The 72089-nt window shown below is 43.5% G+C and overlaps 1 protein-coding gene and 1 pseudogene across 1 annotated transcript; both read right to left on the minus strand.

The window, feature by feature from the left end:
• Window positions 1-24632: 24632 nt before the first annotated feature.
• LOC136504701 (calcium-dependent protein kinase 29-like) lies at window positions 24633-28167 on the minus strand. Its single transcript, XM_066499669.1, has 8 exons — window positions 27419-28167; window positions 26538-26661; window positions 26275-26418; window positions 25989-26141; window positions 25782-25897; window positions 25512-25679; window positions 25132-25353; window positions 24633-25017 (listed from the first exon to the last, which is right to left on the minus strand). The coding sequence occupies exons 1-8, from the start codon at window positions 27998-28000 to the stop codon at window positions 24823-24825; spliced, it is 1704 nt and encodes a 567-aa protein (XP_066355766.1). The 5' UTR covers window positions 28001-28167; the 3' UTR covers window positions 24633-24822.
• Window positions 28168-32463: 4296 nt separating this feature from the next.
• LOC136503342 (4-hydroxy-7-methoxy-3-oxo-3,4-dihydro-2H-1,4-benzoxazin-2-yl glucoside beta-D-glucosidase 2, chloroplastic-like) lies at window positions 32464-53283 on the minus strand (annotated as a pseudogene).
• Between the last annotated feature and the right edge of the window lie 18806 nt (window positions 53284-72089).

A 72089-nucleotide genomic window follows, 5' to 3' on the forward strand; every position in this document is an offset into this window, starting at 1 on the left:
ATCTTGATCTGGGGCCTACCGACGTCCTTGCCTGCTTATGAGCCTACACTTTGAGGCTTCATGAGAGCACTATTGCTTCACGGGCGCTTGGATTCAATCTTCTAGACAGACTATAAATGCTTATCCAACCATGGCGAGAGCAACCCAATGACTCAGTCATGTCTCCCTTTTGCTTGCCGCCTCGAGTGCCCTTGGCTCTGCTAGACCTTCCATGGTCTAATTCCTTACTATGAGGGTCTTGAGTGTTTAGAAGAAGTCTTGTGCATAGGGCGATTGTATCGCTCATTTCAGTGCCTTGTCGAGCAAGAGGATTAGCTGTTGCAGTTAGAAAAATTCTTGTGACATCACCTGAGTTTTCTCACCATGATCGCAGAGTTGTTCTAGTGTTCGCAAGGGTTCAAATGTGTAGACACCTTCCCCTTGTTCTCCCTATTAAGTGCTCATGCCGAGAAATCGGTTGGATATATGGGCATCTTTTTAGTAGGCAACCTTTTCTCCCCTCATGCTACTTCTATTAGCAGGCTAATATGACTTGGTCCATGATGACCTTCAGCCTTGTGGGGATCCAGACTCCCTTCAATCCAAGGAATCCTTAGTGGGCTGATCGTCGGTTATTGTAAACTTTTGTATTAATCCCACGATATCTCTAATTTATGGGAAGCAATAAGTCTAAATCCGTTGTGCTTCCATGAACCATTTCCTAAATTTCTAGAGTGTTGATCTATTTCCCTAACTGACTTCAATTCCATACCCCTGACGAAGTCTATCTTCTCATCTCCCGGGCTATATATACGAGCCATGGTTGTGGATCGAAAAACAACCTGCTTTGTCTCAAACCTTCTATGCCCTTTGTGTGATTTGCTTTCTAATAGGCTTGAAGACATGGAGAGCGGTAAGAGGACTGCTGAAGAGGCCCCTGACGAGGCTGTGCCACCACACCAATGTCTTTGTCACCAGGAGAATGCAACAAGTGATCTTGGGTGGACAGACTTTCATCTGAATGCGTCGCAGGGGACTCTCATCATCTCTAAACATGGGGCCAACTCCACTCAAGCGAGGCTGGCTGAGGCCTAGGCCGAGGCTAGAATTATGGGTGAGATATCTACCACAATTCTCTGTTTTTAGTGCTATCTTCAAGATCTTGATTATTCCTTCCTTGAATCTTTCTAGACCTATCGGACCAGTTGGAAAGCCTTCGATCAGTTGCAGAGTATGCGGTAGGATTTGTCAATGCTAGGGGTGCTATGCGGTGGGTTCGCTTGTATGACTGTCCCAAATCACATTAGAGAGGTTGCCCTTCAAGGTGTTTCGTCATGGTGCTGCCATGGCATTGGCTGTTGCGCAAGCTCGCTTTGGCCATGAGCTTCGACTTCTTCCCCATGGTTTCCTAGCCACCTGAACACCCTGAGGACCATGAGCGTCTGGTCGGGGACTTCTTCAACACCGCCAACTCCGTAGCCCACGCTTCCTAGGCCGAAGACATAGTGAACAAAGTGTTCTCCGGCCCTTAGTTTGTAATAGGAGAAGCTAGCAAACAATTTCTTTGTTTTAAGTGACTCCTCTTTTGCCCTATACTCAAGTCCCATGTACTAATTTTTAAGCAGTTATCTGTCCTATTGCGTGTCTCCTCGAGGCTTAGTAGAATAGCCATTTTGGATTAGCCGATTTCAACTTGTGATTCGATCTGACTCAATTAAATCCTGAAACGGCTCTCATGGTAAAACTCTTTAAATTCCTCCCCGGTCATTAATCATCGCATTTTCCCTCGGTACTAGTAGAATGGTGCTCCCTCTTCCATTAATTGGGCTTTGCCTTTTCATGTTTTGAGATATCGACCATCCCATCTCCCTTGGTATAAACACTAGCTAAGGGCTCTGGCTTCAAGCACATCTGCACCTGCAATCGCCTCTGCTCTCTATACTTCTCTGCCTTCACGAACCTCATAGCAGTTTTCCTTCTTCATCCATGATCTAGGCCAGCATCCATGGTAGGAGAAGATCATCATGGCAAGCGCGCTGTGGAAGGTCTCCTGAAGGAAGAGGTCCTGGTTAGCCAGTTGCTCCACCACATAAGGTAAGACTGAATGCTCCCGTCCATAGCGAGAATCTTCTACTAATGCATCTATAGGCTCATCCTTAATGATAGCCTTCAACCGCTTCCTCTTAGGACTGGTGAGCCTTCTACTGCCTCATCTGCTGCTACCAGGGTGGACTAGTCATCAGACTCCTCCAACTCCTACAACGGTGATGACGCCCGGTGTTCTAGGAGTGGAGGGCGGCCAAGGACCGTTACTCTAAGGCAACTCAGGAGAACTGTCAGCTTGAGAGCTGCCTCAAGGCTTCTCAAGCCACCCTCCTTGCCTTCGAGTAAGAAGCCAATGCTGCTTGGGTGTGGTTGGTTGAGTGTGATGCCATGGTGGTGGGTAAGAGGAACTCCAACAAAATATTCATTTCAATTTCCATTGTCTTTGTCTTGATGGCTCCTTTGTTTCCATGATTTCCAGCCTTGATGGTGCAATTGGAGAACCTCCAACTGGTGGCAAACATAGCTATGGCAACCGTCAATGTTCGGGGCCTCTCCACAACAACTGTCTGTAGGACGTCCCAGCGCTTGTTTAGGAGATCACCCTCCATGGCGTTCACCGCGGCGCATCGATGGCTCTAGCAGCGGCGTAGGTCCAAACCAGTCATGATCTCCACACCATGGTGCTGGGCTTTCCAATGGGCAATGACCCTGGCATGCGTGAGGACCTAATCGAGGACTTTGAAGATGCCGTAGTGGCCATCGTGGACATCGCTTTAGCTCAGGACGTTGTAAACAGGGTCTTCGATTTGCTTGTTACTGATCAATGAATGAAATCCCTATTTTTCTATGATCAGTGTCTTAGTGAACTTCCTACAACATTTTTTGTATACATCATGATTGTCTCTTGTGTTTGTTTTTGCTCTATAGGCGATACATTTCAGTATCGGCTTTTACCCCTTCGGGTCTATTTTTGAAATAGAGGCGATACCCTTCTGGTACCGGCTATTAGAGCCAATGACTGAACAAATAGGCTATCAAGTATTAATCCAAATACTAGGATAATATTTCTTCAGATACTTTCCATTGATTGCTCGGTTGGACTCCTCTTCTCCTCCTAGTGATTTCCAAAATATAAGCATTGCTAGGCACACAATGTTTAATCAGATAAGGTCCTTTCTAGTTAGGCGACCACTTGCCTGAACTTGCTATCTCTTGACCCGATCGATAATTTCACCTTCCAGACCAAGTCTCCTTCAGAAAATTGTTTGCTCTTAACCTTGTTATTGTAATACTTCACAATCTTTGGCTTATTGGCTTTGATATTTTCAAGAGCACGCAGCCGATGGCAACTTAAGTCTTCTAAGTCATCCATCATAAGATTGTTGTAAACTTCGGCTGACAAATCATTTTATAATGGGACACGCCTCGATCCAGTTTGAATCTCCAAAGGAAGGACTACGTTATGACCATACACAAGTTCATAAGGTGATGCTTTAATCGATCCATGACAGGCCATCCTATATGCCCATAATGCCTCATTAAGCGTTGAATACCACTTCCTTGGCTGTTCTTCGATCTTTTTCTTGATTAGCTTAATCATAATTTGATTGGACGCCTCTACCTGGCCATTAGCCTGAGCATAGTAAGGAGAAGAATTTAATAACTTAATTCCCATACTGGCAACAAAATGTCTGAACTCTTCTAATATGAACATTGTCTCCTGATTAGTAGTGATGGTTTGAGGAATCCCAAAATGATACACAATATGCTCCTTGATAAAATCAACCATGTTTTTTGAGGTTACCTGTCTTCAAAGGAATTGCCTCAACCCACTTAGTGAAGTAATCCATTGCTACCAATATAAACTTATGTCCTTTACTTGAAGGTGGAAAACTCTGGCCAATTAAATCAATTCCCCAACCTTGAAATGGCCATGGTTTGATTATTGGATTCATAGGGTGATTTCTGAATATTACCAAAACGTTGACAATCCTTACATCCCTTATAATATTCAAAACAATCTTCTAGTATTGTTGGCCAGGAATATCCAGTCCTATGAATAATCCATTTCATCTTATAAGCTGATTGGTGAGCTCCACATATCCCTTCATGTACTTCACCCATCAACACTTTAGCTTCTTCTTGATTTAAGCATTTAAGCAACACCCCATCGATTGTCTTGTATTACAGCTGATCATCTAGCAAAACATACTTAGCTGATTTATACCTTAGCTTCCTAGGTAACCTTCTGTGGTGGATTCTTAAGGTAATCGGCTATTTCCACTCTCCAATCATTAGTCACGGTTTCACTACTTAAGATCTCTTGAAACACTCTATAACCTGACACACTTTGAGCTAACTGATTAGCCTCTTGATTCTGTGCTATCGGAATATGCTGAAGAGAAATATGAGGTAACTCCTTGAGTAACCTCTGGTATTCATCATAGTACCCCCTCAAAATATCATCATTACATTCATATAGGCGGATCAACTGATTAATAATTAACTATGAATCTCCAAATACTTCAATTGACTCGGCCTTTACTTTCTAAAGAAGTTGAAGTCCCTTAAGAATAGCTTCATATTCTGCTTGATTGTTGGTAGTCATTGGTTTAGTTGGAAAAGCAAACTCAAAACTTGCCCCCTGAGGTGAAACAATAACAATACCAATGCCACCACCTTGCTTACACGATGATCCATCAAAGAATAGTGTCCAAGGTATCAGCTCTACATAGCCAATACTCGGTTTATGATGCTGAGTGACAAAATTGGCCGTTACTTGCCCTTTGACTGCTTTAGCCTGATTCGTACTTCAAGTCAAATTCTGACAATGTAAGAATCTACTTGCCCTATTCTCCCATTTAATATCGGCATTGATAGCATGTGCTTGATCACATCAGCCTTGGAAACAACTGTACACTCTGTCGATAACAAGTAATGTCGCAACTTAGTGCAAGAGAAATATAAGCACAAGCACAACTTTTCAATAGGAGAATATCTTGTTTCTGGATCCAAAAGCCTTCTGCTTAGATAGAAAACAACTCATTCTTTTCCTTCAAACTCTTGCATTAAGGCTGATCCAATCGTTTGGTCATTGGCCGACACATACAACTTAAAAGGCTTACCTTGCTGAGGAGGGACCAGCAGGGGTGGACATTTCATATATTCTTTTATATCCTCAAATGCCTTTTGTTGCACATCACCCCATTTAAATTCTTGATCATTTTTCAACTTCAACAAGGGAGAAAACGGTAGAACCTTTTCTGACAAATTTGAAACAAACCTCCTGATAAAATTAATCTTACCAAGCAAAGATTGTAACTCTGTTTTAGTAGTCGGGGGCACTGCCTCGTCAATTGCTTTCATACTTTTTTGACCAATTTTGATTCCTCTCTCGTGGACCATAAAACCTAAAAATTATCTAGCTGATACTCCAAAGGCACACTTATTGGGATTCATCTTTAAACCATGTTTTCTTGTGCACTCCAAAGTCTCCTGCAAATCAACTAGATGTTCCTTGTACCCTTTAGATTTTACCATCACATCATCAATGTAGATTTCAACAATCCTGCCGATCAACTTATGAAAAATATAATTCATCACCCTCTGATAAGTTGCACCAGCATTCTTAAAACCAAAGGTCATCACAACCCATTCAAATAAACCGATTGCGCCTGGGGCACCTAAAAGCTATTTTTGCTATGTCTTCCTTAGCTATAAAAATTTGATTATATCCTGCATTGCCGTCCATAAAACTAATAACCTTGTGCCCGGCTGATGCATCTACCAACATATCAGCTATTGGCATCGGATAACCATCCATGGGTGTAGCCTTGTTCAGATCTCTAAAATCGATGCAACCCCTTAGCTTGCCATTTTTCTTATACATAGGAACAACATTCGATATCCACTCTACATATCGGCACTGGTCGAATAAATTTCACTTCTAGTAACCTTTCAGTCTCCTTTTTGATGTCATCAAGAACTTTTGGGTTAAATCTTCTTGGAGCTTGTTTAAACAGCCAATATCCAGGTTTGATTGGAAACCAATGCTCAACAATTGATCGATCCAGACCAGGCATCTCATAATATTCCCAAGCAAAATAATCCTTAAATTCCTTTAATAAATCTATCAACTCTTTCTTATACTTAGGATCCAACTTAGCACTTACATACTTAGGCCTAGGCCTATCTCCAGAACGAATATCTATCTCTTCTAATTCATCGGCCGACATAAAGCCATGTCCTAGTTTACCATCTGTACCATCTATTGGATTATCCATTAAAACAAACTCTTAGAGCCAACTGCTTAGATTAGCTGTTGGCTTTCATCATTGATTTTAATGAAGCCACCTTCCCATAGCTTGCCAGAAAAACATTCAAAGTCTTCCAGTTCCCAATACATTGGATCAGTTGTTGCTATACTCATAGAATCATCAGCATGAACCAGCTCAACATCATCTCCATGCCACTGAATCAAGCAATGATGCATAGTCGATGGTACACAACAATTTGCATGAATCCAATCATGACCAAGGAGTAAACTGTATGAACCTTTTTTGTTAATGACAAAGAATGTGGTGAGCAAAGTCTTACTTCTAATTGTCAATTCGATGTTCATTGCCCCCTTGGTCTTGGATGTATTACCCCCAAAATCCTTAAGCATCATGTCAGTCTCAATCAAATCTCCTGGTCCCTTGCCAAGCTTGCGAAAAGTAGTATAAGGCATAAGATTAATAGAAGCACCTGCATCCCCAATATTTTGCTCACCGGCTTCCCATCAACGAAACCTTTTACATATAAAGCTTTTAAGTGTCGATGCTTGACTGGCTTATCGAATATAGCTTGTTGTATAACTGTCAACTTGGCAACTATCTCCTCATACTCTGATTCATCAAAATCTAAATAGACTTCTTGGTCTGCTGGAGCTCTAAATTCTGACGGCAACAAAAAGTCATTTGAATATTAGCCAATGGTTGACCCCTATCGACTGTTTGTTTAGCATGCCACACTTGAGGTCTACCTGATGCCTGAGCCTATTCTAGCTCTCTATTCCTTAGGTGTTGTAACCTTCTTTTCTTGCTTCTTGTCAAACCTCCAAGACACCATTGCCCTTCTTGCCAAACATACTCTTCCTCATTACCTTCTTCTTCATAATCAGCCTAGTTCTGATCAACAACTCGCTTCCCAAGCCGATCATGAACGCTTCTATTCTTTAAGCTCCTATCCATATTATTATGATGATACTCATCTCGAGCATGGATAGACCGGTGGTTGGCTTATGATTTCCTAAACTCCTAATATTCCTCACTACACTCTGGGCAATTATTTCTAGTAGGCAATTTCAAACCTTCATTCTAACAATGTCTAAAGAAAGGATAATTCCAATGTGATTCAACTTGCTTTCTTTCATACCTCTCTTTCTCCTATTGGCGCTAGTATTCCCTCTTCTAACCAACGCTGATAATCCTTTTCCTTCTACCATTGTCATTTATTCAACAAAATTCGAGATGTGACACGTGGCCTTATCGCCCCGTCCCTTGATGTCTCTCCCTGCTCATATCGGCTCTTCTATCAATCACAACGCTTTCTACTCTCTCTATATTCATCAGCCGATATTTGTATCTTCGGGTCGACGGTTCTGGTTTCTTTTTGCTCTGGTTGATGTTAGGACTTTAGTATCTCCTTTGAGCAACTTCACATCGACCATGTTCTGATCTCTTGGGAAAGGATTATCATCAACTTTCATCTTTCGAGGAGTATCAAATTTAAGCTTCCCTTGTTGAATAGCCCTCTGTATATGTTGCCTGGAAAATTCTGCACTTGTTAGTAGAATGAGAAGTAGCATTATGAAATTTGCAGAACTTCTTATTCTTCAACTGATCATGAGGCAACATAACATGATTGGCGGGCAACTTGATCTATCCTATCTCAAGCAAGAAATCAAAGAGCTTGCCTAATTCTGTGACAATGAAATTATAGCTCTACTCAACTCCTTTTCCCCAAGGATTTGGCACCGTCACTATCTTCTTACCTTCAATTCCATTTGGCCATAGCAACCTCTTCTTCTTCATCGTCCTCATCGCTGTCATCAACTGAATATGGATTATAGGCTTCGACAATTGTGGCACTCTTCTGAAATTGGGTATCTCTGCGCATATTCTGGAATTGGCTATTGAGTGCTACCACTCATTGAGCCAACTGACCTAAGTTGTCAAACTCTTGCCCAAGCAACTTCTCCCTCCATGTTGGCAACATTGCTTGAACAGCTAAAGTAGCTAGCTGATCATCAGTTTGATTGAACGAGGAGCACAAATTTCTAGTCTCTCAGAACCTCTAAAGAAACTCAGCACTCGATTCATTAGTTTTCTGCCTTATGGTCATCAAATCTGTGATTTTCTTTTCTCCTGTCCCAGTATAAAAATATGTATGAAACTTCTTCTCTAGGTCATCCCAATTGGCAATGGAATTAACTAGCAATGATGAAAACCAAGTGAAGGCTGGTCCTGAGAGGGACAAGGAGAAGAAACAAACTCGGTGAGCCTCTTCAATGGATGCTTCGCCCAATAGTGTAAGATACTGACTGATGTGTTCTATTGTACTTGTGCTATCTTGACCAGTGAACTTAGCAAATTCTGGGAGCCTGTAATTTGTAGGAAGAGTGACCAAATCATACCACTCTGGATATGGATGTTTGTACGAAAAGGTCTGCCCTTTTGGTTTCAAACTGAACTAAATCTTCATCATCTTGGTCACTCTGAGCAACAACTCATCAGCGTTTGAATCTAGATTTCTATACAATTGTTGACCCATCTATGGATTAAAATTTTGGGTACCTTGATACCTTAGATTTATAATCATATGAAGGGTATTATAATCTGTGCCATAATGATATCCTTTTGGAATCTCTATCTGTTGGGTCCTTTGCTGGTTTGCTGCTTGAAGTCTCTGGTTGTAAATGATGGGATCTATTTCTCTACGAATCCTTTAAACTGATGGCGCTATTTTTGAGCTGACGATGGTATTTGGCCTAACATGCTAAAACCAACCGTTTGATTTTGAACTTGCCCTGTCAGCTATTGCACATACTGCACTATTGATCTAGGATTATTTTGTATTTGATTAGTAGTGGTGCCTTAAACTTGCTCAGATGAGCTCCGAACTGCCTAAACATCATCATTACCAGTTAGTGCTGCTTCTTGATGGCTAGTACCAGGCTTGATTAGTCCCCTAAGTCGACGGATGTGGAATGTTGTAATAAGCTGGTCCAACCTGATCAATTAGACATCCATGAAACACCACTTTCATGGTATTGTGGAATGTGTTCAAGAAAGCTATATTATGGCACAACATGGCATCATGAATAGATTTGTTTACAACATCTACAAAGAAACACCTATCATCAGCCTCGTCTGTATCTGATTGCCCATGCATCAAAACTCTTGGTAATGGATATTTCTGAACAACTTTATTATCACGTGTCTTGGTGTAGGACAACAAACACTTGCTCTAGAATTCTTCTATAGCTTTGCTGATGACATCTTTATCCTCATTAGGTAGGTCTTCATAAGGCACCATAAGGATGTCCCTATTGTTGTGAGTTGCCATGACGACTGTGGGGTCCCACTAGGTGTGCCAGAATGCGTGTCGGCGCAAAAATGTGGTAGCCGCACTAGGTGGACATGCAGCAAGTCAGAACGATCTAGAGATCTGCCTGGCTTCAACGCAGGACCAGTCGATCCTACGAATTCCCTAAGGGCGTGCCAATCAATTTGACTTGCAATTAACAAGGAGAGAAAGTTTATCAGTAATTTAGGGTGGAGCATGCTGGTTTTGCCTAGATAGTTCCATGTGTGCCGCTTCGGGAGTAGCCAGATGGGAAAATCGACTAAAACAGCCGATACGAGAAGAAATCAGGCTATTAGGGACTGTAAAGCTCACGGGTCATGATTGATTTTATAGTAACGAATACAATGCACCTAGTTTCAATTATCCTTTCCCTTGAGCTATTAGCCTGTATGCATCAAATATACATCACTGGCTAAATTAGATTTTGATCGACACATGGTGTAGAGCCAATAAATCTAGTGAAAAAGGGATATGCCACGCAAACAATCGACTGTTTGGTATAGATAGATCTACGAACCGTCTAGATCTAATCTATTATAGCCAATAGTGAGGTTCGACCGGATCAATGTAGCTATGATGATGATGATAGTCTAGAACTAGAAAATCCATAGAACTGACCATACTTCAATAGACTCATGAAACCGTGCCATATCTGTGAAGGCACAGGCGAATCGGTTAAAACAAGCCGATTTAGGTAGAAAAGGGATTACAGCATGCGAACAATTGACTATTTAATATGGACAGATCTATAAACTCATCAGACCTAACCTGTTATCCTTAATAGTGGGGATTCGATCCGGATCGATGGACAGCCATGATAAAGACAACAAATCAAACCTTTAGAGTAAACATATATATTCACATTAAACATAATTACGAAGACACACTATAAGCGTTAAAGTACGGGCGATCGGCTATTTAGCCGTTGTAGGCATAGCAAGCAGCCAAGGTCGTGCCTAGTCGGAAGAAAATCTACAAGCTAGCATACTCTAATCTAAAGTACTAATAGTGGGGATCGACTGAATCAGTTACAGCCATAATAGCGAGCTATAGACCTAGATTCAACTAGCTAGTAAACCTTCTCAAGATTAGACATTCCTTGACCACATACTACTGCACTGATCAAGATCGAAGTAGAACAGCCGATAAAACATAATCCATCATTTAAAGTACGAAACCATAATAATGTGACAAAAACAAACAATGGACTAAAAGGATTTGAGGTCGATCTAGATCGATCTCGATCGGGCAGGTTGACTATTGCTGAAACTAATGACTAACGAGAACATTCAGCGAGATCAGTAACTTAATGAATCTACCCGAAGGATGCCACCCTTAGATAGAGCTGATAACTTGACCTTGATCTAATTCGAGCAGTGGAGGTCGAACTTAACTGATGTAGCCATACTTGAACTAGATAAGGATCGATAACTAACTCATACTAGAGCTCGTAAGAGGTCGATCCAAACCGATTCCTCCATCGATTCTTCGGTTCTAAAGGTTGCCAACTTTATACTCTCATGTTTCATCAGTAGCTTATTTCATTTTATGGACTAGATATATGTGGTTTTTTATGGTAGATTTTTTTATTTGTAAGCCATTTAAGCTCAAAATCATTTTAAAGTTTGCATATTTGGATGAAGGAAGGTTAAAGTAGTTATTCAAAACTAGTATTGAGCTTTCATTTCTAGCATGCATAGCCCACTTCATGCTTTAGAGATATAGAGAATTTTAGAGTTTTTTTATTTGTTTATAAAATGAGAAATTTGTATTATATTAAAAATGAGTATAGAGAGTAGATGTCAACTGCTTCCGGGTCCTCGGCCTCTCATCGGGTTACAAAGCGACTGAGGCCGGACCTCCCTCATTGCATGCGGCAAGTATGAGGAGAAGATTGTGATGGAGTACCAGGGTGAGGAAGGAGTGTCCCAACAAGGGCCGTATCTTCTACAAGTGTCCGGATCACAATGTGAGTTATTTTGTCGCATTTGATGATTATGGTTAATTTATACTTATTTTCATGATGATTGTGATTAAAGTTCTAATTTTTTATTTTAATTTCAGTGGGATAGGCACTGGATGTTCAGGCTAGTACTAGGAGGAAGAGTATGTTGAACACATGCAAAACTCTCTTGCACAGGCAGCTACGGCGGTTGATGAGGCAGTGATCATGCGGAAGAAGCCCATAGATGTTGAACAAACGCATGATCTGTCTGTTTTAGTTGGGATTGGTCGCGAAATCCTTATGCTGCTGAAGTGCATTTTAGCTTTAGTTTTTTTAGTGGTAGTTGGGATTGTCTACATTGTAGCGAGACTTTCATAAATTAATACCTTATGTGGTGGCATGCATGTCATATAATTAACTAATTATGTTCTAGGTTTTAATATGATATGTATGTCATGTAATGCAGATGAGCCAGGCATTGGATGTACAATGCTGATCGCCGCTCCCAAGAGTTCATTGAGGTTGTGCATTCTTTCTTACGTGTGGCCGAGGCAAACAAACGTGATGGTTTCATGTGCTGCCCATGTGCCATATGTAAGAATTTGAAGGAATATGCTAGCTCAAGGAGTCTTCATTCACACTTATTGAAGTCGGGTTTCATGCCAAACTATATTTGTTGGATGAAGCACGGAGAAACCGGGGTTGTAATGGAAGAAGGTGAAGAAGAACAATGGGACGATGATGACATTATTGCTGAATATGGGGCCTTCAATGATACTAGCAATGAGAGATGCTAAAGAAGAGGTAGGGGCAGAAGATGAGCCCGCTGATGATCTTGGTCAGGCCATTCAGTGACTGCACAAAGAGAATGCGAAAGTGAAAAGGAGAAGATCAAGTTCGAGCAGCATGCTAGAGGATCACAAGAAATTGTTATACCCAACTTGTGATGCGGGGCAGAAAAAGTTGGGTACCACACTGGAATTGCTGCAATGGAAGGCAAAGAATGGTGTATCTGACAAGGGATTTGGGGAGTTACTAAAAATCCAAAAGAAGATGCTTCCGAAAGGATAATGAATTGCCCGCCACTACATACGAAGCAAAACAGGTAGTCTGCCCTTTGGGATTAGAAATCTAGAAGATACATGCATGTCCTAATGTCTGCATCCTCTATCGTGGCGAGGAGTACTGAGAAGTTAGATGCATGCCCGGTATGTCATGCATCGCGGTATAAGATTAGGCAAGATGACCCTGGTGATGTTGAGGGCGAACATCCCACGAAGAAAATCCCTGCCAAGATTATGTGGTATGCTCCTATAATACCACACTTGAAACCTCTGTTCTGAAACAAAGACCATGCAAAGTTGTTGCGATGGCACAAAGAAAACCGTAAGGTAGACAATATGTTGAGACACCCTGCTGATGGGTCCCAGTGGAGAGTAATTGATAGAGAATTCTCAGAGTTTGCAAATGACACAAGAAACTTAAGGTTTGCTTTAAGTATGGATGGTATGAATCCTTTCGGGGAGCAGAGCAGAAGTCATAGCACTTGGCCTGTTACTCTATGTATCTACAACCTTCCTCCCTGGTTATGCATGAAGCATAAGTTTATTATGATGCCAGTGCTCATCCAAGGCCCAAGGCAACCTGGCAACGACATCGATGTGTACCTGAGGCCACTAGTTGAAGAACTTCTACTTTTGTGGAACAGACTAGGTGTACAGTGTGTGGGATGAGCACAAACATGAGCACTTTGACCTGCGAGCATTGTTGTTTGTAATAATCCATGATTGGCCCTGCTCTAAGTAATCTTTCAGGACAATCAAACAAGGGATATAATGCGTGCACACACTATTTCGATGACATTAAAGGTATATTCTTGAAAAAATGTTGAAAGGTCATGTACCTTGGCCATCGTCGATTTCTTCCTAGTGAATCACCCCCTAAGAAAGAAAGGCAAGCATTTTAAAGGTAAGGCAGACCACCAGACCAAGCCAGGACAACCGAACTGGTGAGGATGTACTCAATATGGTCAAGGATGTGAAAGTAGTATTTGGAAAGGCACATGGCAGCGAACCTGTTCCAACGATGCCGACGGTCATGCACCCATGTGGAAGAAGAAGTCCATATTTTGGGAGCTACCCTATTGGCAAGTCCTAGAGGTCCGTAGCGCGATCGACATGATGCACCTGACGAAGAATCTTTGTGTGAACCTTCTAGGCTTCATGGGTGTGTATGGGAAGCCTAAGGACACACTTGAAGCATGACAGGACCTGCGGTGTTTGAAAGAACGAGACAACCTGCATCCAGAGAAGACAGATGATGGACGCTGTCGGTGCAGAAAGTGACCAACTAGTAAATATTTGTAGTTTTGCTGTACATTGTGATCGAAGGTGGCCTAGCACTCAATGACACAAGGATTTATACTGGTTCAGGTAACAGTACCCTACGTTCAGTCGGGGTCGGTCAGGCGACTTTATTCCTGAGCCCTAGGTGCTCAAAGTCTGTAGTGGGGGTACAAACAGAAGGAGGAAGAAGGGGGTGTACAAGAGGTTCAGTCGGCTCTGACCATGAAGGGTCATGGTCGGAACTTGGCAGTGTACAAGAAGTTTGGATGGCTTCGACCGGAAGGGTTGCGGTTAGAACTTGGTGGCCCTGCAGTTGTAAGGGGTTGATGTCGTTCTAGTGAGTTTGAGCTTGAAGAAGTCGATCTCTCCTTTGGGGGAGGGAGCGCATCCCCTTTTATAGATGAAGGGGATGGCTCTTTACAGGTGAGAGGGAGAGAGTATAGATATTTCTAAGTCTTGCTGCCTACGGTGATGAAAACTGGATAATGGTTGAAGCCCCCCAATACTGTCGATGACGCTGTAGGATGTCAGATGTGCACGGGAGGTTGAGCTATCTTCTTCAGGAAGGATGACGCCGGTACGTGCAAGATACTTCTTGATGCCTAGTGGCATGTGAGGAGCTATGCTATGTTCACCCGGTATGGCAAATCCTGGAGCCCATACCGCGATCGATGTCCAGAGACACGCGGAGGGCTTACCATATGGGAGTTTCTAGTGCCCCTATAATACTTTGTGTTAGGCTAGCTATAGAGCACTACTTCGTGTAGGGTATGGTCTCTGGTATAGTGGTGTTGACTTGTGAGCCATGCCTTGCCTTTCTCCGCACGCCTTCTGGTTCTTTCTGAGCGGGCGTCCCCGGTCGGATGGTCCCTAGTCGGTTCTAGCGCGCCAGTTGAAGAATAGTGATGGTGGTGTTTTTCTATGAATCCCGGTCGGAGACACGGGGTCAGAGTCGGAGGCGGTCCTCGGGTCAGGCTTTCCGAGTGGAGGCCATGCAGAGGCAGTCGGGGCCTGACGCTAGCGCTCTGACCGGAGAGGTCGTTTGGAGCTAGCCTATGGCTGAGCTAGTGCTCCGGTCGGAGAGATGAGCCAAAGGCGGCCTAGGCCTGAAGCGAGTGCTCCGGTCTATTGGTTTTAGACTTTCATGCCGGTTCAGAAGAAAGAAATGCTATTTTCCTAGGCTGAGCCCTGGCGTGGAAGCCGGTCCCCGAGGGACCTCGGGATTATGAACCCGACAGGAGCCCTCGAGCCCTCGGGCGATTCGGACAGAATCGTCTGGGGGATTTTTGTCTTACCAGCGGGTGCGTGTAAGCACACCTGCGGGTGTAGCCACCGAGCCCCAGGCGGTTCAGGCCGAACCAATTGGGGTGTTGTCTCAGCAGGCGTGTATGCATGTTTTTTAGTTTGAGACAGAATTTTGTTTAACCATGGCGTCGTTGCACAGCCGAGGTGTTTTAAGCGCGGGGATTGGATTGAGACAGAACTTAATGATCCCGGCGTCGGTGCGCGCCGAGGATCAGACGAGGAAGTTTTTAGTTTTTGAAACAAGCCCTGGCGTCGGTGCGCACCATGAATGGAAATAACTTAGTTTCGGATGCAATAGAGTTCGATCTTTGGCGTCGGTGCGCGCCGTGGGATTGGGTAAGGTGGAGTCGTGAGTAGACCCAAGCGTCGGTGCTTGCTGTGGATCGAAAGAGTTAGTTTTAGTTAGTGAAGCCGTCTAAAGCCATTACACGAGTTAAGGAGTCACAGTCCCAAGCCGTAGCCGGATGTCACCTATCCCGTCGACGTGAATTAAGGAATCTCGGACCCAAGCCGTAGCCGGATGTCGCCTATCCCATCGATGTGAATTAAGGATCCACAGACCCAAGCCGTAGCCGGATGTCGCCTATCCCGTCGATGTGAGTTAAGGAGTCACGGTCCCAAGCCGTAGCTGGATGTCGCCTATCCCGTCGACGCGAATTCAGAGTCGTGGTCCCATGGTGTTTAAACCCCCAAGACTTGTTGGGCCTTCGTGGGGGCTGTGAGTCGTTTTTGCGCTACCCCATTTGGTTCCTCACAACTGGAGGGGCTGAGTTTCGTCGCCTGTCCCGATTGCTCGGGCTCAAAGACTAGCTCGGTGAGCTCACTAACGGGTGTGATCGAGTGGAATCCGGGTCCGTCGTTCGTGACGGGGTCGGCATAGCCCTCTTGTGACATTCCACTACTCCTTTACCTGCAGCCCGGTAGATGCCTAGGTCGTTCCATAGACCAACCCGGGTGGCCAGATGGCCTCCCCTTCGATGGAGATTCTGTGGGCTCGGTGAGAGGTTCAGGATCGAACAAGAAGGTTGAGATGACCCAGTTTGCCAGACCGGGCAAAGGCCGCTCGGTGCTCATCAACGGTTTTCTCCCCTGGCTCTGTTTGGTTGCTCATGTCGAATGAGGCAAGCCACTGCTTCATGGCACAACATGGAGCGTTTTGGTGCATTTCGCTGCATGTGCGATGCTTAGTTCCCGAGCCCCCGGGCGGTTCATGCCCTAACCGTCCGGGGGGTTCAGGCATATGAGATGAATGCATGTATGGATGTATGAATGATTTGTAATGAAATAGAGGGGCTTTGATGGTGTTTTACCTTCAAGACTGGAGCGACGAGGTTCGAAGAGCTCCAGTCGGAAGCACCCATCCGAGACCTACGCTTGTCAATCGTGGGTTAGTTCTTGTGTGAATAGTTTTGTATTTAATGAACACATGCTTACCTCGATGACCTGTGAGATGAGGTTCGGAGAGCTTCAGTAGGAAATGTCCGACCAGGACCCATGCTCATCATTCGAGACGGAGTCGGCATGGCCTACATGGGGCGCCCCTTCACTTCCTACCTGTATCTCAGGTCCTTATCCTCAGTGAATCGATCGACTCAGGAGGCCGGTTGATCTCTCCTGGGTGACTCGATCGACTCAGGGAGGTCTGGTGGTCTCTTCTAGCAGAGATTCCTTGCTCTTCCTTCCTTCTTCTTTCTCACCGAGAGTGCCTGTACGCTATGGCGGTTCCTTAGTGAGAGGAAGAGTGAGCGAGGGGGAGGACTTATGGATCCTTTTGCAAACCTAGAGCGTGATGTCGGATTGGAGGTGAATGTCGCCCTGGTCTTGGCCGAGCCGGATGCCGCGTCATCGGGAAGTGAGCAGCTCGAGCCTTCATCGGTTGCACCGTCGTCGGATGTCGCCGGGTCGGCCCAATAGCATGTAAAAATATAATAGTAGTTAGCAAATGTAGGAAGTTTTAAGTTCATGGGGAAGCCCCCGTGTAAGATGTTTTGTGGTGTGTTTTAATGACTATAATTGGTTTTTGTTCTTGTGATGGAGTCGCTCCGTTCGGGGAAGCTTGTTCCCTTTCGTTCCTTAGCTTTCCCTTAGCATAATTTTGTTTACAATTTCTTTCTATCTCGTACCTTCTCATTTGTTCCGTAGGTCACAACTTTGTGAGCCCGAGGCGTGGCCCACGAGGCTCAGCCGGTCGTAACCGTAGGAAAAGGCAGGGTGCGATCAGTCAGAATATTCTAAAGCAAAGTTACGTAAGGTAAAACAAAGGAACAAACTACCCTTTTATTCAGGTAGGAGGGAGTTTCTTCATACAAAAGCAAAAAAGTTCTTAAGGTAAAAACAAAAACAAAGGGGTAGTAGAGCCCCTAGTGGAGCCCCCTGAGCACCCCGAGCCGAAAAGTGTTCGGGTTGGGTGCTCTTACGGGAGCGTTCGCTAAGTAAGGTAAGACTAAAACTTAGGAAAATAAGAAAAGACATAGCCATTCCAAGGTCGTCGGAGAGAGCATCGTCGTCGTTGTCCTTCAGTTGGTAGGCTTCTGGTCGGACCCCTTCATGCTCCAGTCGTCTAGATCCTTGTCCGCTGCACCCCCTTCTTCGGTCGCTGCCTCCTCGCCTTTTTCTTCCCTTGGCCTGCCGGCCTACCTCAGCAGGCGCCTAAGGAGCTAGCAATCCTTATAGAGATGGTTGATGGGATAGTTGTGGTTCGGGCATGGACCATCCATGAGTTTGTTGAAGTGGTTAGGCAGTCCCTGTTGGGGCTGTCTGGGTGCGCGATCAGCTACGGCGATCAACGTGGTGTCCTCCGTCCGGCGCCGATCCTTCCTGTTCTTTTTGCCCCTCTGAGTGGAGGGGCCTTCGTCTGGATCCGCAGCTTGGGCTTGCCTTTGTCCCAACCTCCGCTGAAGACTGCTCCGGCTGCCTCCTCGCCAGAGGCATGGTTGGTGGCGACGTCGAGTAGATCGCGGGTGGTGTGGGGTTTTAGGAAGCCAAGCTTGTGGATCAGGGACTCGTAATTTGTCCTGGAGAGGAAAGCGCTGATGACATCTGCGTCGATGACATCAGGGAGGGAGTTACAACGTTGGGAAAACCTGCGGATGTAATCTCGTAGGGATTCACTGGGCTCTTGCTGGCAGCTCTTGAGGTCCCAGGAGTTTCCTAGGCGGACGTACGTCCCCTGGAAATTCCCGACGAAGACCCTCTTGAGGTCTGTCCAGTCGCAGATACTGTCGTGTGGAAGGAATTCGAGCCATGCCCGAACATGCTCCCCTACGCAAATGGGAAGATATTGGATGATGAAAAAGTCATCATCCGCTCCTCTGGCTCGACAGGCGAGCCGAAAGTCTTCGAGCCAAATGCCTGGGTTTGTCTCCCTGGTGTATTTGGTGATGTTGGTGGGAGGCCAAAAACGCTACGGAAACTACGCTCTCCGAATGTGCCAGCTGAAGGCCCGTGGCCCCAGACCCTCAGGGCTGGGGCTCCGGTCATCTGGCCGGCGATCACACCTGGGCACGTTTCTCTGCTTCCCTCGATGATTCGACCAGGGTCCATGTCGCCTATTGCCGTATGGCGGACGTCGTTACCGTGTCGGGCTCGACGACGGTTGCTATCGACGCTACAAGCATCCCGGTGCGGTCGGTGTGGAGCAGGCACCTGGTCGGACCATGGCGCGGCTGCCACTCCCCAAGCCAAGCCTGCCGGCTATGGCGGTGAGCGAACGGATTGATCCGGTTGGTGCGTCCCCGTCCCCTAGGTGGGCAGAGAGGGTGAGGGTTGGAGTCGCGATGCGGAGCTTTCCGCCTGTTAGACGGCGGCGGCCTCTACTAGAACCCGGAGGTTCTGGTAGACTACCCACTCCTGAGGGTCGATGGGCTCAGGAGCACCGCGGAGAAGCATTGCTGAATTATGGGACATCGTTCCCTTCGCTCACGATGTCGTGCTGAACCTGACAAGCGCGACCCCGGGCGCCACCTGCCAGGCCAGGCGCGTGGGGCACAACATGCTGTACCGACGGCGCCAATGCAGACGGCGGCTAATTTTGCTGTCATTGTAGTAATTCCTCAGCGTGTGCTTGCATAGATGCGAGGGCTCCTGCATGCGGGTCCGGAGGGGTGTGAGTCTGCACAGACTCTGCAACCATCGGCGGTTGTCACGGAGCATCCGCCATAGCGCACTCTCGGGACGGATAGTGGCGGGGTGCCACATCACCGATGCTTGAACCATCGCCCTCGCCATCATCATTCAAAAGTTTATGAGGAATGGTAGGAACGAAGCCTACTACTCCCATGAACTCGGACGTGAGGGGGGACGGTGCCAGCATCCTTTGAAGCCCCCGAGCATAGGCGTCTGTAGAGGACACAAGGCCATAGGGGAACCGATCATATGGCGTTTGTGGCATGGGCGGTACATTTCCTTCGGGTGACTGGTGAGAGATAGCAAATAAAGAGTGAGTAGCACGCATATTACTTACAGTGGGGTTTGAGCTGAGAGTTTGCTTGGAATAAAGCACAGATGCCGCGCCGTCGAAGTCGCATGTCCCGGAGTCGATGGAGGACGTTCCTCCGATGGGTGCCGGGTCATGAGCCTCCTCGCGGAGGTGGAGTACACTGAGCCGGTCGGCGATGAAGTCCAGGCTCCCAAAGCGAAAGGCCTGGAATGGATCGAAGACGGGTGGAACCCACATCTCGGTGGGCGAGACTGCGGGGAACTCCAGCGAGCCGAAACGAATCATATCGTCAGAGCCCACTACGGTGGGAGTGGCGAAAATATGGGCCATCCGATGACCAAGAGTGTTGAATGTACAGCGTCTTCCCCACGGACGGCGCCAACTGTCGGTGCAGAAACTGACCAACTAGTAAATATTTGTAGTTTTGCTGTACGTTGTGATCGGAGGTGACCTAGCACTCAATGACACAGGATTTATACTAGTTTAGGCAACGTGCCCTACGTCTAGTCAGGGTCGGTCAGTGACTTTATTCCTGAGCCCAGGTGCTCAAAGTCTGTAGTGGGGGTACAAACGAGAAGGAGGAAGAAGGGGGTTTACAAGAGGTTCGGTCGGCTCCGACCAGTAGGGTCGCGGTCGGAACTTGGCGGTATACAAGAAGTTCAGATGGCTCCGATCGGAAGGGTTGCGGTCGAAACTTGGTGGTCCTACGGTTGTAAGGGGCTGATGTCGTCCTAGTGAGTCTGAGCTTGAAGAAGTCAATCTCTCCTTCGGGGGAGGGAGCGCATCCCCTTTTATAGATGAAGGGGATGGCTCTTTACAGGTGAGAGGGAGAGAATACAGATATTTCTAAGTCTTGCTGCCTACGGTGATGAAAACTAGATAATGGTTGAAGCCCCCAATACTGTCAATGTCGCTGTAGGATGTCGGATGTGCACGGGAGGTCGAGCTATCTTCTTCAGGAAGGATGACGCTGATACCTGCAAGATACTTCTTGATGCCTACTAGCACGTGAGGAGCCATGCTATGTTCACCCGGTATGGCAAATCCTAGAGCCCATACCGCAATCGATGTCCAGAGACACGCAGGGGGCTTACCATATGGGAGTTTCTAGCGGCCCCTACAATACTTTGTGTCAGGGTGGCTGCAGAGCACTGCTTCGTGCAGAGTATGGTCCCTGGTACAGTGGTGTTGACTTGTGAGCCATGCCTTGCCTTTCTCCGCACGCCTTCTGGTTCTTTCCAAGCGGGCGTCCCCGGTCGGATGGTCCCCAGTCGGTTCTGGCACGCCAGTCGGAGAATAGTGATGGTGGTGTTTTTCTATGAATCCCGGTCGGAGACACAGGGTCGAAGTTGGAGGCGGTCCTCGGGTCAGGCTATCCGAGTGGAGGCCGTGCGGAGGTAGCTGGGGCCTGACGCTAGCGCTCCGATCGGAGAGGCCGTTTGGAGCTGGCCTGAGGCTGAGCTAGTGCTCTGGTCGGAGAGATGAGCCGAAGGCGGCCTGGGCCTGAAGCCAGTGCTCCGGTCTGTTGGTTTTAGACTTTCGGGCCGGTCCAGAAGAAAGAAAGGCCGTTTTCCTAGGCCGAGCCCTGGCGTGGAAGCCGGTCCCCGAGGGACCCCGGGTTTATGAACCCGACAGACGCCATTACTTAAGTCCTGCCAGCTACACTCTTAGCAAAGAAGAGAAGGAAAGCATGTTTGAATGCCTAGCAAGCATCGAGGTACCATCTGGATTCTCCTCGAATATAAAGGGTATAATAAATATGCTAGAGAAGAAATTCCTAAACTTAAAGTCCCATGACTACCACGTGCTCATGACACAATTGCTTCCCATTGCATTAAGAGGAATTCTACCTCCAAATATGCTCATGTGGCCAAATTAATTTTTTATTTTATTGGGCACAGTGTTTGGAAAAGTTTCATTGAGGAACACCACATGAAACATTGCAAAGCGTCACTGGATGTAATCGCACACAAAGTAAGTACTAGCTACATTTATATATATATATATATATATATATATATATATATATATATATATATATATATATATATATATATATATAAAATTCAATTAACGCCATGCATGCTTTCAATTCACCGGATCTTGTTTCTCGTAAAAGTGGGTTCTGAGGCAAGAACAGGGGAACAACTACTGCGGATACTATGTTTGCGAGTTCATCATGGCGTACGCAAAAAGAACTGAAGAGATCCTCAAAGTACGTTATATAAATATATTCATATATTCACAATTTCTTTTGTTGCTCATATATATAAATAATCATGTGACCAACTGAAAGGTCCTTGTTTGGTTTTGGTAATTGAGTGACAACTTAGGTGGACTAATTGTGTTTATGTGAGATACACAGGTGATTAGTCCATAGGTACATGTGTGTGAGCAACATATGCCATGAAGGTGAAAATGGCTTGGAGATGTTGCAAAGCTCACACATGTGATGATGAAGGAGCTTAAATGCACATGAGACATGACATTGAGTCATGTGATCAAGGTGGAGAAGATCAAGACAAGACTTGGCTTGATGGACCGGTTGCAAGCGTGAAGGGCAAGTCGAAGGCTTTGGAGTGATGGACCGCGTGGCGGTGAAGCTTGAGCAAGACTTGGCGCCGATGGACGATGGCAACGGCGAAGAGCAAGTAGAGTCAAGATCGATGAACCAATATGATCATATGATGATATGAAGTGGATCATATCATTGTTGATCGTGTTGGTGCATGTGTTGCATCAATATTGGAGGAGATGGAATGGAATGCGCAAGGCAAAGGTATAACCTAGGGCATTTCATTTCATCGGTCATAGGTGTGTAGAGAAGTTTATGACCGGGTTTAGGATAGATGGCCGTACTATCAAGAGGGGCAAACTTGTTTGCATATCGGTCATCTAGTGCCACTCAAGTGATCTAACTTTGCATTATTGCTAGGATCGAGTGGCGTGGCAAGTTGAGTGGCTAACATCCTTTGGGAAATGATTGTGAAAATGCTAACACACTTACACATGGTGGTGTACACTTGGTGGTGTTGGCACATTTACAAAGGAGGTGGTGTTGGCACATTTACAAAATGGAATGCCTATTTTCTATTGCGCCGGATGCAAATTCTTGTGGTTAGCACACTTGAGCAAGGGTGAAGAGAACGGAGAAGATGCTGGCGTCGGTCAACTGACCAGACGCTGGATCTGAATGCACCGGACGCTGGCAGGCTGCGTCCGGTCGCGCTGACGTGGAGGGACGCAGAAGCTGGAGTGTGACCGGACGCTGGCTGCGTCCGATCGCGTTCAACCGGACGCGTCCGGTCATGCTCGGGAGCTTACTGGAAATGACCGGACGCTGGGGGTTCAGCGTCCGGTCAGTTGAAGCTGGAGCGTCCGGTCAGGTCAAGTGACCGTTGGAATCGGGACACGTGGTCGTCTGCGGGCGACCGGACGCTGAGGTCCAGCGTCCGGTCAACACGACCGGAGCGTCCGGTCGGCCCGACCGTTGCCCAGTGAAGGAGTAACGGCTAGTTTAGCCCTTGGGGCTATAAATAGAAGTGGCCTTTGGCCATGGCTGGTGCTGAGCACCTCAAGGGACTTAGTGTCCATGCTTGTGAGTGCTTGGGAGCCCTCCATCACACATATACTTGATAGTGATTATTCGATTGTGTGAGTGAGCGATTCTAGTGCGATTGCATCGTGAGGTTGCATCGAGTGGCACTAGGTGATCGAGTTACAAGCCGGTGGTGCTTGTTACTCTTGGAGGTTGCCACCTCCTAGACGGCTTGGTGGTGGTCTCCGTCGAAGCGCGCAAGAAGCTTGTGCGGCGCTCCGGAGAAGTGCTTGTGAGGGGCATTGTGCTCGCCCCGCGGGAGCCGCGAAGAGCAACTCTAGTAAAGCGTGTCATTGAGCTACCCTCACTCAAGGGGTAGGTTCTTGCGGTGCCTGACGTGCGGGCTTAGCGGGTGATGCTAATTAGCCGCCGAACCACCAAGTGAGCGGTCGACACAACAGGGACTAGCGTGTTGGCAAACACGTGAACCTTGGGAGAAAAATCATCGTGTCAACCTTGTTCTTCCCGTTGGTTTGCATCCCCATTACACAAGCTTGCAATTACTTTTATACATATTAAGCTTGTGTAGTTGCTCTTGTAATTAGATAGCTTGCGTAGCTTGCTAATTACCTTCTTGCTTGTGTAGCATAGAAGTAGCTCCCTTGCGTGGCTAATTTGGTTTTAGTAACCTTATTAGTCACATTGCTTAGTTTGTGTAGCTAAGTATTTGCGCTCTCTAATTAGGCATTGGTTGCCTTGTTATTGAGCATTGCTAGTGAGCTTAGTTAGCTTTGTGCTTTTGCTTACTAGCATGTGTAGGAGCTCCCTTGTCGCTTAAAGTACTAGTGGCATAGGTTTGTGTAACCTTGCTCCTAGAATTGTTTAGGAGAGCTCCAGCTAGCCCGGCACCTTTGTTGCTTAATTGTTATCTTTGCAAGGTGCTAGTGAACATATATAGTGGGGTGTAGTCTTGGCTAGACCGTTAGTTTAGTTTAAATTCCGTATTTGTATCGGTTAGCCGACACGATTAAGTTTTAGAAAAGACTATTCACCCCCCTCTAGTCGCCATCTCGACCCTTCACCAACACACACACACACACACACACATATATATATATATATATATATATATATATATATATATATATATATATATATTAATACTTTTCCTTTAACTTTTATTGAAGACTCTATGGTTTCTCAATCGGGACTAAAGGAGAGGCCTTTTAGTCCCGAATTTGTGCTCCTGATTGGGAAACCGGGACTAAAGGGGTTTCTCAACCGGAAGTAAAGCCCGTTTCTGTACTAGTGTTTGGTGCTCACGTCCAGGGCAGTTGCACTGGCTGGACGGAACTAACTAACGGGCGCCTGTCCCGAGACACCCATGCCCATAATAGCATCTTTTGTTTTTTGATGTGAAAGAGAAAGGGTGTAATTCTGGGAGTGCCTTGACATATGCACCTGAAACTGAGTCAATTGACCGCCCCTGATACATTTGCTTGCCAAAATGTGGCGACCTATACACAAAACATGGAAAACTGGGTACAGTTCTCGCATTCTCTGTTTTAGTTGAGTTTGCAGGTAGTAGAGACATCACTCAATCAACCGCTTGTTGTTCTTTGACGGCTGCAGCAAGTGGACCATTGTTAATGTCAAGCTTCAGGGACACATCCTTGAACATCTTGCGGCTGAGGGTGTTGTAAACCGCTCTCGAGTACTGCCGCGACGTGTTCCTCCAGTCCACTCCAGCTTTCATCATCAGCTCAAACTCCTCATAGCTTATCTTCCCGTCCTGTATGTAGGAGCTAGCACATTTTAGTTTTTGACTAATACAGTGCAATGAACTTGCTTAAACTGTCGATCTGTTGAAAGGTTCGCAGTTCTTTGTGATGGATGGTGGTCTAACCTTGTCTTTGTCGACATCTAGGATTATGTCGTCGATCGCCTTCTGGTCACCTCTTGGAGAGAGGGCCTCCTTCAACTCTTCGATCTCGATGTACCCGCTCCCATTCTTGTCGAAGTAGCTGAACACCTTGGGCAGGTGATCCTCGCTGCGGATTTTTTTCAGGTGAATGGAGACTGTCACAAACTCCTTGCAGTCCAGGGTTCCATTGCCGTCCATGTCTGCCTGTAGAATGCAAATATAGTGACACCTTCACATTGCTAACCAATCATATCATCCAGATTTCTTGCACTTGTGTCGAGAAGGGTGCAAGAATGCAAATATATATTGAAAATGAGATGGTTCAACAAATGTAATGTAAAGCATAAGATCGAGGTTCTCACAGCTTCCATGAGCATATCAACATCTGTGTCATGGACATTGTGCCCGATCAATCGCAATCCCTTCCTGAGTTCTTCGATTGTCAGATGCCCATCCTTGTTGGTGTCCAGCATGTGAAACAAGTCCCTGATTGCTTCCAGCTCTTCGGCTGGTAGGTACTCTGCCACCACCTGAAGGTTAAAACCAATGAAGAAATTATGTAAAATTTGGAGACTGGTGGCATACCCAAAAAGAACAGCTATGAATGAGGTACGAAGGATCATCAAACTCACAAGCAGAGCCTTCTTCTTGAACTTGTTCATAACAGTGAATTGCTTCAACCTGGACCTCACTGCTTCTCCGAGTGGGATATTGGGAGCTGCACTGGCATTCTGTATCCAAGGATGTTCTTCATTGTTGAAAGGTGATAAATGATGGTCAGATTCATTCGACCAAACAATTTTGGGGAGTGGAAAAAATTATGGGGCCGGATAACTAACCTAGAACCTGCTGGGCAGTTAACCGAGAGTAAGGGCTCGGATCAAGCATCTTCCTCACAAGATCTTTTGCATTTTCAGACACCTTTGCCCAAGGCTCTCTCTGGAAGTCGAGGTTGGACCGGATGATAGCCTGTGCTATGCCCTCATCAGTCTCTGCAGATTAAAGGATCAGCGTACAAAAAAAAAAAACTCATCAACGAGTAGATGACCCATGCATCAGAACGAAATTTGATGGGGGTTTTTTTACATTGATTGATTGATTCAGAGGTATATGAATCGAGCTTACCTGCCCAGAATGGTGGGACGCCACATAGCAAGATGTAGAGGATGACTCCTGCACTCCATATATCTACTTCTTGCCCATAGTTCCTCTTCAGGACTTCAGGAGCCATGTAGTAGGGGGATCCAACGATCTCACTGAACCTGTCACCTGACTCAGAAGGAAGAAATGCACACACTTTGTGAAGATTATTTTGAGAAGTTTTAGTTTTTTGTATGTAAAACTAATTGTTGGACGCTTTGTGGTTTTGCCATGGACCAAGCTCCAACCTGGTTTGAAGCACACAGAGAGACCAAAGTCGATGACCTTGAGAGCCGAGTTCTCAGATGTGTTGGCATACAGAAAGTTCTCAGGCTTGAGGTCCCGGTGCATGACGCCATGCTGGTGGCAATGCTGCATGTCAAGAGGTTTAATTTGTTATTGGAAATTTGCTTTTAGTTTGCAGGAATTTGTTTTTGCACGACATGACACAATTGTCTAACGTAAGAACATGTCCAAGAGTTTAAAAAACCACTCCTAATCTTGATTTTTTTTGGCAAGATTGAAAAAAGTGCTCTTCAGAAAAACTCCCAACTCCCAATCTTTCTGCACTTACAAAAATTGATCTAATTAAGCAGAAATATATGCGCGCATATCGCAATCAATCTACAGGTGAAAGGATGCGGGGAATAATAATGAGTAGGACAGAGTTCCCAATACAAATGTATATAAGAGAGAAAGAAAGTATAAAAGTTGTTACGGTGATTTAGAAGTAGTTTAGCATTCGTGATGCAAAATTGTCTTCTATATTTTACCGAGCTAGATTTTTTTCAATAAATATGCTCCTAACTTTTTTTAGCTACATGAAAAACTTACTGATTACCAAATGTTTTTTTTTTTGAACTATTGGAGATGCTTTGCGGATTTTAGTTGGAAAGATGGAAACACGCACGCAATGCAATCGGACTTTTTTAAAATGTAGTACAATTCTGATGAATGCACGGATGGCATTTTATAAAATTGCATTGCTTTTGTCTTGCACACCTATGATTTCAGCTAACCCGTTATTTACGCGCATTTTAAATTCATATCAGAAACTGTTGATGGAAATGCGCGCACATGCTGACATGTGACATGCATGCAAACATGGAAGGCAGTACTAGGCACGTACCAGGACGACTTCCATGATGGTGCGCATGACGCCGGCGGCCGCGCGCTCGGTGTAGTGCCCGCGCGAGACGATGCGGTCAAAGAGCTCGCCGCCCTCGCAGACCTCCATGACGAGGTGCACGGTGTCGCCGTCCTCGAATGCCTCTCGCAGGCGCACGACGTTGGGGTGCTCGGGCAGCGACCGCATGATGGCCACCTCCCGCCGGACGTCCTCGATGTCGACGCTGCTGCGCAGCATGCGCTTGCTGATGGACTTGCACGCGAGCACCTCGCCCGTGGACGTGTCCGTGCACCGCCGCGTCACGCCGAACTCGCCGCGCCCCAGCTCCTCGCCGAGCTGGTACCGCCGGAGCAGCTCCTCCGCGCTGGCCTCCGCGGCCAGGCCCTTCCCCAGCACGGTCAGCGGCGTCCACGCCTGCGTCGCCGTGGCGCGCGCGGCGTTGGAGATGGAGGACAGCGTGGAGCAGGACCGCACGTTGGCGCCGCCGAGGCGCCCGCCACGGTTCCCGCCAGCGCCACCACCGCCACGGTTCCCGCCCCGCCGCTTGCCTGACGACGGCCCGGCCACGCAGCAGTTGCCCATCGCCGCGGCGCCACGCGTGGCTCCGGACGACGACCACGCGTAGCGCGGTTCAGTGGTTGCCGAGCTTTATTTGCTTCTCTCCCTGGACGGACGGACGGCGCGGCGGACGTCGATCGATCTCTCTCTTCCTCTCCCTCTCCCTAGGGCAAGAGAGGATCGGAGGAGAGAGATGGAGGAAATTGGGGCTGTCGTGGTCGATGGTTTTGAGAGACAGGCAGCCTCTCTTTTCTCGCCGGGTCCTTCGTTCTCGTTTTCCCATTTTTGGAATTCTTCCATTGCTTCCCCGGAATCACGTTTGCATTCTGCTAGTTCCCTTTCAAAATATTGTTTAGCTTTTTCCAGCTCGTTTGTTCTAGTAACTAGTACATTACGTTCTACCTCAAAGTATCAGATGTACTCCCTCCGTCGTGAAACTGCAATACATAGCAGCATTCAAAATTTATCCTCAAATATAATGCATTAATATTCTAAGGACAAAAACTAAATACTTTCCATTTGTCAACCAATCTCCACTAATCACATTGATGATAGCGTCTGATTTGAAAATAAAATAAGAGTACATGCTCTTTTATGTTCTCTCTTAATTTGCATTAAAATTCTAGAATACACTATATTATAGAACAAATGGAGTAATATAAATTTAGGATCGTTGTCACGTTATATATGTTACAAAATCTGTTTTAAATTATAAGACGTTTTGGCTTTTCTACATACATTGCTTTTACTATGTATCTAGACATAGTGTATATTTATGTGCATAGCAAATGCAACGTATCTAGAAAAATCAAAGCGTCTTATAATTTGGAACAGAGGGAGTACATCTTAATGAATTCTCATTATTATATAAGGTAGACGACTATATACTTCGTTACTTAAAGAGTGTCATTCTCACGTACCGAGAAGTCAAACATTTACAACTTTGACTAAATATATAAGAGAATATTAGTTTTTATAGTGCATAATTAGTATCATTAGATATTAGTAGTGTTAGAATAAGGAGGATGAGTGTCGTTTGAAGAGAGGAGGTCCTCCCAGGGAGACGATGAGGACGCCTCCACCTAGGCCAATAGCGAGGACTCCCCCGCACGTCTCACCGCTGTTTAGGTCTCCTTCTCCGCCTCGGGGAGGGAGGCTTGGAGTCGAGGTAGGCACTGGGGAAGCCAAGTGGCACCCACTCACCCATGGATGGCGAATCGAGTTGGAGGAAGAGCTTAAATCCAAAACCCGCGTGAGATGGATGACGAGGTTCCACAGTTCTAGGGCCAACTGTGGTTCTTCCCAGGCTTGCAACACCGCTGCCGTGTAGCTAGGGTTAGGGCGTCTGAGGGGCGAGCTCTGGTGTGGATCCAGAAGAGTCCCTGGGAATCCAAGCCCTTCACTGTGGAGGATTGTTTCCCCGTTGGTGAGGTGACGTCTAGGAACGTAAGACTCACAAGCTAGATTTCACAAAAGACATGTAGGGGAAGTAAGTAAGGAGGAGCTTCGTGAGAATCATTAAGGAATCCATCGCCAACCGCCCGCGTGGGCGAGGGATGTGCCCCAGTAGCCCGGAAGAGGAGTGGAGGGATTGGCGGTGGTTGGAACCAGTTCCCGCAGCCGTATTCGCCACACCCACTGCAGCAGTTCTACCATCAACCTCCTCCGCCGCCACCTCCACACCAGTATGGCTTCTTCCCCAACCCTCCACCTCAATAGTATGGACCATTCAACCGATTCAATGGTCAGAGACCTAGAGGGGGATTCCATGGGGAAGGAAGAGGAAGGGGGAGAATCCCGCAAGGGAGACCTCAACATGATGCAGAGCAGGGTCGGAATCAGGAGAAAGTTGCTGAGGAAACAAAAACAGAGATGGCTGTGGAGACAAAAGAGGAGATAGTTCCTGATATCAATGAGAAGCTGGTGAATGTAATTCGCTATAATTGTGGAGAGCTAGGTCATTATAGTTCAGGCTGCCACTGACCCAAGTCTTGCTTCATCTGCCATAGTGTGGATCATGTGGTGGACAAGTGCCAAGAATGGTAGAAACCTCTATCAGCAGGCTGCTCAGTATTTTGGTAGTGCTAATCGAGGTCTTGGCTTTTACCACATTGATTTTGAGCCAAGGGGAGAAAGATTTAGACATTGGATTAGCATGGATAATTTCGGAGTTCTCACCATTAAAGAAGGGGAGTTTGAGGAGGAAGGAATCATAGAAAATCTCAAAGTGCTAATTGACAGAGTGGAATTGGCAACTGAGGAAAGCAGAAGAATATAGTTACATCATCAGATTTCCACCCCCATACGAAAGCAGAAGAATTGGCAACTGAGGAAAGCAGAGAAGGAGATTGACGGTGCCGCCGAGAGGCGGCAGTGGACGAGAAGCGCCACGCCGGTAGAGGAACTCTGGCTAGACGAGAAGATGTGATGGAGGAGGTTTCTCGTCCATGGTGGATGGATTCGATCTGTTGAGGGAACCTGATGTTCAGTTGTCTCTTGATCCAAGTGTTATTAGAGCCTCCAGTCTCTCTCTCTCATGCCTTTTGATTTGTTTTCCTCTCTCCTCTTTTTGCTTTGCTTGATTTCAAACTCTTTTTTTCCTCACATCCGACAAAGGGGGGCGCATCTTGTATACGGTGAATGGGGCTGTGTGCGGTGGCACGAGGTTTGGATGCGACTCTATGGCCCGATGGTCGGCTGGACAGTGGGCGCTTGACTGCTTCATGATTTTTTTTTCTTGCTTAGCTTCGAAAGTTTGATTTGCTTGAAAATTATAATTCTTTGATTAGATGTTTTTTCATATATCTGATATATAAATCTGAGATGCCGGTGTGCTAGCACCTTGGTGATGAGCAATTGACAACACGGTGTGCGTGTGACGTATCTCTCGGCAGGTTGTGGTTGTAGGTGACAGGTGGAGACAAGGTACATGCGGCGACGAGTGAAGAACGAGGATAGGATGCCGTGCCGAAGAACCGTGGGGACGGAGAAGGGCGGATCAAGGCTTGCGTTCGAGGGACAGGCGATCGTGTGGTGTACGTCTACTGTACCTGGCTACACGGTGGGAGAACGTCGAGGGAGGTTTCCAGATTACGCCACAAAATCCAGGGTTCGCTGGTTGAGCCACAAAGCCATGCATCGTACCGGGACGCTCGTGCGGCATGCGTTGGCCGAAGATGGAAATTCTGGCAATCGCGATACGATTTCGGATGGTCGTGCGGCGACATCACGAGGATCACATCGCGGAGATGGAGGGATCGCGGACATCGCGGAATTTGCCATGGAGGACGTAATTGGAATTTATGCCCCTACGTTGGATTTATTTAGCGTAGGGGTTATGTGAAAATAGGTCGTGCCACCCTTTAGAGATATAAATATAGGGCACCTAGGGTTGAGAAGGGGGACGTTTTGGACTCCCGGCGAGTTACTATTCACGCATGAACAGTACTCGTGCCCCGGGTTTCCACGGTTCAGTTTTTCTCTCTCCGGTCTAGCCTAGGGTTTGAATTCTAGTGAGAGATTTTTGTTGATATCTCCGATTAAGAGAGGGAGGATGTTCTGGCGGAGGCTAGATGCACTTTTGTAAGTTCAATTACTCAATTTAATTTTTCATCTATAATGATTGATCTTGTGCATCTCGATTTGTTCTTTACAATTCTCGTTAGTATCTGACATAGTCTGCTTGTTTTATTTTTATCTCAAGATCCGTAAGTCAGATTGATGTGATTCTAGTTAGGTTAGTTTCGTAATTTCATCTAGTTTAATCTGACAAATTTTTAGGTCGATCGGAGTTACGGATTTTCGTCCACATCAGGTTTGCTGGGTACATAGAGTTCTGTCCAGATTTAAAAAACATGATTTAGTCAGGTTTTGTGTTTAGAGGAAGGGTTATAAATTTTTGGCTTCCGCGACCATTCACCCCCCCCCCCCCCCCCCCCCCTCTGGTCGCCCGTTTCGATCCTTCAAAATCAATTTAAATTTGATTTTTTGGTTGCTGCACGAGATCATGCTATCTCCGGACTGGATGAGGATGATCTGTCTCAAACTTCTTCCTTTACGATTTACGATAGATGGATTCGACGACAATTATAGGAGTATTCTTTTGTAGGGACTTAATTGCCTACTGGACTCGTTCTGATTCGGAGCAGACTGGAAAGCGAAGACACGTCGGACATGTTGGAATAAAGCTACAGAATTAGTTAGCAAGGGCCAGATGAAAAAATTGCGGAAATTTTGACTCTTTAATATTAGGTATATATAGATAGATAGATTATACTTGACCCTTTAGTATTTTGTATAACTTTACTAAATTAGCAAAATAATTTAAATTTCCATAGAAAAACGTTGAAGTTATTTTGTGTTCCAAAGGTATTTGTGTCTTGGATATACTGCATTTTAACAAGTACCGCCGCACCAAACTCGTTCGGAGTTTCTACAGAAACATCAAGAAGTACATACAAAATTCAATTTTCTTTCTTTTTCACATACTAAACAATTGGAAAATAGTTTATTTGGAAGTTCAGGCCATTTGCTTTCGCCCCCTGACAAATACAAGGTGTCGTCCATAATAATTCAACATTACAAATATTGAAACTGGCAAATGTACCACTTCATTTAATGCATAGCAAGATAACAGTGAACAACATGTCTCCATACTACCTCTGGCGGTGCAAAGAAAAATGTGGGTTTCAAACCACACAGGCACACTGCAAGTTTTCCATGCGTGCAGTACGTGCTACCATACATCAGCCAGCAGTGTTCTAATTAAGCGCTGGCGAGGACGAGCCGTAGCTCGTTTGGCTTACTCGCCAGCAGCTTCACCTCAGAGGTTTATTCTTCATTAATAATTTCAGTTGTCTCTCACGCAGATGTGCCACAATGGTCAAGTGACGTGTCCGTCACGCTTAGAGTCTAATGATCTTCGAGTACCTCTCAGCTGCGTTCGTTATCTAGGTATAGTTGTAGGTTTATTTGTATACAGTGTGTGTGTGAGGTGTGCATGTGTGGTGGTGTGTGTTTGTATCCGAACAGATACTACAGCTGTACTTAGATGAGAGGTCTAAAAAAAAAATAAGCGCTGGCGTAAGAAACATATCTTCAACCTTCTTGGCAGCTCCATTGAACTCTTGCAACCACCTGTCTGACCGCTTCATGGTGCGCTTGCAGCCGTGTTTGCGGTCAACCTAGACGAGTCCGAAACGTTCGGTGTAGCCGGTGGCCCATTCAAAGTTGTCCAGCAGAGACCAAGTGAAGTAGCCGTGCACATTTGCTCCCAAGCTGGCACGAACGGATGCAATGCAAATGCAAGCATTATTATTATTATTTTAATTGAACCGTGCGCCACATATAAATGAATAGTGTTCATGTGTATTATATATATAGTGCAACAAAATGTGTACTAATCAACGGACAAGTTTCTATGTATGAAATAAGCGAAAAGAATGAAATAAACTAGAGGTAAGTTCTATAGATTCATACTCCATTGACTGCTTAAGAGTTGCGATGTGGCGCTGGAGGTACTCTACCCTTTTGTGGGTCATTCAAGGCAACTTGTATGGGTAGATTGCCATTGTCAACGTCACCCATCCCTGTAAAAACAAATAAATCACCCTTTTCAGTGCCTCACATTCCATGGATTATCGGGCCAAGTCATCTCAGTCGTCCGCCAGATGTTTTAATGAATACAGTAACTTATTAGCAAGCTATGGGGCGAGCTTTCATTTTGGCACATTCATGGTCCTCATTAGATGCCCATACCATGTGATTATTATATGACAAGCTCAGACTCAATATGCAACTGATTTCATTTTCTTTTTGGGGACGATATGATCCCGATTAGACCAGATACGTACATCACTGGATCCGGTCTTTGTGATAGTGATTCATTGAGCCTAGCTAATGTGTATATATATAGGATTAAGCTCATCTTTCAAACAAAGAAAACAGAGCTATTCTTGCGAAATTGAAACCATTTGTGACGGTGATCCAGTCTTTGTGATAATGAAAAGTTTAGTTACTTACTTTTCAACGTTTTGCTTGTTTAAAAAGTATCAAAAACCCTTTATTTACAAAAGGCCCATGAGAAGAATAAAAAGATACAATTGCTTGTAGGTAGCTAAAATTTAGTACAACCTATGACTTAAATTGCAACAAAAATGCAAAAATATATAGCATTTTACTACTTACCATTCTCAGTGATGTATATGGGTGGGTTTCCGTATTTGTTCTTCATGATCATAAGGACATCCTTTAGGCCTCTGCAAACTGAAGTATGAATATCGATCCAATATGCATATTACAAGAACAAACGGCAGATTTGTTCCGCTTTATTGCCAACACAAAACATTTGCATGCCTAACGGACTTTCCTTTTTCACGTGCCATTTTAACCATGAACACTCTATGATTATATTTAATTTTGGATGGGTTTTTTACATTATCACTTTGAGCATAAAATATGGTAAAAAAATAATATAGTGTTAGGACGGCACGTACAGAAGGACTAATAGGATTCCCATCATAGGAACCGGCCACTAGCTTCTCTTGCTCTTTGTCAGTGAAGAAGGGTAGCCGTTCCCTTGCCAACGATCTCATGGAGAAAGGGTAGTGACCACGAACCACCGGCTCCACGAACCATGCTAGGTTAAGGTCCATGGACCTTTCTTGGGCATGTTGATCCACAAACGTATTTTCGTATGGCAGATAACCCATTACGTCAAACACAAGCCCTATGCGTCCGTTCTCACACTACATCAGATTTGCACATCTCTGTCGGCATCATCACTGCTGGATTTTTTAGAACCGGCAGTGATGTACCTTCACTGTCGGTTATGAGCTTGAAAATGAAAAAATGATTGGGGCTGGGCTAAAATCGGCAGTGAAGGACCACATCACTACCGGTTTCTGGCTTGAACTGGCAGTGTTTTGGCGGCCACACATCACTCCCGGTTTAATCCAAGAGCCGACAGTGATTGGGCTCTATCACTGTCGGTTCTAGCCATGAAACGACGGTGATAAGCCTACAACGCAAAAAGGTTGGAGCCGTCATCTCCTTTCTCCTCTCTTCCATCCCGAGAACAGAGGCGCGCGTTTGGACCCTTCCCTCCATTGTTGCGGCTGCTCTTCACCATGAAGCTAGTGCTTGGATTTTGAAGAATAGCTTGATCTTTTTGCTTTAAGGTTAGTAACAAACATCTACTCCTTTGATTTTGTTGCTTAATTAGCTTCATTTTGATGGCTACATTGCTTGATTCTCATTCTAGTTCTTTCTCCATTCTAGAGAGCACTTTCCAATTGGACATTTGTGTAAGGCTCAAATTGTGGTGAATCCATCATCCAAACGGTTGGTGTCTATGAACACATTTAAATTCCTAGCGAAGTATTCTATGGTGGTCAAGATCATCATTGTTAGTATGAGATGCTATAATTAGTTCTTAGAAGTAGAGTAGAATGGATGTTCTTCATTATTGTGCAATAATTGTATTTTACTATGATTTTTAATTTATAGGGCCGGGGCTACCAATTTCAATTTTTTAATAATTAGTGTACAATAATGTTTTCCAAAAATAGTACTTTCAAGCTACAATTGTTGTTCATGAAGCTCGATTTCTTATTAATTCTTTGCAATTACTGTCTCAGTATTTTTTTGTGCACAGATGGATCGAGAGTGGATGCATCTGTTCTGAACGGACAAGTGGCACATGCATGGTATCAGCCAATTTATCACCGATGCTAAAGCCCATGCTGAGAATGGGAACCATGTCTTCTGCCCAAGCAAAGATTGCAAGAATCATAGAAACTTTCGTCAAATTGAGTCTATACGATCGCACTTGATTACCAGGGGGTCCATGCCAAACTATACGATATGGACTATGCATGGTGAGGTTGGTGTGAATGTTCTACGGGAAAACGATGATGATGTGGACATGCCTGACATAGCCATCTACGATGCTGATGAGGAACCCGGTGTTAATACCGAACCTATGGCTATAGTTAATAATTTTGTTTAGGAACACACTAGCTGATGACACCGAGGATAACAATGGTATTTCTCAGCTGCTACATAATGTAGAGACCGAATGTCTTAGTGAAAGACAACTGAGAAAGCTAGAGAAAATGAGACAAGATGGCAACTGGAAGCCGACATCATGCTGTTAGAGTTCAAATCGATAAACGGATTGAGCGATAAAGGCTTCGATCAGTTGTTAGGTATAATGAGGAAAATGCTCCTGCCCCATCGGCCTCGAGGTTGAAAAAATCCACACGTGTTCCAATAACTGCATATTGTACCATGGAGAAAAATATAAAGACTTGGACAAGTGCCCCAAGTGTGAAGCACCATAGTACAAGGAAGGACCGTCAGATGAGGGTACCAAAACCAGAGGAGGTCCCGTAAAGGTCATTTGGTATTTCCCTATAGCTCCCCGGGTGCATAGCCTGTTTGCATGTGCAAAGTTAGCCAAACTATTGTGCTGGCATGGCGAACAGCGTAAGAAAGATACAATGATGAGGCACCTAGCCGATGGGCATGACTGGAGGACTATCAATGCTATGTTCTATAAGGACATCGGTGGAGAGGTAAGGCACCTTTGGTTTGCTTTGAGCACAGATGGGATGAATCCTTTTGACTAGGTTAGAAGCAATCATAGCACCTGGCCAGTGACGCTCTGTATATACAACCTTCCACCTTGGGTCTATATGAAGCGATCGTACATCTAGATGCCACTACTAATCCAAGGGCCAAGACAACCTGGGAATGACATCGATATGTTTCTAGAACCAGTGATCGTTGAACTAGTGGAGATGTTTGAAAATGGTGTGCCGGATGTTTGGGATGAGTACAAAAAGGAACATGTCATGATCAAGGGAGTACTTATCGCTACAATCACCGACCTGCCAAGTCGAGGTTCGTTGTCCGGAGAGAAGACAAAAGGCTATACTAGATGTGTCGAGTGCTTGGACGACAATAATGCGGTAAATCTGCCAAATAACTTAAAGATAGTTTATATGAGACACCGTAGGTTCCTACCTAAGGATCGCCCTTACTGCAGGAACAAAAAAGATTTCAATGTTACTATTGAGAAACGCTTAGCTATAAAATATCGAGACGGGCCTACGATACTTCGAGAACTCAACAAACTAGAGGTTGTCCTTGGGAAGGGGACAATGCAGTAGCAGCGCCTGATGGGAGTGTTTGGAAGAAAAATTGGTTTTCTAGAAACTACCTTATTGGCCATTTCTAAGTGTATGCCTCTGTCTTGATCCCATGCACATCACTAAAAACGTGTGCGCTAACACTCTTAACACCTTGATGGACACCGGGGGGACATCGAAGGATTCACTAGCCACACGCCTAGACATGCAACACTTGGGAATCAGGAAGGAGCTGCATCTCGTGGAGCTAGAGAATGGCCAATTCGAACTTCCGGTTGCATCATGGACATTGAAGAAGGAAGAAAAGTGTGCGCTTATTTCTTTCTTCAATGAACTCAAAGTCCCAACGGGCTACTGTGCGAACCCGAAGAGGCTAGTGAACATGAGAGAACTCAAGTTCAACTATGGCCCTATGAAGGCCCATGACTGTCATGTCATTATGACTCAGCTGCTCCATGTTGCCCTGCGTGGTATCCTCCCCCCAAAGGTCCGCGCCCCAATCATAAAGCTTTGCTCGTTCTTTAATGCGATCTCAAAAAAGGTCATTGATGTGTCCACGCTAGAGCAACTGCAGCGGGACATAGCCGAAACTCTCGTTAGGCTTCAGATGCATTTCTCGTCGACTTACTTTGATATCTTATTGCATCTGCTCATTCATCTTGTTGACCAAATTAGAGCCCTTGGCCCAATGTACCTGCATCAGATGTTCCCTTTCAAAAGATTGATGAAAGTTTTCAGGAGGTATGTTAGGAATAGATTTAGGCCAGAAGGGGGCATGGTTGAAGTATGGTCAACGGAGGAGGCCATTGAGTTCTGCACATATTATTTGGACATCAAAAGGGTCAGAGTTCCAGAATCTCATCATGAGGGGAGACTATGTGGCAAAGGAACGATTGGGGAGAAATCTGTTACAGTAGATGACCCTGTTTCTTTCAGACAGGCATAGTTCGCTGTTCTCCAACAAGCCAAGGGTGTGATGCCATACATTGACGAGCACAGGCAATCGCTGCAAACTCTGTATCCGAGCTGGTCGCAGGCTTGGCTAGATAAAAAACATAAGGAGGAATTTGTCAACTAGTTGCGATATCGCTTGCTTTGAATAAAGTTGGGTAATCAACTTGATGCCTTAGCCAAGGGACCTTCGAGTACATATCTTAAGTACCAAGGGTATGAGATCAATGGATTCACATTTTACATAAAAAAGCAAGATAGAAAGAGCACATACCAAAATTGTGGTGTTCATTTTGATGCTCACGACAAAAACGACAACGTGCAGGCGACATACTATGGTTTCATAGAGAAGATATGGGAGCTAGCCTATGGTCCGTTGAAGGCAGCTCTTTTTCGCTGCCAGTGGGTCCGGCTCGAGGAAATCAACACTGACAGCGAAGGGTTCACTACCGTTGATCTCACTAAGACTGCATACAGAGATGACCCCTTCGTCCTTGCAAGAGATGTTATGCAAGTCTTCTATGCAAGGGACAACAAGACAAAAGGAAGGCTAAAAGTAGTCCTAGAAGAGAAAAGGAAGATTGTCGGTGTCGATGGAGTGACGGACGAAGAAGACTACAGGGGCTATCAGGAATTGCCTCCATTCGGGGCGAACGTACCCCTACCTATCATTCAAGAGGGTGACGAACCTGCTTACATATGGCTTGATCACAATGAGGCCCTCATTGTTGATGCACCGAAAGATAGTTAGATTATTGTTAACTATGTAATCATTATGCACATAACCGTGAAGGATGTTTGATCCTGATGAAACTCTCATCTCCTCTCTCGTCCTCGTTAATACTCTACCAACTCAGCAAATATGCTGACGTATCATAGCAATTAATGAGAATGAAAGTTATTTAAAACTACCATTGAGACTGACCTTATTACTATTCAAACACTCGATTAGACACCGGATGTAACATTTCTAAACTTTACTCTCTGAATTTAAACATCAACTAAATATAAATATAAATATATATGTCTAGACTTCCGATAGAAGGACATTGGGGCGGCCATTCTCTTCCGAGCTACTACTAGTAGTGAGGGATCCATAGCTCCTCGGCACCACTAGTCCCCAACCATTTTGTAGCCCCTGCTCGCAATACTCGAAGGAGCCCAGCCCACAGTCGGCATTGAGCAAAGGAGTAGTAGCTCCATTCCTCCTCTAACCTTCATTGATCATTGATGTATGTGCTCCTAGAGATGTGAATGGGAATGCCTGTGGCTTGTGTGTTGACTGTTGAGTGATCCATTTACTTGATGCTTGTACTGTTCCAGTCTCCAGATCAGGCCGAGATGAAGAGGAACGCTAAGAAGGCCATGGAGAAAGAAGGTGCATAGAGAAAATTCATTTAATAATTTATAAAATTGAAACAAAAAAGTTAGGCTGCCTGGGACTCAAACACGGGTCTCGGAGGCTAAGCTGCGGAGTCTTAACCATTGAGCCAGTCGGAGGTATTCGAAAAAAATGGAAAAGTTATCCTACTTAACCCCTTACTGCTACACCCACATCACTACCGGTTTGAGGATTCACCCGGCAGTGATATTTCCTCATCACTGTCGGTTTAGAATTACAACTGGCAGTGATGAGCAATTTCTCAAAGTCATTTAATAATTTATAAAATTAAAACAAAAAAATTGGGTTGCCTGGGACTCGAACACGGGTCTCGGGGGCTAAGCCATGGAGTCTTAACCGTTGAGCCAGTCGAAGGTATTCGAAAGAAATGGAAAAGTTATCCTACTTTACCCCTTACTGCTACACCCACATCACTGCTGGTTTGAGGATTCACCCAGCGGTGATATTTCCTAATCACTGTCGGTTTGGAATTACAACTGGCAGTAATGAGCAATTTCCCAATGTTATTTAATAATTTATAAAATTGAAACAAAAATTTTGGGCCACCTGGGACTCGAACACGGGTCTCGGGGGCTAAGTTGTGGAGTCTTAACCGTTGAGGCGGTCGGAGAAATTCGAAAGGAAGGAAAAAATTATACTACTTAACCCCTAACTGGCTGCAATGGCGGCAGGACCTGTCACTGCCGGTTTTGGTTCTTCACAGTCGGTTGCTTGAACCGACACAAAAGGCTCCATTCACTATCGGTTTTTAAACTAAAACCGACAGTGATGTGTAGATGCTCCTCACATGCCAACAGTGCTCCCACTGACCACAACAGTTGGAACACTGCTCCCACCTACCCCGACAACTTTAGTTCAGAAATAAAAATATACCATGACTGCTACCCCCTATAAAATGGCCCTTGGCCAGGAGCTAGCCTCTCCATACATGTTGGTTTCAGACAGGCCTTATCAGTCAAGATACAATATTTTCCTCTCACAACAAACCACAGATATCGTTATGCGTCGTAGTCCACCAAAATGGTGCACACAAGAGGTACTAGAAGAATGCTACTGAAGATAGAGCAACGCTGAAGATTGGAGATGCCAAGAGGTTAACAGAGCCATCCGCGTGCGCATCTAGAAAAAGGCCATGTACAGACAAGGCAGATTCATTGATGCCACCTTGTCATCTCCAACCAGTATAGCTCGTAGACCACATCGGTGCTGCTGTTTGCCCCTAGTTGGTGCTAGAAGAATGCTACTGAGGTGGTTATATTGTAATGTGTTGATACACATTGATTGTAACATTGACCTGTACGCAAATAGGTCTTTGTTATCATATATGAAGTTTTAGTGTAAGGTCTTTGTTATCGTATACGTAATTTATTTCTAATATTTTTTATGTATTTCATTACTATATAAATAAATATATCGTTGTTGTTAAAACTTTCCCACTGTACTATCTAAATAAATATATCCTTTACATATATGCACCTTCACTGTCAGTTCTACTTACAAACCGGCAGTGATATTAACTTTCACTATCGGTTCTATTTAAAAATCGGAAGTGATATTAACTTTCACTGTCGGTTCTACTTAAAAACCGGCAGTGATGTCCATGCCCCCTATATAAAAACAAACCCCACATACATCAATCCCACTCACCCACAAACTCTCACAGTCTCATTTCTCACATTTTACTCTCACTTCTCAAGAAATCCACTCTCTCTACGTGATTTGGTCATGTCTCCTGCATTTTTCAATGGTATTAATATGTTGCCTTCTCCAATATTCTATCTATATTCATTTGATCTATATTTATATTCATGTTTCTTTGCATTCTACATTTATATATATTCTTATTCCTTGCATTCAATCTATATTTAATTATGTTGCCACATTTTAATTGGAAGAATTTTTGTGCATATATTTTATGTTCATATTTTTTGGCATTTTATCGATCAGGTGGTATGAACAACGGATCTTCCCCACCACAAGAACCAGGTTTCCACCCTGGCGATAAGCCATTCGCTCCTAATGTGGCCATTCCACGGTTCCCTATTCTAGCTATTGTATGAAATATTTTTCAACATCTTTTGTTTTTTTATTCTAACAAATAAGTGTAATTAGTTTAATATCATTGTTGCATACATATATGTCACAGACTATATCCCCAATAGATTGGCTGCGAACAGCACTTAGCTGGTTCTTTATCTTAGACATCATCGAGAACACGGCATCTAATGCAAGTGATCGGCTACGGAGGTGTGAACTCAGTTTTTTTCATCCATTTGAGGGGTGCAAATCATCGGAACCATATCCACAAGACGGGAAGATAGAGCCCAGACATGGTAAGCGAACAATTCAGTGTCGTGCGCATCTGTTTAGAGGCACTTTGACATGTTTACTATGATGTGTCTGATTTATCGCACTTCAAGGCACTTGCTTTGAATGCTGGTGATATTCCCGTCCCGCAAGCAAGCGAATAGTTTACGAGCTACAACCATGCGGATGTGGTAAAATGATCACTTATACTAGAGTCGTGGTTATTTGTTATTTATTATTGTAATAATATTCTCTATTTTTTTTCTTTTTCTCCGCACGCAGATTGTGCTCTAGGACCTTACCTATGCTGCATGTGGCTTGTGGGCCATTCTAGACCAAGCCACGGAGCAACTCGGGTATGATTGGGACTTCTGCAATGGTAACCTCGACCAGCTCACTGTAGAAAGATGCCAGTACTGCATAAGGATTACTAACAGAGGCAGTGTTCGTTCAGTAGGTTACATCTATGGCCGACCATTCTTTCGGTATTGTGAGGCACGAGAGAGTGCACTCATACGGGCATTGGACTTCATCGATACAGGAGGATACATAATCCGTGACACCAATTACCATATATGGCTACAGAGGTATGTTAGTGTGCATGGCCCAATAGAACCCGGCAGTGATTATGATAGTAATTAATGTTTATTAGGTTGTTTTTAAGGTCATAGTTTAATTGGGTTCTAATTTTAATTTGTACGGCTTTGTGTGTTTAATTATTGTCATGCATGTCATTCGTGTAACATTTGTTGGGCAACTAGAAATATACATTCCGGTGTCATATTCATCTCAAACTTTTTCTTAGGCTTCCACGTGCCACGTGTGAAGGAAACACCTAGTTTGGGATTTTCCGGAGATAGTTTGCTACTTTCTGAGGTTTAATTGAATTTCCATGCAACGACACCGTTTATTTATAGGTTGAACTGAGTCTAACCACGAAAAGATCCAGAATGGGCCTAACTTTTACACAAACTCTAATGTGCCCCGGGGATAAGAATTTTGTGGAGGTGGATGACAAAATCTATTGAGTTCAAGATGAAATTCACCCTCTTTTGTCTCATTTGGCACAGAGAAAAATATAATAAATAAAAAAACTGATCAAAAAAACCTTAGATCCTGTGTGGGGTCTTAATTTGGGTGTACATGCTTGTCAAAAAAATTCTAAGCCATTTTGATATAGGCGGAGTATACATGCTTCACAGAGGTACATGTGCATTTTCATCGAGCCATGACTATACACATAGGTTATCAAGGTTTCTGTGGTTCATAGGCATTTCGGTGTCGTATTTGTCTCAAACATTTTTCTTAGGCTTGCACGTGCCACGTGTGAAGGAAACACCAAGTTTGGGATTTTTCGGAGATGGTTTGCTACTTTATGAGCTTTAATTGAATTTTCGCGCGACGACACTTTTTAATTATAGATTGAACTGAGTCTACCCACGAAAAGATCTGTAATGGTGCCAAACTTTTACACAGGCTCTAATGTGCCCTAGGGATAAGAATTTTATGGAGGTGGATCTATTGGGTCCAAGATAAAATTCATACTCTTTTGTCTCATTCGGCACAGAGAAAAATATAATAAATAAAAAAACTAATCAGAAAAACCTAAGATCCTGTGCAGGGTCTTAATTTGGGTGTGCATGCTTGCCAAAAAAATTCAAACCATTTCGACATAGGAATACATATGCTTCTATTTATTCAGTATATAAAAGAATTTTTTTAATATATATAAACATCACTATCGGTTTCAAAAAACCGGCATTGATGAGAATAAACCAACAGCAATGCTGGTTATCACTGTTGGTTTATTTTGAAAACTGGCAGTGATATATAAAAAATTAAGAAAATTTGTGCCAACCCTCGGGTTCGAGCTCGGGTCTCAGGCTATAGAGTTTAGAGACTTAACGCTAGTATTGGATGTGTGCCAAGGGTTATTTATTTTTTTTCTTTTGACCTTTAGGCCGCTTAATAAATTATAAAATAGAACAAAAAATTTGGGTCGCCTAGGACTCGAACACGGACCTCGGGGGCTAAGTTGAGGGGTCTTAACCGTTACGCCACTAGGAGGAGTTTGAAAGAAAACTAAAAGTTATCCTACTTAACACCTAACTGCTACACCACTTCACTGTCGGTTTGGAGAATGACCCGGCAGTGATATACCCCCATCACTTGGTTTATAATCAAAACCAGCAGTGATGAGCTATTTCCTGAAGTAAATTAATAATTTATAAAATAGAACAAAAAATTTTGGGCCACCTGGGACTCGAACACGGGTCTCAGGGGCTAAGTTGAGGGGTCTTAACCGTTGCACCAGTAGGAGGAGTTCGCAAGAAAAGGAAAAGTTATCCTACATAACACCTAACTGCTACACCACATCACTACCGGTTTGGGGAATGACCCGGCAGTGATGTACCCCATTACTGTCGGTTTACAATCAAAACCGGCAGTGATGAGCTATTTCTCGAAGTAAATTAATAATTTATAAAATAGAACAAAAAAATTTAGACCGCCTAGGACTCAAACACGGGTCTCGGAGACTAAGTTGAGGGGTCTTAACCGTTGCGCCAGTAGGAGAAGTTCGAAAGAAAACAAAAAATTATCCTACTTAACACCTAACTGCTACACCACATCACTGCCGGTTTGGGGAATGACCCAGCAGTGATGTACCCCATCACTATCGGTTTACAATCAGAACCGACAGTGATGAGCTACTGGTATAAAAGAGGCGCAGGTTGAAATTATCCAAATTCATTTCAACCCCGCACCAACCCCTCCCCCCGCGTTGCCGGATCACCACCCCGCGCCGGAGCACCGCTCCAAGCCATCCACCGCCCCACGCCGGAGCACCGCCCCAAGCCAGAGCACCACGCCGTCTGTGCCCTCATTCCTTGTCCACGACACCGGCCGTGCCCCTCCTGCTCCACGCCTACACTCCCACAACCGAGGCCTTTAGGAGCGCGTGGACAGCTACTTTCCCACCCCCACGATGAGTGCGTGGCTCACTACCCGCTATGTGTCTGATGAAATGTCCCACAGTGTTGCCGCTTACTTCAATCAATAGAGGTGTTGCTGTGAATCAGTAGAGGTGTTGTTGCTTACTTAAATCCAGTAATACTTATTTTGGGGGAACGTTTGTGTAACATATTTTTACCAATTCACTTCTAAGAAGAAAAAAGTTGACTTATGTCTACATTAAGTGATAGTATGTGATTATGTTTCTTGGCTATTCGTGTACTGCTGGTCAGGGGCGAAGCTAGAGCAAAATAATTGGGTGCACCACTTAATTCATAACTACACTAACCGATATGATGTTCAATCAAAAATAGCATAACTAATGTGCAACTACCATATTTTAATATCAAATTCGACTTCTAGCAATAGAGATGAGATTTTGGTCCAAACATAACACTCACCATTTAACAAAAAGAAGACAACATTGATCACTTTAGTGTAGTCATCATTGATAGAATCCCAAAATCATGAACAAACATGCCCCATTTAGCATAATATGTGATCTAGGAGACCATGATGAAGATCCCACTAGCCTAAAAGGAAAGAAAATAGATAGGTCAGTTATTTAGCAAATAAACTTTAGAATTTTCCATTAATAGTAGATGCATTGCATTACCTATCAGAGATCATATTTACGCCATTTTCCTTCCATTGTCATGAAACATCGAACCACGGCCTCATTGGTCACTTTCTTCATTTCTTCTTTCTCTAGATAGCAAATAAGTCTATGACTCAAGTGCTGATCACCCATGCGATTAGACAAAGTTGTTTTGACAATCTTCATTCCTGAAAAGCATCTCTCAACTATTGCTGTAGTGAGAGGCAATACTAGCAAAGCAATGCACATAATAAGCTGTTTTACTTTCTCTCATGATCAATGATTGCAAAGTGAGTATTTTATGTGCATTATGTGATTTAGTAAAATAGACTTTGCAGCCATGCAAAATTTTCATTTGAAATGTAACCAGGATTGCTTGGAGGATGAGTAACATGCTTTTATTTGCATTCCTAGCAACCTACTTCAATGTTTTGTTTGTTACAGGCTAGGGTGTCCATGCCTGTCCAAAGTAAAGTATGCTTGCTTACTTGAGAAATTCACATGAGCACCCCTGTTGCTAACTATTAACCAATGACATATGATGATGCATGCTAGCAAGTATGATTACTAAACCACATTGATCTCCGAGTAATAAACATTCCCATTATTTAGGTAATTTTTTATCATGTCAAGGATAAAGAGCCTTAAATAGATTTAGTTTGGCCATATAACTTGACTAATAACTCTTGTTCAGTGAGTTACCATCACCACTTACCACATGCCTAATTTACTTAAATGTATAGGCAACCATGGTATGGTATGTAGTGCATGTTGGTCACATGCCTGGGATTTATCGAACCTAGGAAGATTGCTATGCTCAAGTCAATCGCTACCCTAGTAATTTGCACAAAAAGTACAACACAGAAGCTGAAGCTTTGAGGGCCTATTATAGTCATCCGGCCTACCTTGCAAACCATGGGCAATAAGCCTACTATGGTCCAATGAATGCAAACCATGGACATTCGCGGGCATCGAAGATTGAAGAGAAGCCACCCGCCAGAGATGTGAAGATTAGGAGAATTGCTCCTTGGACTTGGAAAGATGTCATGCTTTTATTTATGGCTATGGTCATTGCTTTTCTTATTTAGAAGTTGATGTAGGCTTAGTTTCGTAGAACAGTAGGTGGACTTTGTTTTTATGTGGCCAATCAAACAATAAATTTGTTCTAGGTGAACATATGCTATTATTTGACTTTGTTGTATGTGGACTTATTATTAGACTTTGCATTAAACATATTATATATATATATATGAACATATGCTATTAGTAGTTGTCCATAGCCAAAACTAACCATGATCGTGTCACAGTCATGACTCATCGTCGCATGTTACCCTGCCGCCGAAGAACAGACCAGCAACAAGAAGCGGCTGATATCGCTGGGACGGGAGAGCAGCATGATCCGACAAACACTGATGGTGCCAATCAGGACGGTGAGAACGAGTAGCCTTGGACCTCGTCCAGCCTGCTCGATCTGAGTCAAAATGACCAAGATGGCCAGGTAACTTTGGTATCATGTGACTATGTAGCCACACACGCTAATCAATTGAGAGGGTCATAGCTTACTTGGTGTCTCTAGTAGGAGCCTCCGCCGGCCGAGGAGCTAGAGGGTTCGGGTAGCAGGAAGGCCAGATCCAAGCGAGGCATGTCAAGGATTCCTGTTGGTAGGAATGCACACTGGCACATTACTGAGTTCGATGAATTCCGAGATCCAATCTCACCGCCTATAGCTTTGACCAAATACAAGACTATCCTCGGGTTACTTGTTAGGGACTTCATCTCGATTAGGTACAGGAAGTGGATTGGGAAAGATGATGACCCATGGAGGGTTTCTAAAAGTGAGAAGGATTACATATGGAATATCAAGATCCTAGAGTATTTCACTTTCCCAATGGAGTATGACAAGGAGTTAGTCAAGAAAAAGCAAAAGAAATCATGGGGACATGCTTCAAGAATTTCAAGGGAACATTGTACAAGAATTTTGTCCTCCAAAATAAAGAGTCAGATTTCGATGGTGGACAGTTTAGCAAGCAGAAGGACTTCTGGCAGGATTTCAAGGAATACAGGTTATCTGAGGAGTACTTAGAACTGAGCAGGAAGAATAAGGAGAACTCGCAGAAAGCGATGAATCCTCATCATCTCGGCTCTCGTGGCTATGCCAAAAAGATGCCAGAATTTGAAGCAGAATTTGAAAAGATGGATCGCCTTGCTAAGGAAGGCGTTTAGGTTGAGACTGCCGATTAGCAGCCAAGATCGGTAATCTACTGTATTGGGAGGAATGTACGCCACGGAGAGGATGGGAGCTTTAGCTCCACAAATCAACCCATGAGCGACTCATCCAGAGGATCTCCTAGGTAACTGAGGAGGTGAGGCAAGGGACTCGCACTTCTAATAGGGAGAAAGACGTGCTCACCCAAGCACTCGGAACCAAGGAGCACCCTGGTCGCACTAGAGGAACCAGTGTTGTTCCTTAGAAACTAGCATTCCCCCAAGAATCTAACACTTACCGAAGCCGCTCGAGGGGTAGAGCGGATTAGGAGGCAGAGTATTTAAGACGACTAAAAGAGATAGAAGAAAGAATGGACGCACGGATTGAGGCGATTGTTAAAGCATGAGTCCTGCAAATTTTACTATCCAAGGGGTCAGGAGTACCACAAAACCCTATTCCTACTATCTTTAGCCCACAGTTTAGGGGTCGTAGCAGCTGCGGATCGACCCCGCTCGACGAAGAAGATGCGAATGTGCCTCATCCGGTGGACGACATCACTGAACCTGTTAATGTCAAGTTGTACATCCGTCAGGAATGGACAAAGGACAAGGTGACGCTCGGCTAGGCCTGGCCTACGGGAGACGGGAAGATTAATGGCCACCCAATTCCATAGGGGTACGCTCGTGTCACCATTGACAGAATACTTGATAAGAAGTATAACAAGATACACATTGATTACCCCATAGCGGAAGACAGGCCAAAACTTGGTCATAACAAGGGCTCTCAAGTGCCCTGGCGCAAGCACTTCATTAAGCTTGACCACCAATTGTCCTCTGATGATGAGGACAATTGTGAGTCTTTGCCCACCCACAATGATCACTCACCATCTCCCAACAGAGATCACTCCCCTCCTCATCCCTTGCCATCACCCCCGAGAAGACAGGGGTCTCCTTCTATTCCTCCTTGTCTGACTCTATCTTCATCAGCCCCGAGAAAAGAGAAGACTCCTCCTCCTGCTCCATCTTCATCAGCCCCGGAAAAATAGAATTCTTGTCATCATCCTCCTCCTCCACCTCAGCCCAAAACAAGATCAAAGGCATCCTCGCAGTCACAAAAAAGGTCCTTGGATTCGGTCGCTAATGCTCCCAAAGTGGACCAACAAAAAAGAAAAAAGGCCGTTTAGTGGCAGCGTTACAAACTTGATGGAAGGAAAATTTACAGCACACATCTCAAAGGAAGATTGTATTAGTTTTTTCAATCTTTATGTCTCGCTGCCTCCATTTTTGTTGAAGTCCGAATTTGAAAGGCAAACACAGAATCAGTACGCTACAACAAGAGTCGATGAAATACACAATGAAGATTTAAGAAAGATACAGAAGTTCGTCGAAGACAACCCCGAATTAACCATGGAAGAGGTCGTGACCATCTATTATGATGTACAAGGGACGGTAACACCGGCAATGAAGTATGAAAGGGGCAATCTTTTGGTTCCCGATCATGAGTATACAAATTTGACAACATATATGCGCCAGTTGCATGAATATTACATGGCTCAAACAACAGAGACGCAGGACTTTGGTTTTGAGGTTATTATCCGTTCGCCACATGTTTTTAATTATCCTAAAGAAGAGAAATTCGATGTCAAGTGGGAGTGCTTGTTCCAGCTATACCAGAAACGCTCTCTCGATACACAAATGTTGACGCTATGGACTATGTAAGTACCATACACGCACGATATTACAATTAACTACTCTCTCGGGACACAAATTGTTAACTTTTGAGCACTTTCCATGATTTTTATGTAGGTGTATAGCAAAATTTTGCATTCTAAAAAGCAAATGGGATAACATAGGCTTCTTGGACCCCTTGCGAGTCAATGAGAAGACATATCTATGCCTCCATGGATGTGACATGGAAGACCTGAAACAGAGATTGATTGCTGTTTTCGACAAATTCAAGATAAAGAACAAAATCCACATACTTCTAGCCTATAACTGCGAGTATGTGTTCTTAGCTTTTAATTTTATGCTTCTTTTTTCGTTAAGATTATTCAATAATTAGGATTCTGTGATTGCAGCCACCATTTCTCTTCATTTGTGTTAATCTTGCCAAAAATCTGATCGAGGTGTGGGACTCGAAGAAAAAACCATTTCATCATCTGGATGCACTAATGGCAGTGCTGAATTAGTAAGCGATCCTAATAACATATTATTTTTTAATCACACATACCGCTTTCTAACGTTTCTCCTTTTAAGGTTGCTCAGTGCCCGAAGAAGACATATCGGTGGGACGCAAGTCCCATTCAAGGTTGTCGAAATGGAGGGTAAGAACCTAAAACAGCTGCGGGAAACAATGAATGTGGGTTTTATGTAACGTGGGCAATGCTTCGCTACCTCATTTCATTTATGTCTGTTATTCATTCAACAAAATGATTTACTGATTCCTCTTTGGATATCCTTTTTTGAACGACAGCGCAAGAAATATAACCATGAAAGGCTGTTAGACATGGAGATCGTCGCGCTGCAATCGGAGCTGGCAAAATTCATCTTATCCGAGGTATTGGAAAAAGATGGAGTATTTTTTGTTGCACAATCCATGAAGTTCAAGGACCAGTATGGCCCATAGTGGCTCGTCAGATTATTGTAAGAAGTCCGAAAAGTATTGCACAATCTGTGAAGTCTGAGAATATTTCTTTTTTTATTTTGAGGGATCGAGATCTTAATAAGAACATTTGAACTGTAACCGTAACATTTGTAATGTTTAATATTGATGGACCTGACGTCTAAGTAGCGTATATAAAGCAAAATCCAATTCCACAAAAAAATATAAATTAAAATAAATTACAAAACAATAAAATGTGAACGTGACATCACTGCTGGTTAGCAGAAAACCGGCAGTGTTGTCGTAAACATTACTACCGGTTAGCAACAAACCGGCAGTGATGGCACTGCCGGCTGGAGCCACAAACCGGCAGCGTTGGCTTAGCCATCACTGCCAGTTCTTGTCACAAACCGGCAGTGATGTTTACGACAACACTGACGGTTCAAACACAAACCGACAGTGTTGGTGGAAATGAACTCTACCGGGTGATCTTATGAACCGGCAGTATTGGTGGAACTGAACTCTGCCGGTTGTGTAAAGAACCGGCAGTGAAGTTGAAGAACACTGCAGGTTTGTAGGAACCGACAGTGATAGCTTATGCTCATCACTGCCGGTATGGTTGTGCCAGTTAAAAATCCGGCAGTGATGGGGTATTTTGAACCGGCAGTGAAGTGCAATTCTGACGTAGTGTCACCCTGCAATTTATTTATCAATATTGTAGTATATATTGTACCACTACCTATTAATTTAGAACAGTGTATATGAGAGTCTTTGAATATATATATAGGGTACCTTGTAATACTTGTTGTAAAGATCGACAGCCTCAGTGTGGGCTCGGAGAAGGTTGTGGCCAACAATGTATGGCTCAGTGAGTGAGTTTGCAGTTGGGACAGCACATTTTTGTCGCGGTGAGCACCGCCCTGGGGCAAGGGTCCCGGTTCCGTATGACATAGAACAAAATATCTGGGGCTCATTAAAGGTCAACCAATTCTTCACTTTGTCACCAAAGTTCTCAAAGCACACCTTAGCAAAGTCTGTGTGATCTTTTCTGAAAAATTGCAAAACCGAATGATGTGTTATATATGCTAATTCAATTGATGATGCTGTTTCTCTAATACTTTTGATGCGAACCATAATGAAATTAAATCATACAAATTCATTGTCCAAAATGTATGAAACACCAGAATCACCGTCCTCTCATTGGTATTCTTTGTTCGTGCAAGGAGTGAGAGCAAGTAGACTAAATAATGATAGATGTGAGCATATCATTTTAACTGTGTATAGTACTTACACGATCCTCTGATCTAAAAAGCCACCGTACTTGTCTACCAGTGCTTGAGGCGTGTCCCAGTGGAAAATTGTTACAAATGGCTGTATGCCTGGGTTGCAATGAGTAAAAAATGATTCGTGTGAAAACTTTTTCTCACTGGATTACGATCTTCATTAATTAATTAAGCTGCTAATCTAACCAGGAAGAGAAATGGGTTTTTACCGTTCTCTAGCAACAAGTTGATGAGCCTTTTGTAGTAGTGGATGCCTTCCCAGTTAATACCTCCTTCGAGTGTCCCTTCTGAAAGTCGTGAGCATCCGCTGAAATTAGCATCATAACAATCCAACAACCCTTATTGCTTTATTGGATGCATTAATGCATGCACCGTGGAAAACATACTTCGTAATTTTAATATGTACTCCCTCCATTCCAAATTATAAGTCGCTTTGACTTTTTTGATACATCTATTTTATTATGCATCTAGATATAATAATATGTCTAGATACATAGCAAATTGGATGAACCGAAAAAGTCAAAGCGACTTATAATTTAGAAACAGAAGGAGTATTACTTACTCGGCAGTATTCTGGGCCAAGAGATGGAGAACCTATAGGCGTCCATGCCCATTTCCTTCAGCAATCGGACATCCTCCTGTCAGTCAAAAGTATACTAACATAAATAATGATGACAATATATATTAACAAGCATATTAAGTTAGTAGTGCATATACATTAACAATTTTTTGCCACAAAAAAATCTGCACAATACAAAATAGATCCCTTCATAATCGTACATATTTACATGTTTAACAGAGCTAACTGCATACAATACATCTCAGGTACTTCCAGGTAATTATAATATAGCTAGTCATCACTGACATAATCTTAGTACTTACAGGGTACATATGGTACGAATTGGTTGCGACGTCCCCATTGCTACCTTCCGCTATCCTTTCTATTGATGATATGCTTATGAAAGAATGAAAAGGAAGAATTAAGGAAAGAAGGACATCACATATGATGGTTATACACAGAAAATTGCATCTTATTGTTGGAACATATACAGCCTGCGTGCTTATTATTATAAACAAAACAAAGGCTGGGCAGCTGGGGTATATGTACGTTACCCGGATAAGTGTGGCAGAAGTGATCCCAAGTGCTTGGCCCCTTTCCATCTTCATTCCAACCACCTTCGATCTACGCACATATATATCATATGTATAGCACTTATTTTGTGCATATCAAACAAATAATTAAAATATCATAGTGTTTGGTTGGTTCAGTAGTAACGTAAACGTAAATGAAATTAGTTCAATTGCATTTTCCGCCGGTAAGGTCTGCAGCTTTAAATCATTTGCGTTTGCGTTACTGTCGGTAAAACCAAACAGCTCGTACAATGCATTCACACACATCATCTCTTTTTCTTCTAGGTATTAGCAGTCATTGTAACAACTGTTTACACTACTTTCCTTTCATATCTAACAAAGATGTAAACATTCGTGCTAGAAAATAATACTTGGTATGCTGAAGTGGCGGCGCCAAAGATGAAGTCAGAGGGGAACCAGTCCCTTTTAGGGATTTCCTAGGAGCTCAGCTTTTGGACTCCATTATCTCACTGCCTGCTACCCTTTCAGCTCGTGGCCTAAAGCTAAGGTTACACCTTCGCTTACTGTTTTGTGGTGAAGAAGAAAGGTGGCGCCGTGAGAAACTCTCATTATTGGGTCGTCCTAGATGGCTTCTAAGGCCTTGATGGGCAGCGTGATTCATGGCAGCAGCAAGAAATGGAGCCATGTCTTGCTAGCTGGCTAAAGTTTTGAGCTGCTTGTGTATAGTAGGAGAGGTCGATGCAAGTGTCTATTTATAGTCAAAGATGCCGACTGTGTAAGCGGGTTATTGCCAATTATTTTAATATGTAGTGGAATGCTTGTAATGTGTACGGTACACACCGCCGCCTATTTAGACTAATCTCAATAGGAGTTGCATAGAGTTTTATAGACATTAAATACGCTGATATGGCATTGTATTGCTGAAGAGAGAGACGATAAAAATTTATTGAACTAGAGAGAGTTTCATGAGGACAAAATTCTTCTAAACCGTTTTCAAAATATGAGTGCGTCGAAAACTAAGACATAAAACCTTCTGACACTGGCCTTACTAGCGAGCCAGCACATCATATCCCGTGCAAAAATTGCATGCGTAAAGCTGGATCACGTGTTGTAGTGTGAACTGGCCTTGCCAACTGTAGCACCCGGTTTTAAGGACAAAATCAGATACACACCATATATGAGCTCAGGAAGTCAAATCTCATATATAGCTATAAATAAAGATAATATCAATAGACGATGCTTAATATATAACATACTTAGTATAAAGGATATAATCTTAGACAGCAAACAGTGGAAAGACAACTCCGATCTTCTGATGAAGACTCCAATTCCACAGGGACAACTAACTGGTTGATCGCAAGCCCAATTCCTCCAAACTCTAGCAATCTGGTACCCATCCGGGATTTTTCCAAATATTTAAAAAATAAAGCAAGCGTAAGTACATGTCGTAGTCAATAAATATAACATGGGGTTCATGAGGATCAAAAGGCTGACACTGGTTTAACTGCAATTAGCTTTTAATGAGTCATCTTTTGGCAATTGGGTGGCAACAAGTTTATTCACTAGCCCATACAAACACATGATCAGGTAAACATGAATAATGAATAACATAAATAGTAATCATTAGTGAGCATCTTCATCATCAGTATCATCAGTGTTCATCGTCTATTCTGTAAGGGTCCAAGGCCGCTCGTGACCATGAGCACGACTGATATAACAGTTTTACACTCTACAGAGATTGTATACTTTCACTGTGAGTCGTGATTTACCCTTTTACCCGAGGCGGCCAACCTCTTGACCCACTACCAAGGAAGGTCGGCAGAGTTCACTATGAAGCCTTTCAAAGGTTCATCAAACAAGTTAGGGGCGCTAAGGTTTCGCCATCAATAAGCATGAACCCCCTTCAAGGAGTGACTAACAAAATACCAAGAAACCAAAGTGCACCCTCTTGCGCCATAAAGGTAACCACTAACAAGCTAGAAAAGGTCCTCATCCTGAGCTAAAGCCAGAGCCATATAGCCCTCACAGCTGTACTATAAGTTCTGGATGTTCGCTTACAGATAAGTCCTTAGGGAGAGGAATGTAGAGCACCATAAAATAGCGCAATGCTCTAGCCCCCTTGTTCCATATTACTAAAAACATCTTCTAATATTTATTGCATATACCATTAGTCAAGTTATAAGATCATGGCTTTAGTTTGAGCACTAGCATCATACTATCCAATGCAATAACCCATAGGAATCAAGGAATCCAGGATATCAATTAGCTAGGAAAATTACTACGGTTGCCAAGGTAGACACATGCATATGATTAAAATGATATTAAAGTGAATATGACAACAAGAAAGATCCCATGCTATACTTGACTTAAACTCAGATCCTTCTTATAGTCCAAACCTTCAATGAATTTCTTCTGGATTCACCGCGTCTAACTCACCGATGGGATATGATCATAAAACACCACACAAGCATCCATGCAATCATACACGAAGCAAATAATAGAAATAAATTAGAACAGTACACTAAACATATGAAACAACAAGCAAAAAGGTTTTAAAGATGCTCTACATGTTACTACGAACACGCAGACACGAAAAGCACGCTAATCAAAGCTATAACGGAAAAGTTATGAACTAAACAAGATTTTCTTTAACAAAATAATAGATTAAATTTTAATCTTGAATTTTAAAAGTTAAAATATATTTAACAGTAGGATGAAAATGTAGATTACTCAATTACGAATCTAACGCAACTTGAATGGATCAAAACGGAGTTAAAATGAAGATTTTATGGCCTAAATAAGATTAGTGGCAAAACTGTAAATAGATGAAAGCGTATTTTGGATCTAACCGAAGAAACTACGTTTTCAAAAGAAGAAAACGTATTCTGAATCTAACAGAGGGATTTTACGCTTTCTGAAAGAGAAAACGTATCCTGAATCTACTAGAAAGAAACTACGCTTTCGGAATAGGAAAACGTATTCTGCAAGTGCACCATGGACTGTGAGTTATATTATGTGAAACTGCAGGGGCTCTTTTGCAAATAAACTAGGCAAAGGGGTACGGGCGATCTTGGACCATTGGATTGAATCTGGATGACCCAGGTTAGAAAGGAGGGGGAGAGAGAGTCATCGGCCGGAGAAGAAAACCGGCGCGGCGGAGCTCCATTAGCGACGGCGAGAAGCTCCCCGAAGCGCTTGGTTTGGGTCCTAGAGGCCACGGTTTGACGAGCCGAGAGAACAGGGAATAAGATGAGAAGACGGCGATCTCACCTAGGACCTTCTTGTGGTCAACGATGGGTCTATGGCGTCGGGCAGCGCGGTGGTGACGGCGAGAGACGAAGGAGAAAAAACTAATTTACTACACGAGAGATTTCTCAAACTAGGGGCTCTCCTTACGCTAGTTTTGGTGCGCTTTGCCCAAGGAGTTGGTACATATTTATGGGAAGAAAAACTCCCCACATCTACATCAACTAGCAATATGATACTAATTTATGTTGCACTCTCCACATTTACTAATGGATCTAAATAATCATTAAAGCCCATTAATAAATAGATAAATGTGCCTTTGAGATTTATTAGGATTATTGCACATGGGCTTTGAGAGTTGGTTGGAAAATGAGATATATTATTTATTTTCGGAATTAATTAATTTCACGAATAAAATAATTCTAGAAAAGTCCATAATTGATATTTAAGTCCGAAAAATACTCCGAGACCTCCAGAAATTTGAGGAAAATTCCCAGAGACACTTTGAAACAAGATGAACCCAAATAAAATATTTGGAGCTTATGAAAAGATTGTTGGGAACTTGGAACATAAAGATTAAGGTGAAGGGGTAGGAATTAAATTTTAGGAAGAAGCTGAAAATTTTCTAGAGTTAGATATTCGTCTCCTAAACGTATTTTAAAAATATATATTTTGCACAGAGAAACACAAGGTGGGACCGGCATGAATGCAACAAACATGTTTCTATCTTAAGATAAATTTTAATCTAATAAAAATTTATTATTTCTCCATGTTTTTATGAGCATAAAAATACAAAATTAAATTATTTTAGCTCTATTTCAAGAGAAGCAAATTTTAAGTTACACCAACTTTGTACAGTTTGGAATCATTTTTGGCTTTCCACGTCAACTTAATTATAGACGATCGAAGTTGACCGGTAACCACACGCACCGGTTGGCCCATCGAACCAGAAGACGACTAGCACGCATCACACATGTGTAGGACATGACAAACTAGCCGCTGATATCGTCCGTTAGATAGGCAAATTGGAACCACATGTGTACGAGGCTACGAGCATGACATCACATCTTTGTTTCCTTTTTTCTGCGTCCCATGCAGTATCCTTTTCCCCGTTCCACTGTTTCCGGTTTTTTATGTCAGCTTCCGATTTGTTTGGTTACCCCAGTCCTACCGTGTGGGGTTTTTTTTTTCTAAAAAACAAATAATAAATATAATATCATGAGTCATTTAAACCACTGACACTTCTATAGGAAACAAAGATTTCTACAAACTAAATTATTGATTTAGTTTTGATTCGAAACAAAAGTTATCCTTATAGCAAACTGAAGGGTCGAGATGGCGACTAGAGGGGGGTGAATAGTCTTTTCTAAAATTAATCGCGTCGGCTAACCGATACAAATGCGGAATTAAAACTATCGGTCTAGCTAAGACTATACCCCACTATATATGTTCACTAGCACCTTGCAAAGATAATAATTATGCAACAAAGGTGCCGGGCTAGTTAGAGCTCACCTAACCAATGCTAGGAGCAAGGTCACACAAACCTATGCCTCTAGTACTTTAAGTAACAAGGGAGCTCCTACACATGCTAGTAAGCAAAAGCACAAAGCTAACGATGCTCACTAGCAATGCTCAATAACAAGGCAACCAATGCCTAATTAGAGAGCGCAAATACTTAGCTACACAAACTAAGCAATGTGACTAACAAGGTTACTAAAACCAAATTAGCCACGCAAGGGAGCTACTTCTATGCTACACAAGCAAGAAGATAATTTGCAAGCTACACAAGCTATCTAATTACAAGAGCAACTACACAAGCTTAATATGTATAAAAGTAATAGCAAGCTTGTGTAATGGGGATGCAAACCAATGGGAAGAATAAGGTTGACACGATGATTTTTCTCCCGAGGTTCACGTGTTTGCCAACACGCTAGTCCCCGTTGTGTCGACCGCTCACTTGGTGGTTCGGCGGCTAATTAGCATCACCCGCTAAGCCCGCACGTCGGGTGCCGTAAGAACCTACCCCTTGAGTGAGGGTAGCTCAATGACACGCTTTACTAGAGTTGCTCTTCGCGGCTCCCGCGGAGCGAGCACAATGCCCCTCACAAGCACTTCTCTGGAGCGCCGCAAAAGCTTCTTGCGCGCTTCGACGGAGATCACCACCAAGCCGTCTAGGAGGTGGCAACCTCCAAGAGTAACAAGCACCACTGGCTTGCAACTCGATCACCTAGTGCCACTCGATGCAACCTTACGATGCAATCGCACTAGAATCGCTCACTCACACAATCGGATGATCACTATCAAGTATATGTGTGATGGAGGGCTCCCAAGCACTCACAAGCATGGACACTAAGTCCCTTGAGGTGCTCCACACCAGTCATGGCCGAAGGCCACTTCTATTTATAGCCCCAAGGGCTAAACTAGCCGTTACCCCTTCACTGGGCAACGGTCGGGCCGACCGGACGCTCCGGTCGTGTTGACCGGACGCTGGACCTCAGCGTCCGGTCGCTCGCAGACGACCACGTGTCCCGGTTCCAACGGTCACTTGACCTGACCGGACGCAGCAACTTCAACTGACCGGACGCTGGACCCTCAGCGTTCGGTCGTTTCCAGTAAGCTCCCGAGCATGACCGGACGCGTCCGGTCAAACGCGATCGGACGCAGCCAGCGTCCGGTCACTCTCCAGCTACTGCTACACTCCACGTCAGTGCGACCGGACGCAGCCTGCCAGCGTCCGGTGCATGCAGATCCAGCGTCCGGTCAGTTGACCGACGCCAGCATCTTCGCGACTAACTCGTTTTCACTTCTAACTTCTTCACCCTTGCACCAATATGCTAACCACCAGAATTTGCATCCGGCGCAATAGAAAATAGACATTCCATTTTCCCGAAAGCGCCGAATCCATCTCAACCCTGCAAACACCACCGCCTTTGTAAATGTGCCAACACCACCAAGTGTACACCACCATGTGTATGTGTGTTAGCATTTTCACAATCATTTCCCAAAGGATGTTAGCCACTCAACTTGCCACGCCACTCGATCCTAGCAACAATGCAAAGTTAGATCACTCGAGTGGCACTAGATGACCGATATGCAAACAAGTTTGCCCCTCTTGATAGTACGGCCATCTATCCTAAACCCGGTCATAAACTCCTCTACACACCTATGACTGGTGAAATGAAATGACCTAGGTTATACCTTTGCCTTACGCATTCCATTCCATCTCCTCCAATGTTGATGCAACACATGCACCAACATGATCAACAAAGATATGATCCCCTTCATATCATCACATGATCATATTGGTTCATCGATCTTGACTTTACTTGCTCTTCACCATTGCCATCGTCCATCGGCGCTAAGTCTTGCTCAAGCTTCACCGCCACGCGGTCCATCACTCCAAAGCCTTCGACTTGCCCTTCACGCTTGCAACCGGTCCATCAAGCCAAGTCTTGTCTTGATCTTCTCCACCTTGATCACATGACTCAATGTCATGTCTCATGTGCATTTAAGCTCCTTCATCATCACATGTGTGAGCTTTGCAACATCTCCAAGCCATTTTCACCTTCATGGCATATGTTGCTCATACACATGTACCTGTGGACTAATCACATGTGTATCTCACATAAACACAATTAGTCCACCTAAGTTGCCACTCAATTACCAAAACCAAACAAGGACCTTTCACAAACGCACACGTGCATTGTAACAGAACCCAGTATGGGTAGAAATAGAACTCCGTGTCATCCTAAAATGCGAGTTGTTCTAACTCGAATGAACGCAAGCCATGAGTCCGGCGTCACATGTGAGATACTTATAGCGCGACCCAATACGTATTGGAATTAGACTCTATATTCATCCTTAATAGATATGAGTTGTCCTAACTCATATAAGTATGCATTATGAGTTCGGGTCACATACGAGACACAGAGGAAACTCTCCACTGTCCAGGTAGCTACTGCGAGGTGGACAAGAAAAATGGGTGAAGAGAAATTTTGCCTCTTTAATATTAGGTATATAGATATACATTGAATTTTTTATCAGCTTATAGTCCAACTAATTAAATCATAAACTGAAAACTTGAGTACTTTGTTATCTAATCCAGTCTTAATAAATGTATCACCACAATCCCGATGAGGACTTGTTGAAAAACAAGAGGGGTCTCCTATCATAAACATCAGCGGACAAACCAAACCTTGACACGTCGTCGGTGACTAATTCCTCGCCGACTTTGATTAGAGATTTAAACTACAAATTTTTATGTAACCTTAAAGAAAGTCATCAAATTTGATATTTAATTTTAGCAACACATGGATAGTATGAAAATTAAAGTTATGATTACCTCTAACTATTTCTATGCTTTGCAATGGGAGAAAAAAATTATCAACATTGTATTTTAATTTTATATAGGCTTAACATGACATTGTCGTATTATTGCTAATATTAATTTATATTATGGATGCCATGGTCATCATATAATAAATCATAGCTTTGAAATTGCATACAAAAGGTAAACCATAATAAATATATATATGTACCACTCCCATTATCCTATGTCATGAACATTTGATTTATTTTTCGTCCGTTGCAACCTCGAACGAGCATGTTTACTAAGTAAATGTCAAAGGATTTATAACAGTTACGTGCATACGTGATCTACACGCAATTGACATGAACAATATACTAATCATATAAATAAAAATAACAGCCAATATAAATTGCAGCATTGTACTCTAAGGCGGGGGCCAGTGCTGTAATTACAGGAGGCGCCGTTGTTTCGGTCCATATTGACCAAGCGTGTTCAATGTAGACGATTGAAAGTTGATATAGTGCAGAGAGAAAGCTATCTAGTGGTCGTCCACTGTCAAGCCCGGTCCTGTCAATTTACAGACATGGAGCGAAGCTAAAGCGATGGACTCTTTAATACAACTCTAATAATATAATGACGTTTCTAATGAGTGTAACGCATTAAAAACATTCTTATGAAACAAGTTATACATCTTATCTTACCTTAAAATTTTCTTCTAACATTTACTGCTGCGAAGTCATTGGTGATGGCCTCAATATCAATTTCATCTAATAGTTTCTTCTCGATGCATAAAGTTGCCAAACCATTTAATTGTTCTTGGGACATTACGGACCTCAAATAATTCTTCAATAATTTTAGCTTCGAAAAGGTTCTTTCAGCTGAGGCTACAGTGACTGGTATAGTGAATTATTAGGATAACAATATGCTTCTATGACAAACTCAAAAATCTCCATAGCATACATTGGCTTATTTGGTAGAGTAAATTGTATAACAGCTAACTCAGAAATCAGGTCATTTACATCAACATCCGACGAACCATCCGAAGAGAAAGTTTTTGCAAATTTCATGCATTGGTCTTTTAGATCAGCACCATCCAATGACTTCAAGGATGTTGAATTCATTAGAAATCGGAATTTTTCATTGAAGGACTAGAGTTCTTTAAATATGCTTTTCAATGAACTAATTGCCATATCAACCATAACATTAAAATAACTAACATCAAAATCCTTCTCAGCTTGCAAAATAGCTTCATTGGAGTCAGTTTCATCAAATTGTTTCTTCCTAACAGAACGACGCTTTATTGGAAAGGATGCCTCTACTCCCATTTGAAGTGCAATTTCTGTGGCAGCAGCCAGATTATCAGCAAACCCATTATTTCTATAGTTCTGAAAGTAATTCACCATACCTTCTATATGCTGCAAGGTAGAATCAATGCACATGGATGGTGATTGCAACTTCTTACTCGCAATATTTACAGAATATAAAATGTCATGCCAGATAACCATACCAAGTATAAACTCACAAAGCTGCCAAGCACATCATATAAATTTTTTGCATCACTCCTATCCTTTGGTTCATATCTCTATCCTCACTTGGCCACAACAAATTGAAGTTGACCTCAGTTGAGGAGCTTGATATCTAATCGCTCGGACACTTTTGATGCGACTCTCCCAAGGAGTATTGCTCAATGATTTCACGGTCAAATCTTGAACATGTTCAAGCAAAACATTGCATCTTTTGGTAGAACCCAAAAATAATACATATATCCTCTGCACAATTCCAAAGAATGTAATAGCTTTACTGCATGATTTAGCCATATCACAAAGAGTGAGATTAAGACTGTGGCATGCACATGGCATATACAAAGCCCTTCGATTTATATTAAGCAAACAACTTTGTACCGCCCTTATGTTTTCCTTTCATATTAGAGCCATTGTCATAACCTTGACCTCTAATATCATCAACATTAAGGCCAAATGACTTGATGGAGTCAACTAATACATTGAAAAGCCCCCGAGCCAGATGTGTCATCCACCTTCAAGAAACCAAGAAAGTACTCCCCAATTTTTATTTTCCCATCAGACATATCAACACATCGAACCAAAAAGCTCATTTGTTCTTGGTGACTCACATCTAGGGTACAGTCAAGGATAACCGAGAAATATTTGGCCTCTTTAACAATCTTTATGATAGAGTTTGTAATGCTAGAAGCCATAAGAGAAATGAACTCATTCTGAATTTTATGACTAAGATAATGATATTGCAGCTCTTTGTTTTGAATGTGTCTAAGGTGGTCTTGCATTACCAAGTCAAATTCAGCAACCATCTCACAACAAGCTAAGAAATTACCATTCACATCATTGTAAAGTTGCTCACTAGATCCTCTAAAGGCTAAACTACGTTTACCAAGAAACTTCACAATGGCAACAATTCTTAGTAGAACTAGCCCTATGATGCGTTCTATCTCCTTTGTGATTTGATGTTGCAACTCCTTGTCAATTGTTTCATGTTTGCTTAATCTAACTCTCAATTCATTCCAAGAGTTCATGTTGGTCATATGATCCACGCTAACATCATGCTCTTTTAGTCTTTCACTAACATGGCTCCAATCTCTAAACCCATCATGCCCTAATGAACTCTTGCGGTTGCTAGAACCAGACAACTTACAACAAAAGCAAAACACTTTGTCAACACTTTTTGAATAGACCAACCATTTCCTATCACTTACCTCTCCATTGCTCATTTTTATAGAATAATGAGTGTATGCAAAATGTCTTGATCTGGCATCCATAGGAAACACAATATTTTCTTCTCTAATAGGCCTCTTCTCCACTAATATGTCCCTTGCTTTGTTACCAAGATTGTCCCAATATATTAGATCATACATATCAATAGTAAAAATTGGTTCTTCATCAACACGAGTAGATTCTGTTGTAGGAGAATTAAATATGCGTTCATGGTCACTCACATTATTATCATCCGTGTCGATGCCAACATTATCTTCTATAGGGCTTTGATCTTCTGGATGCGTAGTTTGTTCCACCACAGCAACTATTGCCCACTCATCTGGATTTCTTGTAGTGCTTGTATTACCCTTAAAAATATATCAATAGATCCTCTTTGTGATTCTATCAAGCCCTCTATCCTTCTCTTCTTTTGTCTTTTCTCACTTATAGATGCATGTTTTTGGGCAACACGAGTTCACTATAAATTTAGAAAAGTAGTAAGTAATTAAAAAATATGCCATAATAAATTCAACATGATTGCTACATCATATGGGACTCCTAAATCCCAAATCTAAGGAAGTGAAGAATAAAGATTGGGGCGATTAGGGGGGCTTGGCCACTTAGGGCCAAGGGCCAGTTTCTTACCTCCGTATATGAAGACTAGGAGCAAGAACAGATGGAGTCAGTGAGTGCCATCGGCCGGCGGCCTCTCATACTCACACAGGAGTCACGATTCACGAAGATCACCAAGATGCACTGGATCGCTCGTAGCCTCGCACAGGAGTCGCTCACTCGGCACTTGTGCAGGAATGGAGTCACGGCCGCACGGTGGAAGGGTATGGGTGTTGTGGACACGGAAGGCAATCGACGTGGAGTCGTATCTCATACGCCTGGTTCAGCTGTAACTATGGGCGATAGAAAGAATACTACTACTACTTACATATTTGGGGTTGGCCCCCCTAGCCTCGAGGGTTGTCGATGGTAGTTAACAACCATTATAAACCATCAATATAACATGTATAAGGGCATAAATATAATCACCAATGAAGGTTTATGGGTTTAAACTAACAAATTCCATGAGTTTTGGTGAATCTGTATTTTCTGCAGGGTTTATTCAGAAAAACATCAAGGCACCTACATGTCAGATTTAATTGTGCTTATTCACAGCAAAATGGACACCCGAAGACTCTAGAAGACTCAGGAGGATTCCGCACCGAAGCGGAGGGCAAGATGCACCCGTCCCCACCTGTAAGTCGCCCGACCTCTAGGGCCCACCTATTAGCTCTGCGTTGCATGTCAGTTCTTCACCGCCTCCTAGGTTGCATCTACGCCGTACTTTGAGTTGGTTTGATCCAAGGGCTCACGTTGGACGCTCTGGCCTATATATATCAGTCCCTACCCCCCTAAAGTAGATAAGTCATTTGAGAAGACAGAAACCCTAATCATCGTCAGACCTCCACCATATTCTAGGGCATAGCTAGTTAGGCTAGGTCTAGAGGGAGGCAAGCAAGCTTCGCTTGGATTTTCGATCTTGTCAAGTGCGTGGTTCGGTATAATCATTGTGCCCCCTCACTTTTGTATCTCCATTACTTTTATATGCTAGTTACAATTGTTATGACAATATTAGTATTCATCTTATTCATGTTCTTTGTTATAATGTTCATTGTCTACTTTGGTTATATGCTTAGTATAGATAGTTTATCATTATATCCATGCATAAGTTCGTATAGCACTCGCTCTACTACGCACGGGGTGAGTGGTCGACATTGTGTAAGCGTGGTGCTTAAACATTGTTTACCTGTGGATACACCCTATATTCTAGGTCATCAGGTAGATCATGGATGTGACACTCCTATTGAGTCCTTTGTAGTACACTCCCCGAATATAGGTGCACATAGGGTCCAGTTATAAAGGAAGAGCAAGCTCTATTCTTAATCTTCCTTAGTAATATCCCTTATGTGTAGATATGAGGATGATCTTAGCAATGAGTGCTAGGTATAATTGCGGTAATCAATATTTGCTTTGACTTGTAATTAGGAATGACTTAGGAATTATTCCTCTAATATTCTACCTAACCATGCTAATGCAATAGAAAGGAGTACTCTGAGTGATTTATCATTATTAATACTTATCATATATCTTATCCTATGACTTACCCCTGCTATGGGTAGAACATTGGTTATGGTTTACTTCTCCTTCAATAGTATAAGTTATCAATACATGTCCTTGCTAGACCTTCCCTGTGGTAAAAATATAAATAACGATACCTAGAATACTCTCGAGTAAAGTGCTTCAATGGTATATTATCTATGCGCTTGCAGATCCTTTTTTATCATATATTTATATATTCTTTCTAGTCACTTAAAATGATAAAGAACTACTTAGTATTATTCTATTAGTAATGTTGTGTAGTACCAACAAGCATCTCTAGCATCATCACTAGGGATAAGAACCTAGTAAAGTAATGTTAGGAGATATAGGTTTATAATAGGTGGCTACTTAAAATAAGTGGCACGTTAATAAATACCAACAAGCATTTTTCGCGTCATTGCCAGAGACTAGATTCAACTTAGTTCCTAGTAGTGACGCTAAGAAATGTCAACAAGGGCCTAGTGCGGCGGCCTAGCTCAAACCCCCCAGGGCCAGGCCTATTCGCCATGTACTTGAACGTTATCGGAAAGTAGTTGTTCATTTTTGACACTATGTATTGAAGATGTGAGTAGTAACACAGAAGGTGCGCTCTCCAAAAGCCTGATCACTCGTTTCCCATGTAGGTTCGTAGTGGATGTTGTGGTTCTGGAGTTCTAGCTACTTCCCCACACAGGTGTTCCTGAGATTAAGAAACTTAGAGACAACAACAATAGAGAATGAAAAGGTGGTCAGTGTCGTGGGTTCGTAACCACGATAAGCATCGTGGTTGTTCGTTGGAATTCGATTTGTGGGTTTCCAGTGGCTCGAACACTCAAAAACATAATAGGGACACAATGATCTATCCTAGTTCAGGCTTTTGAGTCCTACGTCCATGTTCTTTGTGTTAGGAAATGCCCAAATCAGGGATTACAATGGTAGAGATTGAGGGATATCCTAGTGTTGTTGGTGTTCTTCCCCAGTGAGTAAGAAACTACCTTCTCTAGCTGAGGTTCTCTAGTTTGTTTGGGAATCGTCCCTTTCTACAGTATTTGTCCCTCCCCTTATATTATGAGGAGGGGCAGAGTACAAGTCAGTTTATGTTCTAGTCTATGGTCTATGTGCACCAGGTTGCATGTCCTCTTGCATGTCGTGGATGGACCTCGCCTTGTCATTTAGGAAGGAGTGGGTAGAGCCACAACCGCCTCCTAGCGCTGATGCCACCTTTCTAGCCCTTGACCATTAGGAGTTGTCTACTATGATGCGGCCTCCCCCGGGTGAACCTTCTTGAGGCTTCCTTGGCTATAAAGGAGCCCCCGTCTGGTGGGGCTGACGACTGGGCCCTAAAGCCCTTCACCCCTAGAGTTGGTGAAGTCTCTTGTCCTATTGTGTCATGTCGGTTGCATGACCCTATTGAAGGAGCAGCCTGCAGAGCCTCACGCCCATTGAAAAGGCAGACAATGAGTGCGCGCGAGCGTACCTGATGGGTATAGCCCCCAGATGATCTGTGAGATCGGTCGAGGGGAGGGGGCATTCGACAACTCCTCCTTCCTAGGGACTTAGCATACACCTATGTTTGACTCTCATCAGGAGCCCCCAAGCCATTCGTGGCCTTCTGGGTCGAACCCGAGATGGCGACGAGGGGTTGAATCCAACCTTTGGTGACTAGGTTGACCAGGATGGACATAGTTTTTGTCATCATTGGTCAGATGCCCTTCTTCGGGGCCTGAGCCTTCGGGCGTGCGCGTGGCTTCTAGGCTGAGCAATGTTGAGGTCAAGCATTCTATGAGGAGGCCCGATCAAGGGCCTAGCCGACCCATCGAGGAGTCACTAGCTCTAGGCCTGCGTGGGGTGCCATGCATATCTTGGCCAGTCATGGGTCAAGTGATAGGGGTGTCAGGCCCTGGCTCGGTGTCGATCCATCACTGGCGTGGTGCTAATCCATCACTAGCTTAGTGCCAATCCAACACTCGGTGTCCAATGCCCGTGTGAGGGTTCAGTGATAGGCCTCCTAGGCTTAGCCTACCCTTTATGATGGATTGGTGCATTCTATGCCTTGGCCTCAGGCGGCCCCCGTTAGGCCCATCACTTAGTGACCTCTGCTCTAATCCTTGTTGAACTCGGGGAGCAATCACGAGTGAAAGCTCTAGTTTGGTTTTAGTGAATTGATGAAACCCTAAGTGCTAACCTAGTTTATCAAAGTGATTATGAGATAGGTAGCAGTACTCCAAGTGGTGAAGCAAATGAAGATCATGACTTGTTGATGGTGATGCCATGGTGATGATCAAGTGCTTAGACTTGGAAAAGAAGCAAGAGAAAAAAAAGCTCAAGGCAAAGGTAAAATTGATAGGAGCTTTTCGGTTTAGTGATCGAGACACTTAGCAAGTGTGATCACATTTAGGATCGATAGCCATACTATTAAGAGGGGTGAAACTCATATCAAAATGCGGTTATCAAAGTGCCACTAGATGTTCTAACTCATTGCATATGCATTTAGGTTCTAGTGGAGTGCTAACACCATAGAAAACATTTGTGAAAATATGCTAACACATGTGCACAAGGTGATACACTTGGTAGTTAGCACATTTGAGCAAGGGTAAAGAAGATAGAGTTGAAAAGGAGTTGAATGGGGTGAACAAACGCATCCGATATGCATACCGGACGAGTTCGGTACTGTCTCAGCGACAGTGTTCCTAACGTGACCGGACGCGTCCGATATAGATACCGGATGCATTCGGTATTCTGGCTAGGCACGGGCAGAGTTGCCGAGGTCACCGGTCTTTGGCTCATAGTAGTGACCGGACGCTGAGCAATCATTGTTCAGCCTCAGGTCATGATGACGTGGGGCGCGGGTGTTGGTCCAGAGAGGACTAGATGCAGGGGTTCTTCTGGTCGGCAACACCGAACGCGTCCGATCGCTGTTGAGCGGATAGCCATTGGGCGCGAATGGCTAAAAAATTTGAAAGGGACACGTGGCAGTCAAGCTGCGACCGGACGTGTCCGGTGCACTCGACCTACACGTTCGGTCGTCCCGTAGTCAGCCCAATAATTGAGCCAATGACTCTTTTCTTTGGGGGTGTCTATAAATATTGTTTGGCCGACTCTAGCTCACTCTCTTGGCCATTTGCATTGACATAGCAACATTGTGATCTTAGCCAAGGCCCTCCCACTCATCTCCATAATTCATTCATCATCTTTGTGAGATTGGGAGTGAATCCATGTGCATTGCTTGAGTGTTTGCATCTAGAGGCACCTGGTGTTCGTATTTCGCTGCAGGATTCTCTTGTTACTCTTGGTGGTTGCCGCCACCTAGATGGCTTGGAGCAGTGAGGATCGTCGAGCGGAGGTTGGTAATTGTCTCCAGCTCCGATCGTGGTGATTGTGAGGGGTTCTTAACCTTTCCCCGGCGGAGAGCCAAAAAGTACTCTAGTAAATTGCTTGTGGCTTGTGTGATCCTCATTTTGTGTTGGTTGTGCGGCACCCTATTGAGGGTTTGGCGTGTGATGCCAATTAGCATGTGAACCTCCAAGTGAGTGAATCACCACAACGAGGACTAGCTTACCGGCAAGCAAGTGAACCTCAGTAAAAAATCATTGTGTCATCATTTGATTCTGAGGTGATTGGTCTTTATTGGTATTCATTCTTGTGATTGATTATTTCATTCCTCGACTCAGCGGTATAACCATCTTGCTTTCTCTCTCTTTACATTACCGCAAACTAGTTGTCAAGCTTTTTAGTGTACCTAGTCGTGAGAGCTTGTTAGTTTGGTTAGTGTGGCTCTTTAGTTAGCCTTTGAGAGCACACTAACATAGTGTAGTGACATAGCCATTGTGTGGATAGAGACTATAGAAACTAGAATTGTGGTAGGTGGCTTGCATTTTTAGTAGGCTAGCACAACACTTGCTTTGCCTCATATTTGTCTAACTGGTTTGCTAAGTGTTGTTGTAGAAATTTTTAATAGGCTATTCACCCCCCTCTAGCCATTAGGGCCTTTCAAGTGTTATCAGAGCCGTGGTCACCGTGATTTGAGGCTTAACAACCTTCGGTGTCAAAATGGCTCAAATCAACAACACCAAGAAGCCACCCCAATTTGATGGCTCCAACTATCCCTATTGGAAGGCTAAGATGACATTATATATCAAGTAATCATTAGGAAGGTTTGGAAGGTGGTGGAGACCAAGATTGAGATTGATGATGAAGAGGCTTCCAACACCGTCGAAGAGATGCTACACCAAAATAATGACATTGCTCTTAGTGCCATCCATGATGCTTTGGATGAGAGAACATTTGAGCAAATCAAGAACATTAAGGAAGCTCATGAGGCATGGAATAAGTTGGAGGAATCATTTGAGGGCACTCAAGTCATGAAGGGCGCAAAGGCATACATTCTTGAGGAGAAGTTTGCAAGCTTCAAGATGTAGGAGGATGAGAGTGTGCCGGAGATGTTCCATAGGCTTCAAGTGCTTGTCATTGATATCAAAGCACTTGGAGAAGAGGTGAAGGACAAGGACTTCTCCCATTAGTTCTTGAAATGCTTACCCTCAAGATTTGGCACATTGGTCACTATTCTAGTGAGGAGTGGTTTGGACACCATGACACCAAACTAAGTGTTGGGAGATATAATGACCGATGATACATATAGAGATGATGATGATAAGGAAGAAAAGAAGGAGAAGAAAGATGAGAAGAAGAAGAGTGTGGCATTCAAGGCCACATCATCCAAGGGCAAGGCAAAGCAAGAATCATCAAGTGAAGATGAAGACTTGAGCTTTGATGAGATAGATGATGAGAAGATGGCTCTCTTTATTAAGAGATTTGGTAAGTTCATGATGAAGAAGGGCTACCGAGCTAGAAGAAAGAAGTCTTCATCCAAGAACAAGGAAGAGTAGAGAAGGTGCTTCAATTGTAGAAGCAAAGATCATCTTGTTGCTCAATTCCCTTACAATAGTGACAATGATGACAACAAGAAGAACAAGAAGAAGGGAAAGAAGGAAAAAAAGAAAAGAAGGACAAAATGACCTTCAAGAAGAAGAAGAAGGGTGGTTCATATGTGGTCACTTGGGATAGTGATGCTTCCTCAACTGATGATGATGACAAGACCACTAAGAAGAAGGCACTTGCAAGCATTGCTATCAATGAGAAGCCTTCTCTCTTCAACACTACATCATGCTTCATGGCTAAGGCCACTAAGGTACAAACTTATGATGATGGAAGTGATGAGAAACATGATAATGAAAGTGATAGTGATGATGATGAACCAACTAAGGATGAATTACTTGACATGCTGGATGATGCTAAAGAACACTTTGACATTAAGAGAAGTGAATGCAAAAGCTTGTGTAAGGAACTAAAAGCCCTTAAGCAAGCCTTTGATGAGCTCAATGCATCTCATTAGAGGCTAGAGGAAGCCCATGAGAAGTTTGGCAAGGCTCACAAGAAGCTTGAAAAAGCTCATTCCTCTTTGCTTGATGAGCAAAATAAGAAGAAGCATGTTGAGACATGTAATGTAGGCTTAACTTATGACTTAATTGATGTATCATTATATAAGCCTATCATTTTTGCTCCCACTAACCCTTCTTGTAGCACTTCTACTTCCACCTCGTCTTGTAGTGACGGTTTCACATGTGATGCCTCACTAATGGTTGAGAATGAGACCCTCAAGAAGGAGGTCAATGATGTCACTCACACCTTGGCTAAGGCCTATGGTGGTGAGGACCGCTTGCTTATATGCTTAGGTAGCCAAAGAGCTTCTCTCTACAAAGAGGAATTGGGCTATACCCCCAAGAAAGGCAAGGCAGCCTTTGCTCCTCACAAGACTAGCTTTGTGAAAAACAATGGTTGGGTTTGCACTAGTTGCAAGCAAGTTGGTTATAAAGAGCATGAGTGCAAGAACAAGGGCAAGAATGCTAATGTATCCTCAATTAAGATTAATTCTTTCTATGTGCTTACCAAGGGTACAAATGGTGTGGAGGCTAAGTTCATTGGTTCACCTTGGATGGGCTCAAAGAAGAAAGTCATTTGGGTACCAAAGAGCTTAGTGACTAACCTTCAAGGACCTAAGCAAGTTTGGGTACCTAAAAAGAATTGATCTTCTTTTGTAGGTCAATTACAAAGCCGGAGGATGGCATTGGGTTCTTGATAGTGGGTGCACTCAACACATGACCAGTGATGCAAGAATGTTCAACTTAATCAATACCAATGGCAATGATGGTTATGATAGTATCACATTTGGTGACAATGGCAAAGGCAAGGTCAAAGGACTTGGTAAGATTGCAACATCCAATGACATGAGCGTATCCAATGTGTTGTTAGTAGAAAGCTTGAACTTCAATTTGCTATTTGTGGCTCCATTGTGTGATCTTGGATTCAAATGCATATTTGGGGTAGAAGATGTAGAGATAATAAGTGTAGATGGCTCTAACTTGATCTTCAAGGGCTTTAGATATGAATCTATACTTGGTTGATTTCAATGCTAGTGAAGCTCAATTATCTACATGTTTGTTCATTAAGTCTAGCATGGGTTGGTTATGGCATAGAAGGCTTGGTCATGTTGGAATGAAACAATTGAATAGATTGGTCAAGCGTGACTTGGTTAAAGGCTTGAAAGATGTAGTGTTTGAGAAAGATAAGCTTTGTAGCTCTTGTTAAGCCGGAAAATAAGTTGGAAACACCCATCCTAAGAAAAGCATGATGAGCACTAGTAAAGCATTTGAGTTATTGCACATGGACTTGTTTTGGCCAACTCAATACACTAGCATTGGTGGTAACAAATATGGCTTTGTGACAGTGGATGATTATACTAGATACACTTGGGTATTCTTTCTAATGGACAAAAGTGATGTGTTTCAACATTCAAATCATTTGTCAAGGGCACTCATAATGAGGTTGAAACAACCATCAAGAGAGTTAGAAGTGACAATGATAGTGAGTTCAAGAACACTAGAATTGATGAGCTATGTGATGAATTTGGAATTAGACATTAATTCTCGGCCAAGTACACTCCACAATCAAATGGCCTTGTTGAGAGAAAAAATAGAACACTTATTAATATGGCAAGGTCTATGCTTAGTGAGTACAATGTGAGTCAATCTTTTTGGGCCA

Source organism: Miscanthus floridulus, chromosome 14, assembly GCF_019320115.1.
Source record: "Miscanthus floridulus cultivar M001 chromosome 14, ASM1932011v1, whole genome shotgun sequence".
Taxonomy (NCBI): domain Eukaryota; kingdom Viridiplantae; phylum Streptophyta; class Magnoliopsida; order Poales; family Poaceae; genus Miscanthus; species Miscanthus floridulus.

Coding starts and splice junctions, on each gene's coding strand:
- LOC136504701 (XM_066499669.1), bottom strand. CDS start 28,000: ATGGGCAACTGCTGCGTGGCCGGGCCGTCGTCAGGCAAGCGGCGGGGC. Junction 26,419..26,537: donor CTCTGTGTGCTTCAAACCAG/GTTGGAGCTTGG, acceptor CTTCTGAGTCAG/GTGACAGGTTCAGTGAGATC. Junction 26,142..26,274: donor CGTCCCACCATTCTGGGCAG/GTAAGCTCGATT, acceptor TTTAATCTGCAG/AGACTGATGAGGGCATAGCA.